A 72,089-nucleotide genomic window follows, 5' to 3' on the forward strand; every position below is an offset into this window, starting at 1 on the left:
GTGAGTAACTGCTTTATTAAGATTTTCTCCAAAGCTATGACCAATAGAATGGCTCCTATTGGACATAGAATGATCTCCACTAATCAAACTGCATTTATTAAAGGGAGGTACATTTTGGAGAGTGTGGTTATGGCTCATGAGTCCATCCACGAAGTTAAAAAGACTAGGACACATGGCCTATTTTTTAAACTTGATTATGAGAAGGCTTATGATAGAGTGAGTTGGTAATTTCTCTTTGATATGCTTCAGTCCAGGGGTTTTGGGAATAAGTGGATCTCGTGAATCAAGAGTATTTTAGTTAACATCACCTTTAGTGTGAAGATTAATGATGCAGTGGGGCCTCATTTCCTTGGGGGTAAGGGGCTTAAACAGGGAGACCCTTCTTCCCCAATGCTCTTTAATTTAGTTGCTGATGTGTTTACTAAAATGCTCCAAAAAGCCGCTAATCAGGGTCTAATTGCGGGGCTTTTGCCTCACATCATTCCTGGGGGGAGTAATGAGCTTGCAGTATGCTGATGATACCATTCTCTTTTTAGTGAACTCTGTTGATAAGGCTAGGCATTTCAAATGGTTGCTGTCTTGTTTTGAAAACCTTTCGGGGCTAAAGATCAACTTCCACAAGAGTGATCTTATGACGATTAATGTGGAAGAAGATCTGACTAAGGAGTTTGCATAGATTTTCTGTTGTAAACTTGGTAGCTTCCCTATTAAATAACTTGGTGTCCCTCTGCATTATGAAAATCTCGGGCGTGAAGACATCCAACCAATTATAGATAGGATTATTAAGAATCTATCTAGCAGGATGGGAAGGTCTCTAACATACACACGGAAAATTGTTTTGTGTTGTGCATGTATCATTAGTATTCCTGTCTATCCTATGTGTGTGATTAGATTCCCAAAATGGGCGATCAATGCTATCAATACCCAAATGGCACATTTCTTTTGGGGAGATTTAAATGATCAGCATAAGTATCACCTAGCTAGGTGGGGGCAGATTACTAGGAAGAGAGAGTATGGGGGTTTAGGTGTTCCTAATCCAAAAGAGTTTAATATGGCTTTGTTGGCCTCGTGGGGGAAACGTTATTTGGATGAGTCAGACCGGGATTGGAAGAAAATTATTAAGTATAAATATATGGTTAACTCCCCAAATATCCTCTGGAGTGGGGGTAATAGTGGCTCAACCTTCTGGAAGAGTGTCACATGGGCTTTATCTCGAGCTAAGGTGTTTTATAAATGGAAACTGGGTAATGGAGAATCCATCAAATTCTGCCATGATGTTTGGGCTCGGGATTGTTCCCTGAAAACTCAGTTTTGGGAATTATTTGGAATCTGTAATCAAATTGATTGTACTGTAGCCCAGGTATGGGATGGGAATACCCTGAGATTGACCTTCCGAAGGTGTGTGGATCAGGCAGGTTTAGCTCTGTGGGATCACCTTGTTGATGTGGTTAAACAGGAAGTAGTATCAAATGGCCCTGATCTACCAGTCTGGAGGTTAGAATCAAATGGGATATAGTCGGTTAAATCATTCTATAGCGAGATTAACTTTGGGGGTGTGATTTCTACCACTGGAGACAGTCTTTGGAAGGTGATCTGCCCTCAAAAAAATCATGTTTTCCTTTGGTTGTGTGTGCATAACAAGGTTCTGACTAGAGATAACCTCGAAAAACGCAGGCCCGTTGATGATGGTACGTGTCTATTCTGTAGTTGTAAGGAGTCTGTGCAGCATCTGTTTTTTGATTGCATAGTAGCTAAACAACTATGGGGTTTCCTTTCTGAAACACTTAATAAACCGAAGATATTAAGTTTTGATGATATTATATTGTTGTGGAATAATCATAAAATTAATGGTATGACAAATATGTTGGTTGCTACCTCCTTGTGGAGTATATGAAAGCTTAGAAATGAATTCTGTTTTCAGGGCCGATCCTGGAGAAGTGCAAAATGCATTCTTGCAAAGTTGGATATATATCTAAACCAATGGAAGATTTTGTTCTCCGATGCTCAAGCAACTCTGCTGCGGGATTTCATCAGGCAGCTGAACAAGAGACGTGGGGAACTGCTTCGGATCGCATGGAGATGATGCTCGGAGGGAGCAAGGGGATCTAGTTGGTGTAGTTCTGTCTGTAATGAAAAACTTATGTTGATTTTTGACCCTGTCTATTTAGCTGCACTTCCAGAATCTGCGTAAGTTTATTGGATGTAGTCTTTGGTTGTTTTCGTTTTAGCTGGTTTGATGGTATGTAAGACTCTGTTTTGCTTCATTTTAATAAAATGGGGATGGGATACCCCTTTCGTTCAAAAAAAAAATGTTTTGCAATAAAATGTCCACGCTAAATTTTTTTTTGTAACAGGACCTCGGCTGTAAAAAATAATCGTAACAAAACCTTAGTTGCAAGTTTTTTTTGCAACAAAGCAGTTGTTGCAAAAAAACTCTGCAACAAAATCTATATTACATAAATAATTTCATAACAAGATCTATGTTGCATAATAGAGACGCGTCCAGCTGGCTCTATTCAATGAATCTGACGGCTCGCGATCCAAGTGATTTAAAAAAAATATTAGTCAATGGACACGTAGCACTTCCAATGGTCAGAACATAACATGTAACAAATGTCATACTGTAATATCCAATCCGGTGAGTGTGTGTTTTTTTTCAAAAAGAAATAGAAAGTCCTTCGGATTCTTCTCTCTTTTTTTTGGAAAAAGGTAACATTGGATTGCCAGATATTTTACGTCCCGGACCGAACGCACTCATTGCAGTCCATCGCGATGCACAAATTTTAAAGCCAGAGAGCTTGACAGGTCAGCAGCCAAAGTTGTTCTGTCAATCTTTGGCTGAGAGCGAAAGTTTCTTCCTCCCACCGCACATCCCTCTTCATTCCCTTATCCACTCGACCACTCCTCCCACCTTCATCGACAACCAGACCTATGACAAATACTTCCTCCATTCCTAAATATAATTCTTTTAAGAGATTTCACTAGGGGTCTACATACAAAATAAAATGAATGAATCTACACTCTAAAGTATGTTTATATACATCCGTACGTAGTCTATTAGTGGAACATCTAAAAAGACTTATATTTAGAAACGGAGGGAGTAGTAAAAAACAAAAAAAAAGAGCGGAGTTTCGGATGAACAATAAAATTGTGACTAATTTAGAAAAAGTTCAAAAAAAAATCATTTTCTATAAACATTGACAAATGTTCTAATATCTTACAAAATTCCATCATAAAATCATATTTGTGTGAGGCATGGCAAATAAAACAAAATCGATACTCTATAAATGCTACTTTTATCAATGTTTCTCATCAAAAGAATTCAGATTTTTCTGGATTGGTTTTGAATTGTTTTAGATTTTACTGTTTATCGGAGCTCATTTAAGCTGGAGCTGACAAGCACACTTTCCAATTGGAAAGGACTTCAAGCCGCAGCCCACACACAGATACAAAAGCAAAGCCCATAGAAGGCCCTCTTCACATGTGAGACAAGGCACAAAGCTTAGTACGTTTTGGACGAGAGAAATACACCACAAACCACTGCCACATACAAAAACAAATTTGTCTAAAAATACAAAAACAAATCCCATAGAAGACCCTCTCTACATGTCTTTCCGCTGGGACAAAGCCGCACAACCTAGTATGTTTTGGAGGAAAATCCTATAGGACGCGCATTGTGTCAAGTCGTGTGCGCTTCGTACATGATAAAGGGAGCGACGCGATGTGGGCCGACCCATTACCGTTGCGGGGATCACGGTTTTGGAAACCTTCTAGACTTTCCCAGCCGTTTATTTCCGGTTTTGAGAACTTTCTATAAGGTTTCCGGAACCAGTTTTTTTTTTATTTCTATTTTTTCATTATTATTTTTTGTTCAAAAATGTTCTGGATTTTAAAAAGATGTCCTGTATTTCCCAAAAATATTCTTCGAATTAGAAAAATGTTTTATTTTTTAGAAAGATCTTCTGCATTTCCAAAAAAATGTAATGGGTTTCCACAAAATGTTCTTCAAATTCGCAAAATGTTTTTGATTCCTTTTAAAAAAAAATTCTGGATTTCCAAAAAATGTTCGTGATTTTCAAAAAAAAAATCAAATTCGAAAAATGTTTATATTTTTTAGGAAAATATTCTTGATTTAAGAAAATGTACTGGGTTTTCAAACAATGTTCTTCAAATTCGGAAAATGTTTCTGCTTTTAAAAAAATGTTCTGGATTTTCAAACAACGTTTTGGATTTTACAAAAATGTTCGAATTTACAAATATTGTCCTTCAAATTTTACAAATGTTTTTATTTTTAAGAAAAGTGTTCTGAATTCTCAATAAATATACTGGATTTTCAAAAAAAGTTCTTCAAATTTGGAAAATGGTTCTCCGTTTTTCTCATTTTTTTCTTGATTTACAGAAAAATTTCTGGATTTTCATAAAATGTTCGGGATTTTAGAAAAATGTTCTAGATATTAAAAAAAACTGGAATTACACAAATGTTTCTATATTTTCATAAATCCTTATGGATTTTTAAAATGTTTTTCAAAATTTGTTCTCAAAATTCAAAAAAATGTTTGTATTTTCAAAAGTTCTTCACGTTTATGAATTTGTTCAGGATTTTTTAAAATTATCCTCATTTTCAAAATGTGTTCTCAAGATTTCAAAAATATCCGTTCTCTTAAAAACTAGTTCACGTTTCCAAAAAAAATCGGTGTTTTCAAAATTGTTCTCCCTTTCAAAATTTTGTTCTTAAATTTCAAAAAATGTTTGTGCTTGAAAAATTTGTTCACGGTCCCAAAAAATTTCATGATTTTTAAAAATTGTTCTTGGTTTAACAATTTGCTCTCAAGATTCAAAAAATGTTCGTCCTTTAAAATATTGTTTGTGTTTTATTTTTTTCCCTGATTTAAATAATGTTCATATTTTAAAAAATGATTGAAGAAATTCAATGTTAGTTCGTTTTGATAAAAAAAATAAAGAAAAAGGGAAGAAAACGAACCAAAAAGAAAACAAAGAAATAAGCAGAAAAGGAAAAAAGAAAAGCAAAGTCACTAATTAGGGAGTTCTCCTTTCAAAGATCACATCCACGTACCTAGGTTGCGACAAGTGGTGTACAGCATGCGTGTGACTTGTCGTAACTTGAGAGTTTTCCTTTTTTCGTAGATTCGTATTTTTAAAACGTTTTATCTCCTAAATCGTGCATCCCAATCTCGAACCATTTTCACCGTTGAATTTCTTGCGTTGAGATCTTCAAAACTAGATCCCATGTTGATAGGTTTTGATGCACTTTTTTTTACGAAAAAACCAGACCATAAAAACCATTCCTCTCGTGCTAGGAAAATATATTCAGAAAACGCAAAACCGTGCCTCTCATAAAAACAAAACCATTCCTCTCGTGAAAAAAACTTTGTTTCCCTTTTCAAGAGGCACGCGTGTGCCTCTCACGAAGTCAAAATTGTGCCTCTCGCAGAAACAAAATCATGTCTCTCATGAAAAAAAACCCCCAGAAAATGCGTTATTTTTTCCCTTTCCGGGAGGCTCGGCCATGCCTCTCGTGAAGGCGAAGTCGTGCCTCTCGCAAAAGCAAAATCATGTCTTTCGCGAAAGCAAAATCGTGTCTCGTTTTCGAGAGGCACGGTCATGCTCTCTCGCGAAAAAAAATAGAAAACACATTTTTTTCAAAAAAAAACCCGTCAAAAACTAAGGAAGACCGGTAAAAAATCGAATACCAAAAAAATGTAAAAAATAATAATCTAAAAAGCGAAAAACACGTGTAAAAAAAATATATGAAGGAAGCGCTCAGAGCACGACATATGACGATAGCTGAAAACACACCAAGCGATGACGTGTGGGAATGCTCGCTGCGAATATTCCGAAGAAACGCTCGCTAACTAGTGACTTCCAAATAAGTTACAGTTGCCTCGCCTCTACTGGACCGGCCCAATCGGGAGTCGTCATGTGCGAAGCCCCAACTGGTTGTTGCAGCGAGCGGTGACTAGGAGCTCACTGTTTTGGACAAGAGAAATACAACACAACCCATTATCATATAGAAAAGCAAATTCCGTAGAAGGCCTTCTCTGCATGTCTACCCGCTGGGACAAATGCGCACAACAACCCACTGTTATATACAAAAGCAAAGCCCTTAAAACGGAGGTAGTACAACCTAGTACGTTTTGAACAAGGAAAATACATCACAGGCCACGACCATATACAAAAGCAAACCCGTAGAAGGCCCTCTCTTCATGTCTGCCCGCTGGCACAAAGCACACAGCCCAGTATGTTTTGGACGAGAGAAATACCTCTGCGACAAATCACAGATCAATCAAATTGTACAATAGATTCTCAATAAAAAATCAAATTGTACAATAAATTCTAAAATTAATTAAATTGTACAATAGATCTTGTCGACTGAGACATAGCTAATTCTCATTCAATCGGGAATTAGCACACCCGTGAAAAAAAACAAAGTTATGTCATGGAATACATGAGGCAAAAGAAAAATGGGTGGATCTTCATCCCAACTAAGATAATAGTGAGACTCCTAAGAAAACTTTGCCAATTGATGCACCATTTGATTTGCTTCTCTATAGCAATGATGAAACGAGATACCATCAATATGCTCAAGCGAAGCAGTCAGCTGTATAGTTGCATAAAGGCTTACAACCTCTAATTCTCCTCTGCATGCGCTGATAATTTTCAAAGAATACGATTCTATAGCGAAGCAGTCAGCCTAGTTCTCCTCATGGTGGTGACAGAGATATCCCCGACGGCGCTCCGACGCAACCGAAGAGCGGGAAGGGCCCCTCCTTCTTCATCCTTGGCCCTGTGCAGAGTGAGGAACTCTATCCTAGATTGGATTTTTTTTGTCTTTTTTCCACGTCTCTTTTCTGGTTGAAAACCTTTTTTTTACTTAAATAATAACGTACACACACGGGGCACGAGGCAACATGATTCACACGAGTTCATAACTATACATCTTGTCACATCAAAAGATTTTTTTTGCACCTAAGAATCTTTTAAATAAAAAATTCAATTAAAAAACGGTTTCCATCGTTAAATCTGCCTCGACAAGATCTTCAAAATTAGATCAGATATTGATATATTTTAATAAACTTTTTTGGACCAAAAGTTATCATGATGTTTACACTGAAGTTGCCATAGTGTTTACAATAAAGTTGGCACGACATGTTTCATTTAGTTTTTTATTCTAGATTAGCTACCATTGTATTTCCACTACTTTTCAAGATAATTTTTATTGATTGACCATGGAAAATTTTAGTAATTAACCACGACAAATTTAATTCATGGATCATGGTAATTTTTAGTAATTGATCATGGTAAATTGAGTTCATAGATCATGATAATTTTAGTATTTTGACCATGACATTTCTAGTATTTTAAACATGGATAATATTTGTTCTATGAACGGACATGGAAAATTTTAGTGCATGTATAATGGAAAATTCAATTAATTCATCATGAAAAATTAAGTTTATAGTTCATCGCAAATTTGAGCCATTGATCATGCATTTTTAAAATAATTGACGACATATTTCTTTTTTACTTCTGAGCCATGTCAAAGATATTTTATGGATTATGGAAAAAATTAATAATTCATTATCGCAAGTTTAGTTTCTTAATTCCTTCTTTATAACATGTCAAAATTGAATTTAAACGTAGAATAAAAAGATTTAAAATATATCATGGCAACTTGAGTGTAAACATGATGACAACTTTTTATTTAAGAGATACAACATTTTAAAAACCGAATAGACGAAAGATTACTCATGACATCATCAATTCCGGCACTTGTGCAAGCATGCGGTGACATGATCCAATTTGTGGTCATGACGCGTGTAGTCGGGTATTGCTCGTCGTCCTTCTTTTATTGCCAAATATCCGTAACTCCGATTGGACTAAAATTTTAAGGGGATTTTCCTTCAAAAATTATCTGTATCGACAAAAGAAGGGATCCAATTGACCTAAAGGTTGATCACATGTGGGCCCATGGCGCGACTAGGGGGTGGCTGTGCCACCTACCCATGTGGAGCCCTTGGGCATCCTTTTGCATTGATTCATATGCCCAGAAATCACATATATTTCACAAAAATATATGTATTTTGACCTTCATATGCCCAGAAATCACATATATTTCACAAAAATATTCATTGATTAAATCACTTAAGTATTTTGACCTTCTTAAATATTGATTTTCTGTAAAACAAAAACATGCAAAAAATATGAAGTAGCATTGGGCACTGGATTAATAAGTTAGTCCATAAAAATAATATAAAATGCACCAAAATCATATACAATTGATGTAAATATAGCAATTATAGATGCATTGAAGATGTATCACACTCCTATATGTAATGTTAGTGAAATAACCACCACAGTAGGCGTATAGACTAAGCAACATTCCATGACCTCCAATGTGCTTGCTTGCTCCGTAAAAAGGTGGGCAAAACTGTTCGTTGACCTCACTACACGTTGAATAAAAAATCTAAACGAACAGGCATACTCGGGAATTTCAAGAAGGATAGGCCCTACCAACACCCTAGGGTTACGTCGTGTATTCCTTGACGATCTCCGGATAGCGAGTATCCATGACAACCTTCTCAAAACCTCGAAGCTTTGCAAAGATGACACCATCTTGGAGTGCATATGTGTAAATGCATCTAGTGCGCTTAGTGATTTTGATGGTTTGAAGACTTATATGTTAAGATAATAATGTGTTTGTAAGTGTACACAGGCTTTATAAGTCGCTGAGGAGTTTGAGTTATACGATGAATATCGACCCCTAAAAATAAATGTCTTCGGTTGAAGAATTTGATCTTAACTTGAAGACTTTGATTGCGAAGAAATTGCGATGAAATTGATATTCCTCATGAAGATATTGAAGATGAGGAATTCGGTGGTTCCTAAAGAAAAACTATCTGAAGACTTTGAAGCGTGAAGATTTATTCTTTCTGCTTCATTTTGTTCACTCTTGAGTCGCAGGAACACCGTACTGTTAAAGGGGGTCGAAGTAATATTACAGAATGAATTTCCTCATGATGATCAACCCAAGCCGAAACCTACCAAAGCCTCAAAGTGAGGAATATAAGAGACATGAGGACTTTCACAGTTGAAAGTTCCGACCGTTGCCGTGACACCGCCACCTCACTGATCTTATCCACCCAAGGTCACATTATTTAAGGGCATTTATGTCAAATCATTTCGGGATGTTCCCAGGCTATAAATAGCCGCCCCCCCCCCCACAACCACTAGCTGGTTGGCTACTCCGAGAGAAACTGACACTTGTCATTTAGAGCAACCCAAATTCTTCAGAGTCTTCGAGAGAAAATCATCAAGTGAGGAAATACCCCAAACACCAAACCCCAAACCAAAACCAAGTGATTGAGCATCACTGAAGAATTTGTTCGTGTGTGGAACTGAATCCTTTTACCTTTCAGGACTGTGCATCCTCCAGACGGTTAGGCATCATGGTCTAGAGCATCCAACAGTCAATTGTGGATCGCCGGGTGACCGAGTTTGTGAGGGTTTGGAAGTCTGCCATGAAGACTTACCACGAGTGTTGGGTGAGGACTGTGTGTCCTTAGCTCAAGGAGAATACGGTAGGGACTGTGTGTCCTTTTGGTTTCAATACCAAGCCGCTCCAAACCAGACGTACAAGTGTCACTGCAGCTGGAACTGGGTCATCAACAACTGTCTTCATTGTGATACAGGTTCTATTTTTTCAACTCTTTCATTTCCTCAGAATTGTATGTTGAAGACTTTCATCTCTGCTGTTTGAAGAATTTTTCTGAAGACTTTCTCTGAATTTCCTCAACATCAAATTCTTCATTCAAGTTAATCTTCATCTGCTTTCAGTGTACATGCGTACTGTGCAAACCGATTCTCATAATCTTCACCAAGTAATCTGCTGTAGTAGTCTTTGCACTTCTGATTCTGCGCTATTTCCGTTGCACGTAATTCATCATTGAGGAATTTCTTCACAAGGAATTTCCTCAGCGATGAAATTCTGAAAATCTCCTATTCACCCCCTCTAGTCGATATAACGCACTTTCAGTATGCTTCAAATATGAGAGGATCAATAGTGATTGAATATGGCTTACGCTGGGTAACCATAAGGGCACAACAGGTTCACGCCACCCCTCCAACTCCTCCTGGACAAGCGTCCATCGATTTTTGGTTCATCCCTCCCCCGGCGGACGCCAACCATGACCTGGTAAGATGCGAGCATGCTCTTTGTAAGATCAAGCAAGGCCAACGACTCACGTGTTAGCTTCACCGACTAAATTGGATCAAGCTCCTCTTTATCATTATCAATGAATTAGCGATGAAAGTTGTTTTCTCATATTTGGAATTTTACTGATTTTAAAATTTAAATTTACATTCATTTACCGGTTGCAACACTAAACAAAAGTGTAATGGTAATAGTAACGGAAATGTGTGCCATCACCAGCTTCCGAACCCACATATAAGCAACCACGTCAACATCCAATGGGCCCACATGTGAGGATCTTTGACCGGTCTAATCTAATTATAACCGGTGACCATTGTGAGTGATAAAACGTAAGCCGGGCTGAGATGTAACACTACAAGAAATCTGTTAATCCTTGATGGATTCAGACTGTCACATATGTATGCAAAACCGTCATGGTAGGTCGTATGTGATCTGTGCAAACCGATTCTCATAATCTTCACCAAGTAAACCGATTCTCATAATCTTCACCCGCGTACTGTGCAAACCAATTCTCATAATCTTCACCAAGTAATCTGTTGTAGTAGTCTTTGCACTTCTGATCATGCGCTCTTTCCGCTGCACGTAATTCATCATTGAGGAATTTCCTCACAAGGAATTTCCCCAGCGATGAAATTCTAAAAATCGCCTATTCACCCCCCTCTAGTCGATAGAACGCACTTTCAATATGCTTCAAATATGACAGGATCTATAGTCATTGAATATGGCTTACGCTGGGTAACCATAAGGTCACAACAGGTTCACGCCACCCCTCCAGCTCCTCCTGGACGAGCGTCCATCGAATTTTTGTTCATCCCTCCCCCGAAGGACGCCAACCATGACTGGTAAGATGCGAGCATGCTCTTCGTAAGATCAAGCAAGGCCAACGAATCACGTGTTAGCTTCACCGACTAAATTGGATCAAGCTCCTCTTTATCATTATCAATGAATTAGCGATGAAAGTTGTTTTCTCATATTTGGAACTTTACTGATTTTAAAATTTAAATTTACATTCATTTACCGGTTGCAACACTAAACAAAAGTGTAATGGTAATAGTAACGGAAATGTGTGCCATCACCAGCTTCCGAACCCACATATAAGCAACCACGTCGACATGCAATGGGCCCACATGTGAGGATCTTTCACCGATCAAATCTAATTATAACCGGCGACCATTGTTAGTGATAAAACCTAAGCCGAGCCGAGGTGTAACACTACAAGAAATCTGTTAATCCTTGACGGATTCAGACTGTCACATATGTATGCCAAACCGTCATGGTAGGTCGTCTGTGATGGATTTGAAATTTGTCATGTATATCACGTCATAATTTAGTCACATCTATCAAAAATATTAACTAGTCAAACATGGTGGATCGGTTGTTAGTGATGGATGTATCGTCACCGGAAACTATGATGAGGGCTGAAAAGGAATACTGTGACAATTGTAGTGGCAATTTATTGTTGTCACAGAAGAAAGCTTTTGACTACGAAATCGGGTTCGTCACGGAAATAACGATCTTGTATGACCAAAAAAGTGGTACAATAAATATTTTATTTTCTATGAAGGCGCTTCAGCGACGTTGGGGGGGTGACGAGTGAAATCGTCACCACACTATTTTTGGTGAAGAAAATCGGTTTACGTGACATAAGTGAAACATCGCAAAAATACTCTGTGTTGTGTTGTGTAGTGCTTGGGTGGACCAATTTCCTGGTTCCATATGGAGGAGCCACCCTCGGTGTAACACACCATCATTGGACATCTAGATGAGTGGATCAAAACGTACTAATCCCTCCATTGAGACCCACACTATTAACTCCGAAGCAACCATCAAACCCAACTAATTCCATAGGTTTTCCACTTTTAGTGTTGAAATCTTCGATACTAGAAGCTCATGAACTGCATCGGGGTTCCCAAGGACATGACAGTTCTTGCTTAAGAAACTCGTTGGTTTGAGCAAAGCTAACTCGTTGCCACTGTCGAATCCTCTTAATTACTAGGAGTAGGTGTTTTCTTCTTTGCCTCCCGCACATCCGAGCACCGAAACGTTCTCATTGTTATGCACCCCTCTAGACATAATATGGTATAAATGCTAGCAGTAACGACCATGCACGACTGATCGTTCATGGCTTTAACTAAGTACTCCCTCCGTTCCTAAATATAAGTCTTTTAAGCGATTTCATTAGGGGACTACATACGAAATAAAATGAGTGAATCTACACTTTAAAATATGTCTATATACATCCGTATGTAGTCCTTTAGTGAAATCTCTAAAAAGACATATATTATGGAACGGAGGGAGTAGTAATGACTGCAGTTAACTAGATATTGCACTGTTGGGTGTGTATCAATGCATAGTGAGGATCATGGTTTACACCTCCATTGACCGAGTGACCCCAGGCATGCCGACGACTAACTAGAAGTCTTTTCCTGATTCGAGGAAGTAACGACTGATTTCACGCTTCACACCGGCTGGAGGATGACTCCCTGCTTGGTTATCTCCTGGGTTGTAACCTTAATGGGCCCCGACCTTTAGCTAGGCAGTATGTTGGCATGGGGCCTACCCCGTGGCCATTCCCTTCTCAAATGGTGGGTGCATGCCTCTAACCTGTTAGTCTATATCTTCCATGTAATTTAAAGTGTTTTATCAAATAGTTCACTTCTACATATTGATCTTTGTTTTATGATGTAAAAATTATATTTACTAAATAACTAGGAACTAGAAATTATAGTGTACCACTAAGATAATATACTGTCCATGTAGTTGCAACATCCTTACTGTTGAGTTTAGATTGAATAACCATGTTTGCTTGCTTCAATGCTTAGCATTTTAGTCTAGGTCGTACCATTTTTTCAAGACTATTTACTTCCCCATTTGCTGCTTCTCTATTAAATATTGGAGCTTACCTCAAATAAACATCCATACCGCAAAGCAACTGCAACATCCCCAATAGAACGACAACTGAAAAATCATCAATGTAGTTCTAACCATTGAACACCATAAATAAAAAGTAGCATTTAATAACATAGCTAGCCTGCAGGCACATAGGTTGATGAATAATTTATGAGTAACGATACTTGTGAGTTTAGATAGCCATTAGCCTTTATATATTTTATGGCAACTCCAACGGGGCAACCCAAACGAACACGAATTTTATCCGGATTTTGTCCGTTTGGGTCACCCGTCCGCCTAGCGTACAAGATGCGGACATGGCCGGCCGGTGGACGAACCCAACCCACCCGTCCGGTATAGAAGATGCAGACAGACTCATGCTTCACAAGTTCAGTCTATCAGCAAAGAGCTTCGGTTAGAGTAAAAACAGACGCCAACATTCAAAGAAACTGGAATGAAAGATAGTAGGAGTACACGGGAAACCACCAGCACAGTTGCGATCTTCTTGGACAGACGATTCCGTTCGAGCAGTTCTTGATCCCACCTGAAGTTTGCAGATCTACGACTTGCTGTCGATTCAGAGCGAATTCTTCAGGCTACGCGAATGCTCAAGCACAGAGAGTGGCCTTGTACGACATACCAAAGCCTACAGCCGCGGCCGCGCGGCCGCGCCGCCTCGGCGCTGTGGTCCTTGACCTTGCCCCACACGGCGGGCCACATCGCCTTTGTGATCCCGACCACGACTCGCCTGTGGCCGAGGGGCCGCCGTTGTCCCCGTCCGTGGACGACTCCGGTGCCTCCTCCTCGTCGGCTGCCGCGGTGGCCGAGATACCCGACGACGCCGAGGACGACTCTGTCGAGGCTGTCGTCACGCGCTAGTTCTTTCCCCCGACCGCCCCGGGCGAGGGCGCCGGCAACGGGAACGACTGCGCCGCCTCGCTCCCAGCTTGGGTCGCTGGCAACGGGAACAGCCTGTTGGAAATATGCCCTAGAGGCAATAATAAAATGGTTATTATCATATTTCCTTGTTCATGATAATCGTCTATTGTTCATGCTATAGTTGTATTAACACGAAACAGTAATACATGTGTGAATAAACAGATCACAATGTGTCCCTAGCAAGCCTCTAGTTGGCTAGCTCGTTGATCAATAGATGATCATGGTTTCCTGATCATGGACATTAGATGTCATCGATAACGGATCACACCATTGGGAGAATAATATGATGGACAAGACCCAATCCTAAGCATAGCACTAGATCGTGTTGTTCGTATGCTAAAGCTTTTTTTAATGTCAAGTGTCTTTTCCTTCGACCGTGAGATTGTGCAACTCCCGGATACCGTAGGAGTGCTTTGGGTGTATCAAACGTCACAACGTAACTGGTTGACTATAAAGGTGCACTACGGGTACCTCCGAAAGTGTCTGTTGGGTTGGTACGAATCGAGATCGGGATTTGTCACACCGTGTGACGGAGAGGTATCTCTGGGCCCACTCGGTAGAACATCATCATGAGCTCAATGTGACTAAGGAGTTAGTCACAGGATGACGTGCTACGGAACGAGTAAAGAGACTTACCGGTAACGAGATTGAACAAGGTATAGGTATACCAACGATCGAATCTCGGGCAAGTTCTATACCGACAGACAAAGGGAATTGTATACGGGATTGATTGAATCCTTGACATCGTGGTTCATCCGATGAGATCATCGTGGAACATGTGGGAGCCACCATGGGTATCCAGATCCTGCTGATGGTTATTGGCCAGAGAGTGTCTCGGTCATGTGTGCATGATTCCCGAACCCTAGGGTCTACACACTGGTTCGATGACACTAGGGTTATAGGGAATTGTTATAGGAGGTTACCGAAGGATGTTCGGAGTCCCAGGTGAGATCCCGGACGTCATGAGGAGCTCCGGAAGTAAAGATTGATATATAGGATGGATTGGTTTGGACGCCGGAAATGTTTCGGGCACCACCGACAAAGTGCCGGGACCACCGGAAGGGTTTCGGGGGCCCACCTGGAGGGGCCACAAGCCCCGAAGCGCTACATGGGCCAAGTGCGGGAGGGAACCAGCCCATAGGTGGGCTGGTGCGCCCCCACACTCAGCCCAGGCGCACCAGAGAGGGAGGGAGGGGAAACCCTAGGCGCTGGTGGGCCTAAGGCCCACCTAGGGATGCGCCAACCCCTCTCCTCCCCGGTCATCGCCCCCTCTCCCATCTAGGGCTGCCGCCCCCCCCTCAAGGGGGAAACCCTAAAGGGGGCGCTACCCCTCCCTCCCCCCTATATATAGTGGGGGTTTTGGCCTTTGGAGATACGGTTTTCCATATCTCTCTCGGCGCAGCCCTGCTCTTCTTCTTCCTCCTCTCCCACGGTGCTTGGCAAAGCCTTGCCGGGAGACCTCGTCTCTCCATCGACACCACGCCGTCGTGCTGCCGGGGATCTTCCCCAACCTCTCCCTCCTCCTTGCTGGATCAAGGTACATGAGACGTCACCGGGCTGCACGTGTGTTGAACGCGGAGGTGCCGTGGTTTGGCACTAGATCGGAATCACACCGCGATCTGAATCGCCGCGAGTATGACTCCCTCAACCGCGTTCTAGCAACGCTTCCGCTTAGCGATCTTCAAAGGTATGAAGATGCACTCACCCCTATCTCGTTGCTAGTCTCTCCATAGGAAGATCTGATTATGGCGTAGGAAAATTTTGAATTTATGCTACGTTACCCAACAGTGGCATCCGAGCCAGGTTTTCTATGCATAGATTCTATGCACGAGTAGAACACAAAAGGTTGTGGGCGCTGATTTGTCAATTGCTTGCCTCTACTAGTCTTATTCTTTTCCGGCGGTATTGTGGGATGAAGCGACCCGGAACGACCTTACACGTACGCTTACGTGAGACAGGTTCCCCCGGCAGACATGCACACCGTGCATAAAGGTGGCTAGCGGGTGTCTGTCTCTCCCACTCTAGTCGGATTGGATTTGATGAAAAGGGTCCTTACGAAGGGTAAATAGCTTTGGCATATCATCGTTGTGGCTGTCACGTAGGTAAGAAGGCGTTCTTGCTAGAAACCCAAATCAGCCACGTAAAACTTGCAACAACAATTAGAGAATGTCTAACTTGTTTTTGCAGGGTTTGACATGTGATGTGATATGGCCTAAGTTGTGATGTTACATGTGTGATGTATGAGATGATCATGTTATTGTAATAGGATTCACGACTTGCATGTCGATGAGTATGACAACCGGCAGGAGCCATAGGAGTTGTCTTAATTTATTGTATGAGATGCAACGCCATGTGTTTACTACTTTACTTCACTGCTAACGGTTAGCGATAGTAGTAGTAGTAGTAGTAGTTGGCGTGACGACTTCATGGAGATACGATGATGGAGATCATGGTGTCACACCGGTGACAATGATGTTCATGCGATGCCCGAAGATGGAGATCAAAAGAGCAAAGATGATAATGGCCTATCATGTCACTATATGATTGCATGCGATGTTTATCATGTTTTTCATCTTATTGCTTAGAATGACGGTAGCATAATAAAATGATCCCTCTTAAAAAAATTCGAGAACGTATTCCCCTAAGTGTGCACCGTTGCGAAGGATCGTTGTCTCGAAGCACCAGATGATGATCGGGTGTAATAGATTCTAACGTTTGCATACAATGGGTGTAAGCCAAATTTACACACGTGAAACACTTAGGTTGACTCGACGAGCTTAGCATGTATAGACATGACCTCGAATACAAGAGACCGAAAGGTTGAACAAGAGTCGTATGGTTGAATACGATCAGCATGAAGTTGCTCACCATGACGACTAGTCCGTCTCACGTGATGATCGGACGCGGGTTAGTCAACATGGATCATGTACCACTTAGATGACTAGAGGGATGTCGATTTAAGTGGGAGTTCATACTTAATTTGATTAAATGAACTTAATTGTCATGAACTTAGTCTAAAAATTTTCTTTACAAATATTGTAGATCCAATGGCCAACGCACCTGTCAACCTCAATTTCAACGCATTCCTAGAGAAAAACAAGAGGAAAGATGATGGTAGCAACTATGCGGACTGGGTCCGCAACTTGAAGCTCATCCTCGAAGCAGCTAAAAAGGCTTATGTCCTTAATGCGCCGCTAGGTGACCCTCCTGCTCCCGCAGCGGCCCAGGACATTCAGAACGTCTGGCAGACGCGGAGTGATGACTACTCTCTCGTTAGGTGTGGCATGTTATACAGTTTGGGAACGTGGCTCCAAAGGCGTTTTGAGCAACACGGAGCATATGAGATGTTCGAGGAGCTGAAACTAGTTTTTCAAGCTCATGCCCGTGTCGAGAGATATGAAGTCTCCGACAAGTTCTTTAGCTGTAAGATGGAGGAGAACAATTCTGTTAGTGAGCATATACTCAGAATGTCTGGGTTACACGGTCGTGTGACTTCGCTTGGAGTTGAACTTCCGGATGACGCTGTAATTGACAGAATCCTCCAGTCTCTCCTACCAAGGTACAAAGGTTTTGTGCTGAACTACAACATGCAAGGGATGGAGAAGACCATTCCGGAGTTGTACTCGATGCTGAAGTCTGCAGAAGTAGAAATCAAGAAAGAGCATCAAGTGTTGATGGTCAATAAGACCACCATTTTTAAGAAGGGCAAGGGTAACAAGAACTTCAAGAAAGACGGCAAAGCCGTTGCCGCACCCGGTAAGCCAGATACCGGGAAGAAGAAAAAGAATGGACCCAAGCCTGAGACTGAGTGCTTCTATTGCAAGGGAAAGGGTCACTCGAAGCGGAACTGCCCCAAGTACTTAGCGGACAAGAAGGCCGGCAACGTTAAAGGTATATATGATATACATGTTATTGATGTGTACCTTACCAGTGCTCGTAGTAGCTCCTGGGTATTTGATATCGGTGTTGTTGCTCACATTTGCAACTCAAAGCAGGAACTGCGGAATAAGCGGAGACTGGTCAACGACGAGGTGACGATGCGCGTCGGGATGGCTCCAAGGTCGATGTGATCGCCGTCGGCACGCTGCCTCTACATCTACCGTCGGGATTAGTTATAAACCTTAATAATTGTTATTTAGTACCAGATTTGAGCATGAATATTGTATCAGGGTCTTGCTTAATGCGAGACGACTACTCATTTAAGTCAGAGAATAATGGTTGTTCTATTTATATGAGTGATATGTTTTATGGTCATGCTCCGCTGGTGAATGGTTTATTCTTGATGAATCTCGATCGTGATGTTACACATATTCATAGTGTGAGTACCAAAAAATGTAAAGTTGATAATGATAGTCCCACATACTTGTGGCACTGTCGCCTTGGTCATATCGGTGTTAAGCGCATGAAGAAGCTCCATACTGATGGACTATTAGAGTCTCTTGACTTTGAATCATTTGACACATGCGAACCGTGCCTCATGGGCAAGATGACTAAGACTCCATTCTCAGGAATAATGGAGAGAGCGGCCGACTTATTGGAAATAATACATACTGATGTGTGTGGTCCAATGAACGTTGAAGCTCGCAGTGGCTACGTTATGTTCTCACTCTCACCGATGATTTGAGTAGGTATGGGTATATCTACTTGATGAAGAACAAATCTGAGACGTTTGAAAAGTTCAAGGAATTTCAGAGTGAGGTTGAGAATCAACGTGACAGAAAAATTAAGTGTCTACGATCTGATCGTGGAGGAGAATGTTTGAGTCACGAGTTTGGCACACACCTAAGGAAGTGTGGAATTGTTTCACAACTAACGCCGCCTGGCGCACCGCAACACAATGGAGTGTCTGAACGTCGTAATCACACTTTATTAGATATGGTACGATCTATGATGTCTCTTACCGACTTACCGCTATCATTTTGGGGATACGCATTAGAAACTGCAGCATTCACTTCAAATAGGGCACCGTCTAAATCCGTTGAGACGACACCGTATGAACTATGGTTTGTCAAGAAACCTGAGCTTTCGTTTCTAAAAGTTTGGGGCTGCGATGCTTATGTGAAGAAACTTCAACCAGAAAAGATCGAACCCAAAGCAGAGAAATGTGTATTCATAGGATACCCTAAGGAAACTATTGGGTATACCTTCTATCTTAGATCCGAATGTAAAACCTTTGTTGGCAAGAACAGATCCTTTCTAGAGAAAGAGTTTCTCTCGAAAGAAGTAAGTGGGAGGAAAGTAGAACTTGATGATGTAATTACACCCCCTCTTGAACCGGAGAGTAGCGCACCGCGGGAAATTGTTCCTGTGACGCCTACGCCAACTGAAGAGGAAGTTAATGTTGATGATCATGAAGCTTCAGATCAAGTTGCTACTGAACCGCGAAGGTCCACAAGGGTACGCTCCGCACCGGAGTGGTTCAGCAACCCTGTGATGGAAATCATGTTGTTAAACAACGGTGAACCTTCGAACTATGAAGAAGCAATGGCGGGCCCGGATTCCAACAAATGGCTTGAGGCTATGAAATCCGAGATAGGATCCATGTATCAGAACAAAGTATGGGATTTGATGGACTTGCCCGATGATCGGCGAGCCATAGAAAATAAATGGATCTTCAAGAAGAAGACTGACGCAAACGGTAATGTGACCGTTTACAAAGCTCGACTTGTCGCAAAGGGTTTTCGAAAAATTCAAGGAGTTGACTACGACAAGACTTTCTCTCCCGTAGCGAAGCTGAAGTCAGTCCAAATCATGTTAGCAATTGCCGCTTTTCATGATTATGAAATTTGGCAAATGGACGTCAAAACAACATCTTAAGGAAGAGTTGTATATGATGCCACCAGAAGGTTTTGTCGATCCTAAGAGTGCTAACAAGGTATGCAAGCTCCAGCGCTCCATCTATGGGCTGGTGCAAGCATCTCGGAGTTGGAACATTCGCTTTAATGAGGTGATTAAAGCGTTTGGGTTCATACAGGTTTATGGAGAAGCCTGTCTGTACAAGAAAGTGAGTGGGAGCTCTGTAGCTTTCCTCATACTATATGTGGATGACATATTGATGGGGAATAATATAGAGTTGTTGGAGAGCATAAAGGCCTATTTGAACAAGAGTTTTGCAATGAAGGACCTTGGAGAAGTTGCATACATATAGGCATAGATCGAGATGCCTGATAGGTCTTTCACAAAGTACATACCTTGACAAGATATTGAAGAAGTTCAATATGGAAAACTCAAAGAAGGGGTTCTTTCCAGTTTTGCAAGGTATGAGATTGAGTAAGACTTAGTTACCGACCACGTCAGCAGATAGAGAGAAGATGAGTACTGTCCCCTACGCTTCAGCCGTAGGCTCTCTAATGTATGTCATGCTGTGTACCAGACCTGATATAAACCTTGCCATAAGTTTGGTAGGGAGGTAACAAAGTGATCCCGTGTGGAACACTGGACAACGGTCAAGAATATCCTTAAGTACCTGAAGAGGACTAAGGAGATGTTTCTCGTTTATGGAGGTGACGAAGAGCTCGTCGTAAAGGGTTACGTCGATGCTAGCTTCGACACAAATCCGGATGACTCTAAGTCACAGACCGGATACGTGTATGTTTTGAATGACGGGGCAGTGAGCTGGTGCAGCAGCAAGCAGAAAGTCATGGCAGCATCTACATGTGAAGCGGAGTACATAGCTGCTTCAGAAGCGGCTCATGAAGGAATTTGGATGAAGGAGCTCATCACCGACCTTGGAGTGGTCCCAAGCGCGTCGGGTCCGATAACACTCTTCTATGATAACACTGGGGCCATTGCCATAGCCAAGGAGCCCAGGTTTCACCGGAAAACCAAGCACATCAAACGCCGCTACAACTCCATCCAGGACCATGTCCAGAGTGGAGTAATAGATATTTGTAAAGTGCACACGGATCTAAATATTGCAGACCCGTTGACTAAACCTCTTCCTCGAGCAAAACATGATCAACACCACAATGCTATGCGTGTTCGATACATCACAATGTAACTAGATTATTGACTCTAGTGCAAGTGGGAGACTGTTGGAAATATGCCCTAGAGGCAATAATAAAATGGTTATTATCATATTTCCTTGTTCATGATAATCATCTATTATTCATGCTATAATTGTATTAACAGGAAACAGTAATACATGTGTGAATAAATAGATCACAATGTGTCCCTAGCAAGCCTATAGTTGGCTAGCTCGTTGATCAATAGATGATCATGGTTTCCTGATCATGGACATTAGATGTCATTGATAACGGATCACATCATTAGGAGAATAATGTGATGGACAAGACCCAATCCTAAGCATAGCACTAGATCGTGTTGTTCATATGCTAAAGCTTTTTTTTAATGTCAAGTGTCTTTTCCTTCGACCGTGAGATTGTGCAACTTCCGGATACCGTAGGAGTGCTTTGGGTGTATCGAACGTCACAACGTTATTGGGTGACTATAAAGGTGCACTACGGGTACCTCCGTAAGTGTCTATTGGGTTGGTACGAATCGAGATCGGGATTTGTCACTCCGTGTGACGGAGAGGTATCTCTGGGCCCACTCGGTAGAACATCATCATGAACTCAATGTGACTAAGGAGTTAGTCACAAGATGACGTGCTACGGAACGAGTAAAGAGACTTACCGGTAACGAGATTGAACAAGGTATAGGTATATCGACGATCGAATCTCGGGCAAGTTCTATAGCGACAAACAAAGGGAATTTTATACGGGATTGATTGAATCCTTGACATCATGGTTCATCCGATGAGATCATCGTGGAATATATGGTAGCCACCATGGGTATCCAGATCCCGCTGATGGTTATTGGCCAGAGAGTGTCTCGGTGATGTCTGCATGATTCCCGAACCCGTAGGGTCTACACACTTAAGGTTCGATGACACTATAGGGTTATAGGGAATTGTTATACAAGGTTACAGAAGGATGTTTGGAGTCCCGGATGAGATCTCGGACGTCACGAGGAGCTCCGGAATAGTCCAGGGGTAAAGATTGATATATAGGATGGATGGGTTTGGACACCGGAAATGTTTCGGGCACCACCGGCAAAGTGCCGGGACCACCAGAAGGGTTCCGGAGGCCCACCGGGAGGGGCCACAAGCCCCGGAAGGCTACATGGGCCAAGTGCGGGAGGGAACCATCCCATAGGTGGGCTGGTGCGCCCACCACACTCAGCTCAGGTGCACCAGAGAGGGAGGGAGGGGAAACCCTAGGCGCTGGTGGGCCTAAGGCCCTCCTAGGGATGTACCACCCCCTCTCCTCCCTGGCCGCCGCCCCCCTCTCCCATCTAGGGCTGCCGCCCCCCTCAAGGGGAAACCCTAAAGGGGGCGTCACCCCTCCCTTCCCCCTATATATAGTGGGGGTTTTGGCCTTTGGAGATACGGTTTTCCATCTCTCTCTCGGCGCAGCCCTGCTCTTCTTCTTCCTCCTCTCCCACGGTGCTTGGCGAAGCCCTGCCGGGAGACCTCGTCTCTCCATAGACACCACACCGTCGTGCTGTCGGAGATCTTCCCCAACCTCTCCCTCCTCCTTGCTGGATCAAGGTGCGGGAGACGTCACCGGGCTGCATGTGTGTTGAACGCGGAGGTGCCGTGGTTCGGCACTTGATCAGAATCACACCGCGATCTGAATCGCCGCGAGTACGACTCCATCAACCACGTTCTAGCAACGTTTCCGTAAGAAGAGGTTGGGGAAGAGGTTGGGGAAGATCTCCGACAGCACGACGGTGTGGTGTCTATGGACAGATCTTCTTCCCCAAAGGTATGAAGATGCACTCACCCCTCGCTCGTTGCCAGTCTCTCCATAAGAAGGTCTGATTATGGCGTAGGAAAATTTTGAATTTATGCTACGTTACCCAACACGTCCGCGGCTGCCGGAGGAGGAACGAATGAGAGCGGACGACAGGAGCCCTAGTTTTGTCCGTCGCGGACCCATTTGTTGCCCAATTTTGCGCCCAGTTTGGGTCGGGATGGACAACGAGCGGACAGCAGGCGGACACACGCGTCCGTTTGGGTCATCCCGTTGGGCCAGCTTTTGTGTCGAGATGACCAAACGGACCAAATGGGTCGCTGCGTTGGGGTTGCTTTTAGTTTGTGTACTTGTCTCTTTTTTATCAATAGTTGTATTTTTCTCATTTTGAATTTATTTTACTAAATGACTTAGTATTATAGTACGAGATCAAATAAACTATAAGATCCAAGAAATTAATTAATTATCATATTATTTTAGATTTTATGACCTTTCAATGAGAACTATAAAATTTGCTGAAGCAAATAAAACAGAGATCAAATGAACGATAAGATGCAAGAAAGAAATTAGTTATTATATTATTTTATATTTTATGATCTTTGAGCTATTACACGTCCAAACGAAGCATAAATTTTGTTGAAGCAAATGAAGGTAGCATAGACATTACAAGTAATTAGAATTACTATATCAATGTGACATGATATCATTATTTTGTTATAGCCGCAAGCAGTCTTGGCATTGGGGCCATATCAAGCTCCGTTAGACCCTCAAGAACTCTGACCACTTCACCCATTGTTGGCCGGTCCAACTCATTATCCTGGATACACCAACATGCTACATTGCCAACCCGTTCAACCTCATCCAAGCTGAAGTCACCATATAATTCTGGATCAACCAAACTCTGCAAATCTCCCTCATGAATCTTGCTGATGGTTCGCACAGGGAAAAAAGTGGCATGCTCGTTGCTGCTAGTGTGCACAACAGACGCATTCCTTCTTCCCGATATGATTTCCAACAGTACCATGCCAAAGCTGTAAACATCAACTTTTGATGTAATAGCAACCCCGCTAAGCCACTCCGGGGCAAGATATCCTGTAGTTCCCCTGAATGTAGTTAGAACCCGGCTAAAGTCCCTTCCTATGACCGATGCCAACCCAAAGTCTGCAATTTTAGGGACAAACGATTCATCGAGAAGTACATTTTCTGGCTTGATATCACAGTGTATGATGCATTCGCGGCAATTCTGATGCAGGTAGGACAATCCTCTAGCAACTCCGATGGCTATCTGATATCTGGTGCTCCAGTTGAGGACTGTGCCATTGCTCTGGAACAGATGGGAATCAAGAGAACCATTGCTCATGTGTTCATATACAAGTAGCCTCTTATCACCATGGCAACAGAAACCAACCAATTTGACCAGGTTGATGTGCTGGATTAGTCCAAGTGCACTTACCTCTGCCCTGAATTGCTTCTCTCCCTGACGCGCACCTTCAAGCCTTTTCACTGCTACACTAGTGAGGTCACTTAAAATTCCCTTAAACACAGTCCCAAATCCTCCTGCTCCCAGCTTCACTGAGAAATTCTTTGTAGCACGGCCCAAATCGGCGTATCTAAAGGCAACAACTCCGACACTACCTTGATTGGTGGCCTGTGATGACACACCACACCAGCTGAATCTGTTCCGTAAGATCACTAGTAGCAGCATGAGCATCAGGAACCCAAAACTGATAACACTTGCAGCAATGACAACTCCAGCTGCTGGTTTTCTTTTATCTCTTGTTGAACTCAGAACATCTCCGGCGGCAAGGCGAATATACAGAGTATATTCAGAGCTGACCTCGATGCCATCATCCTTGTTTACACTGAACAACTCCCCTTGCCAAACAGAGCATTTGCTGTCTTCGTAGGAGTAAGCAGTGCAGGAGCAGTTGCCGAGACAGGCCCATTCGCATTCGCTCCGAGTTGCAGCAGCATGCTGTAAGCTCCGGGGACCATAGGGCAGTGTCACACGAGCTATGGGGTGGAACACGTCTGTAGAACTCCTGTTGCCATTGCAATCCAGCGGAGTGTTTCTGGAGCACCCTCCTGTCCGATCACCGAGCTCCCAATCCTGGGGCGACGTCCTCGAGAAGCTCTCCATGCACTCGCATGGCGGGTGCGAGCTGCCGGTGCAGACGGTGAACGGTCCGCAGGCGGCGTATGGGGTGCAGGGATCGGCGGGCTCGACATAGATGCTATGCCATGCCTGGTTGTCCTGCGACCAGGACCACACGTTCAGCCTGGTCTGACCAAACACGTCGACGAAGAGGAACGAAGATATCTCATCTGGTGAGGTGTACATGTAGTACTCCTCCTGCCTATTGTTGACGTATTCCGGGACGACCATGCTTGTCTGTGGGCTCATGTGCAGCAGCTTCCTGAGTGCTGGGATCTGCATCGACGAGTGGTCGTCAGGCGACCACCACCAGTACACTTCGGAAGGGTAGCCTCGACGCCTGGCCGTCACCATCCTGGTGCCATTGGTTACCAGCCCCACGCTGAAGGAGCCGAGGCCTGTTGGCTTTGGTCCCGTACGACGCACCTCGTACGAGTACTTTCTGTGGAGGATGTATACACGCGTACGTACGCAGCAGTTAGTAGCCGTGCTAGCTGACGGCTTCGTCGAGGAAACACGTAGCGACTGGTTACACCTTCGATCCTAAGCAGCCAGGCATGCAGCTGGATTCTAGCTGGTCACGGCAGCTAGCTTGCACTAGCTAGTTTGTGTCTCGACGGAACACACACACAAACAGGCGATTTGATCGCTACGGGAGCGTGTTGCTCCTGAATATTTCTTTGTATTGATTTTCTGGTCTCTGGTACAAAGTTTACATGGGGTGCAAGTATATATATACTACTCAGCTGGACATAACCCAAACCGAGTAGGAATAGATATCCTAGATGATACCCACAGACACACGGACACGGGATTAACTCATATTCACCCCCTAATCACGATGTCCTTAATTCCGACCTGGGTCCCAAACACGACCGCTGCTTCTCATAACTGTCATCATCGGCATTGCCTTTGCCGTCCCTCGCAACATTTTATGGACCGTCTTTACTATCGTCAGCTCGTCCGTAGCTTGATGACAACACTCCTTTTTGGTCGTGTCTTCAATCTTCACCTCTTCTTTGGTGCTTTGTAGACTGTCTTTCGGATCATCAAGGTCACATCTTTTGAACCTGAGCGTGACCATACTTTGGTCTAACTTTGAATTCCAAACTCTTGGCGCTTGCATCAGCCCGTAAAGTGCCTTCTTGAGCTTGTCAACTTTCGCTTGTTCGTCTTTCTTCTCGCAGCTGAGGGGTTGTTCTACGTACACTTCTTCTGGGAGATCACCGTTGAGGAAAGCGGATTTAACATCCATATGATGAACCTTCCAATCCTCTTGTGCTGCCAAAGCTAGGAGCACTCTCAACGTCTCGAATCGAGCAACTGGTGCAAACACCTCATCATAGTCAACTCCTTGACGTTGTACGTAGCCCTTTGCAATGAGTCTTGCCTTGTACTTCACAATGGCACCTTCCGTGTCCTTCTTTAACTTGTAAACCCACTTCAAACCTATCATCTTTTGGTTTGGAGGTCGGGTTACCAAAGTCCACATGCCATTGCTCTCAATCGCCTTCATCTCCTCATCCATGGCGTGCGTCCAGCTAGGACTTTTGCTCGCCTCTACGAAGTTCGCCGGCTCCTCAACTCCGAACAGACATAGTCCGGAGTACTCGAGCGTAACTGGCTTTGTGTACTTGTAGACTTTCTTGAGGGTCTTGTAGCGACTAGGCCCTGAGGAGTCCGTTGTGGCTTGCGAAGGAGGCGACACAAATTGTGTCGGTGTTGATGCACTTGAGGGAGATGGCTGAGTCTCGGACGTGTCATCGACATCCGCATCGTCGGCGTAGTCGTCGTGATCATGACCATCATCTTGATTGTCATCGTCACTATGCACCTCGTTGTCGATGTTGTCATCGAGATCTCCACCCGTGTCGTGCGCTTCGTTGTCGCTATCTCCTTGCGACCTATGCACATCGTCGTCGGTGTCGGCACCATGATGATCACTACCATTGTGGTCACCTTGGTTGGGAGTCTTGCCAACCACCTGGACATCCTTCCCTGCATCATCATCAGTTGGAAATTCAACCGTGAATATGTTACCGTTTGGAGCATCGTCGGCTGTGGTGCTCCAATTCCACGCTTGGTTTTCTTCAAACACGACGTCGCGTGATATCCGTAGACGCTTAGTTTGTAGATCGTAGAAGCGGTATGCCTTGGTGCCGGAACTCCTCTCGTATCCGATGAACACCATCTTGGTGCTACGATCGACAAGCTTTCAGAGGTGCGGCTCCGCCGTCTTCACATGTGCCACGCACCCGAATGTCCGTAGATGAGACACATTCGGCTTACGTCCGTAAATTGCTTCATACGGAGTCTTGCCGATCACCGCCTTCGTTGGAGCCCGGTTGAGAAGATAGACTGCCGTCGAGATAGCTTCTCCCCAAAAAGTCCCCGACAGGTTCTTGCTCTTGAGTAAACTCCTTGCCATGTCAACGACGGTTCGATTGCGCCTTTCAATGACCCCGTTCTGCTACGGCGTGTAAGGTACCGTGAGGAACCTCTTTATGTCAATCTTCTCGTAGTAGTCGTTGAACTCATTCGATGTAAACTCTCAGCCGCGATCTGTCCGTAGAGCGCGAACCTTCAACTTGTGTTCCATCTCCGTTGCAGCCTTCAGCTTCTTGAATGCTTCAAACGCCTCATCTTTAGATCGTAGGAGAACGACCCACATATATCTTGAGTAGTCGTCTACCAAGAGGAAGAAATACTTCTTTCCCGCGTGAGTTGCTGGGGTGATAGGGCCACATAGATCACCATGAAGCAGCTCGAGTGCATCACTTGCACGATAGGTAGACTGAGCAGGGAACGGCCTGCGGTGCTGTTTTCCAACCAAGCACCCGTCACATACTCGATCAACATGGTCGATAAATGGCATCCCAGATACCATCTCCATCCTTGACATCTTCTTCAAGGCGTAGAAGTTAACGTGTCCAAATCTAGCATGCCATAACCATGAATCATCATCACTCTTGGCGAGCCAACACTCCGGTTGAGATTGATCAAGGTTGAGGATATAGAGCCTATTCCGTGTGCGATTAACACGAGCTAGCACGTTTCGGAGGTTGTCGAAGATCGTGATCACTCCGTTCTCGATATTCACCTTGCATCCATTCTCGTCAAGCTTCCCAATAGAGATAATGTTGTTGCGAAGCCGTGGGATGTAGTACACTCCGGTGAGTATGCGATGTTCGCCTATGGGACCCTCGAATAGGACAGACCCTTGCCCGCAAATCTCCACAGTTGAACCATCACCGAACTTGACCGAGCCTTGAACATCATATTCCAGCTGTAGAAATTTCTCCTTGCATCCCGTCATGTGGTTACTGGCACCCGTGTAGACATACCACGACACATTGTGATCCCCGGATAACTTAGGTGTCACATTCTTCTCATGAAGTAGCACCTTCCGGGTTGGTTTCACAACCACCGTTTCAGCGAGATCACAAACTTCGGCCATCAGAAGACCTGGACCTTCGTCTTCCTGCTTTGCCAAATTTGCCTTGATCTCCCGCTTGTTAGGCTTCGGACAATCCTTTGCAAAGTGACCCATCTCATTGCAGTTATAGCACTTGACCTCGGACATATCCAAGTTTCGTTGCTTCCGCCCTTTAGATCGGTCTGCCTTACCATGACCTTGTGGCTTGCCTTTTCCTTTGCCTTTTCCGTTTTGTCCATCGCGCTTCACGTTGCTTGAGCCTTCGCCACCATCACGCCTTCCTTTGCTACTTGGGGCCTCCCAATCTGCGCGCGAGTACATGAGTTGGTCACTACCTCCTCCTTTGCCTTTCCGACAGCTACGAGCATTCTCTTCCCACGTCCGCAGGCGTCGATTGCCTCCGTTATGGTCATGTCGTCGATGTCGTAAAGCTGCTCGAGCGTGCCGATGATGTACGTGAATTTGTCAGTCACCGAACTGAAAAATTTCTCCACAATCTCGGTCTCATCGAGCTTTGCACCAAGCGCGCGGATCTCTCCCACCAAAGTAGTAAGACGCATGGCATAGTCGTTCACCGATTCAGTTTCCTCCATCTGTAACTTGTGAAATTGGCGCTTCAGCACTTGTGCCCGAGCCTTGGTGACGCGATCTTCTCCGATCCTCATCTCCTTGAGTGCGTTCCACGCCTCTCTTGCCGTCTCGAACTCCGCCAATGTCATTAGCACGGAATCCGACACGGACTGGGCTATGGCGGCCATGGCACCTTCGTCGGACTCGTCATCGACGTCGTCGTCCGTGATTGCCTGCCACACTCGAAGGGTTCGGAGAATAATTTTCATCTTCACCGCCCACACGCCGTAGTTGGCGTCGGTGAGCATCACAATGTGTCGTGGTATCTCGACACGGGTGCCAGTAACCACATGACGGGATGCAAGGAGAAATTTCCGATAGCCACGAGCATTCTCTTCCCACGTCCGCAGGCGTCCGACCGCCTCCGTTATGGTCATGTCGTCGATGTCGTAAAGCTGCTCGAGCGTGCCGATGATGTACGTGAATTTGTCAGTCACCGAACTGAAAAATTTCTCCACAATCTCGGTCTCATCGAGCTTTGCATCAAGCGCGCGGATCTCTCCCACCAAAGTAGTAAGACGCATGGCATAGTCGTTCACCGATTCAGTTTCCTCCATTTGTAACTTGTGAAATTGGCGCTTCAGCACTTGTGCCCGAGCCTTGGTGACGCGATCTTCTCCGATCCTCATCTCCTTGAGTGCGTTCCACGCCTCTCTTGCCATCTCGAACTCCGCCAATGTCATTAGCACGGAATCCGGCACGGACTGGGCTATGGCGGCCATGGCACCTTCGTCGGACTCGTCATCGACGTCGTCGTCCGTGATTGCCTGCCACACTCGAAGGGTTCGAAGAATAATTTTCATCTTCACCGCCCACACGCCGTAGTTGGCGTCGGTGAGCATCACAATGTGTCGTGGTATCTCGACACGGGTGCCAGTAACCACATGACGGGATGCAAGGAGAAATTTCCGATAGCCACGAGCATTCTCTTCCCACGTCCACAGGCGTCCGATCGCCTCCGTTATGGTCATGTCGTCGATGTCGTAAAGCTGCTCGAGCGTGCCGATGATGTACGTGAATTTTTCAGTCACCGAACTGAAAAATTTCTCCACAATCTCGGTCTCATCGAGCTTTGCACCAAGCGCGCGGATCTCTCCCACCAAAGTAGTAAGACGCATGGCATAGTCGTTCACCGATTCAGTTTCCTCCATCTGTAACTTGTGAAATTGGCGCTTCAGCACTTGTGCCCGAGCCTTGGTGACGCGATCTTCTCCGATCCTCATCTCCTTGAGTGCGTTCCACGCCTCTCTTGCCGTCTCGAACTCCGCCAATGTCATTAGCACGGAATCCGGCACGGACTGGGCTATGGCGGCCATGGCACCTTCGTCGGACTCGTCATCGACGTCGTCGTCCGTGATTGCCTGCCACACTCGAAGGGTTCGGAGAATAATTTTCATCTTCACCGCCCACACGCCGTAGTTGGCGTCGGTGAGCATCGGGTACTGGATGGGGATGTTGCGATGCGCCTGGACGTTGGCGCCGCTCGTTCCTCCACCACTGGTTGCTGACTTGACGTCCTTCTTCACCTTGTCGCCGTTCTAGCCGGACTTGACCGACTCAACGTCGTTGTCCGTCATCGTAGATCGCCGAGGCTCTAGATACCAATTGTTGGTTTTGAACCGTAAATTATAACACCCACAAGCTACAACGTGTACTTGCAGGCTAGCAAGCACACAAGCAGCTGGATGGATTGTGTGGCTTGCTTGCAGGGGCGGGCCTAGAGAGAAAATGACCCGGTGTCCTAGCATATGATCACTCATAAATTTCATTTAAAGATGAGGTGTCACGCACTATATTTTGCATCATCAAACTTACAAAGAAAACAGTTTGCATCCGGTGTCCTGTGCATCCGGGTAGCACAACGTGGGTACGCCCCTACTTGCTTGCCGTACGTCCTTTGCTTAGGACTGGCTACGATCGTATCGATCTCTCTCGACGGAACGGCTTCATAAACGCGAAAGCAAACACTAAATCGATGGATTACCGCAGGCACGTCTCGTGTCTGTGTGTCTGTTAAACTTTATTGCGTTTGCTCTTTTTTGATCTGGTACAGGAAAGCTTTACATGGCTATATAAACAAGCAGGGACTAGTACGAGGAACCTACTCGGATACTAGTACGAGTACGACTCGGACACTACCCACGTCGTGTTTAGCTCTAACAAGGCCCGGGTCGATCCGGCTCTTCCACGAGATGCCGACACGGTTCAGGCCGGTGACCTTGTTCCAGCCGATCTTGGCGCTTTGGAGCAGGATGTCGGTTGGGTTGTCGAAGCTCTCCCACAGCACCTCACTTGACAGGCTTTCTATGACGAGGTTTCCACTGCCCAAGAGGATGGTCCTGGTGTTGCTGGTGTTGGTTCTAGTATTGGAGATGCTGGTGTTGGTTCTAGTACTGGTGATGTTGGTGGACCAGACGGTGGATTGGGTGGTTTTGCTTAAGATGACAAGGTTGCCATCTTCTGAGATTTGAAGCTGTGTTGCTCTCAGATCGGCTCCGGCGATTGGGCTCTCCCGGTTGCCAACCCAGACGGGAGTGGTGACATGGATCTTGTTGAACCATATGGCAAGGTACCAACCGGGAGCGGTGGATGACTTGCTGATGTTGCCGGCACCGGGCTGGAAGAAGCCAAGCGCGAACTTGCCGTTGCTGGAAACGAGCTTGTCGCCGACGGCAAATGGCTGGCCTGGCGCGAGAGTATCGCCTTTTGTGGCTGCGCTAGGAGGAATGGTGTGCATGGAGAGGAGGAGGAGCACGAGGAACATGTGGAGGGTAGGCATGGCTGCTCTGCACGTATGTCTGTGGCTCTGTGCTTGCCCTTTCCTCGGCTCTGTATTTAACGAAGAGAGGCGTGATTCAGGACCATGGTTCAGTCAAATTTATGCTCCACGCGCTATAATTCAACATCCTTTTACATATGTCCTTTTACATGTGAAGACAATGTAGGGCGAATAGGCGACGACGCCGCTGCTTGCATGCGTGTCAAGTTCGTCCAGTTGTTGATCACGACAAATATTGCAGACTTGCGAGACCAAGGACATGCAATAAAGCATGGGTCCTGGGTGTTCACTCTGGCCACCGTCTTCACCGCTGCACTACGTCGACATTGCTGACTGGTGGCCGCTGGTGGTTGTGGCGGTTCCGAGCCCGCGACGTCTGGGAATTCCAACGCTGGTAGCCGTAGGCTTGCGCTTCATTTGGCTTGAGAGAAACAGCCGTGTTTTCAACAGGAAATCGTCGACCCCTGAGTCAGTAGCTAGTAGGGCTAGGGTGGAGGAGTTCCTGCTATGGAAGCAAGCGCACCAAGGCGGACATATACGCGAGCAGTTCCGAGGTCAGGTGGCGTGAGCTCAAAATTGTGACATAACCATGTAACAATTCTCTTCCAATCTTAATACAAAGATACGCAAGTCTCATGCGTGTTCTGAAAAAAGAAAAAAAATCCCTACCATAAATTATCTAGTAGCAACAATATGATCGTATTTGTATATGTAAAAAATTTCTGTAAACTTTTTCAGCATTCTATACGTGTATGCTTAAATAATTTTCTCAAATGCAAACCAAAAAAAATCAAAAACCAAGTAGAATGTGGCCACCACTGGGGGAATCTGAACCACTTGTTGTACACATTGCCAACTTACTGAACCACTTGGCAGGGACCATCTCATCCGATTGAAACCCATTCCATAATCACTGTGTTACAAGTCAGTCAAATGCTAATTTTCCGTTTTATTTTGCATCATGTGGGGTAGCGTCAATTGAAGAGAAGCTTGTCCAACATCGTCTGAGATGGTTTGGGCATATTCAGCGCAGGCATTCAGAAGCATCAGTGCATAGCGGACGGCTAAAGCATGCGGATAATGTCAAAAGAGGCCGGGTAGACCAATTTGACATGTGAAGAGTCCGTAAGAGCATCTCCAACAAGCGCCCAAAAACTGCTCCGCGCGCTAAAAGATCCGTTTTTTGGGCGCCGGACTGCTCCAGCAGAAGCTGCAAAACACTGCACGCGCTAAAAACTTTTGGGCGCGCGCTTAAAAACGCTATCGCGCGCAGCATATTTGGTGCGCCGGCTTGCGCGCGCAGCAAACTCTGAGCTGCTGCAGATGGGACCGCTGGATCGGACTGGATTGGGCGCCGCACTAGCGCGCGTCTGTTGAAGATGCTCCGGTCCCCGCGCTTCAAAACTGCTACAGTGGCGCGCTAAAAAATTTATTGGGCGCGGATTTTTTGCCCTGCCGTTGGAGATGCTCTAAAGAGAGATCTAAAGGATTGAAGCATCACCAAAGAACTAGCCATGGACAGGGGTGCGTGAAAGCTTGCTATCCATGTGCCAGAATCATGAGTTGGTCGTGAGATCTTATGAGTTTCACCTCTAGCCTATCCCAACTTGTTTGGAACTAAAGTGTTGGGGAACGTCGCATGGGAAACAAAAAATTTCCTACGCGCACGAAGACCTATCATGGTGATGTCCATCTACGAGAAGGGATTTCCGATCTACGTACCCTTGTAGATCGCACAGCAGAAGCGTTAAGAAACGCGGTTGATGTAGTGGAACGTCCTCACGTCCCTCGATCCGCCCTGCGAACCGTCCCACGAACCGTCCCGCGATCCATCCCACGATCTGCTCCGATCTAGTGCCGAACGGACGGCACCTCCGCGTTCAGCACACGTACAGCTCGACGATGATCTCGGCCTTCTTGATCCAGCAAGAGATACGGAGAGGTAGATGAGTTCTCCGGCAGCGTGACGGCGCTCCGTAGGTTGGTGGTGATCTAATCTCAGCAGGGCTCCACCCGAGCTCCGCAAAAACGCTATCTAGAGGAAAAACCGTGTAGGTATGTGGTCGGGCTGCCGTGGCAAAAGTTGTCTCAAATCATCCCTAAAACCCCACTATATATAGGAGGGAGGGAGGGGAGGAGCCAGCTTCAAAACCTAAAGGTTTGACCGAAATTGGAGGTGGAGGAGTCCTACTCCAATCCTACTTGGAGTAGGATTCCACCTTCCCACTTGGAAACTCTTTCCACCTTGTGTTTTTTCCTTCTCAAACCTTATGGGCCTTAGTGGGAACTTATTCCAGCCCACTAGGGGCTGGTTTATCTCTTCTATAGCCCATGAGACCCCTTGGGGCGTGACACCCCTCCTGATGGTCCCCGGCACCCCTCCCGGCACTCCCAGTACACTACCGATGAGCCTGAAACTTTTCCGGTAATGCACGAAAACCTTCCGGTAACCAAGTGAGGTCATCCTATATATCAATCTTCGTTTCCGGACCATTCCGGAAACCCTCGTGACGTCCGTGATCTCATCCGGATTCCGAACAACATTCGGTAACCAACCATATAACTCAAATACGCATAAAACAACGTCAAACCTTAAGTGTGCAGACCCTACGGGTTCGAGAACTATGTAGACATGACCCGAGAGACTCCTCGGTCAATATCCAATAGCGGGACCTGGATGCCCATATTGGATCCTACATATTCTACGAAGATCTTATCGTTTGAACCTGAGTGCCAAGGACTCATATAATCCCGTATGTCATTCCCTTTGTCCTTCGGTATGTTACTTGCCCGAGATTCGATCGTCAGTATCCGCATACCTATTTCAATCTCGTTTACCGGCAAGTCTCTTTACTCGTTCCGTAATACAAGATCCCGCAACTTACACTAAGTCACATTGCTTGCAAGGCTTGTGTGTGATGTTGTATTACCGAGTGGGCCCCGAGATACCTCTCCGTCACACGGAGTGACAAATCCCAGTCTCGATCCATACTAACACAACGAACACCTTCAGAGATACCTGTAGAGCATCTTTATAGTCACCCAGTTACGTTGCGACGTTTGATACACACAAAGCATTCCTCCGGTGTCAGTGAGTTATATGATCTCATGGTCATAGGAACAAATACTTGACACGTAGAAAACAGTAGCAACAAAATGACACGATCAACATGCTACATCTATTAGTTTGGGTCTAGTCCATCACATGATTCTCCTAATGATGTGATCCCGTTATCAAGTAACAACACTTGCCTATGTCCAGGAAACCTTGACCATCTTTGATCAACGAGCTAGTCAACTAGAGGCTTACTAGGGACAATATTTTGTCTATGTATCCACACAAGTATTGTGTTTCCAATCAATACAATTATAGCATGGATAATAAACGATTATCATGAACAAAGAAATATAATAATAACTAATTATTATTGCCTCTAGGGCATATTTCCAACAGTCTCCCACTTGCACTAGAGTCAATAATCTAGTTCACATCACCATGTGATTTCAACGAATCCAACACCCCTATAGTTCTGGGGTCTGATCACGTCTTGCTCGTGAGAGAGGTTTTAGTCAACGGTTCTGAAACTTTCAGATCCGTGCTTTCTTTACAAATCTTTATGTCATCTTATAGATGCTGCTACTACGTGCTATTCGGAAATGCTCCAAATATCTACTCTACTATACGAATCCGTTTCACTACTCATAGTTATTCGGATTAGTGTCAAAGCTTGCATCGACGTAACCCTTTACGACGAACTCTTTAACCACCTCCATAATCGAGAAAAATTCCTTAGTCTATTTAGTTACTAAGGATAACTTTGACCGCTGATCAGTGATTCAATCCTGGATCACTCTATGTACCTCTCAACAGACTTTGAGTCAAGGCACACATCAGGTGCGGCACCCAGCATGGCATACTTCAGATTCTACGGCCAAGGCATAGAAGACGACCTTCGTCTATTCTCTATATTCTGCCGGGGTCGGGTTTTGAGTCTTGCTCAAATTCACACCTCACAAAACAACCAAGAACTCCTTCTTTGCTGATCTATTTTGAACTCCTTCAAAAACTTGTCAAGGCATGCATCTTGTTGAAACTTCTATTAAGCGCTTTCGATCTATCTCCATAGATCTTTGATGCTCAACGTTCAAGTAGCGCAATCCAGGTATTCCTTTGAAAAAGTCCTTTCAAACAACCTTGTATGCTTTACAGAAATTCTACATTACTTCTGATCCACAAATGTCAACCACATATACTTATCAGAAATTCTATAGTGCTCCCACTCACTTCTTTGGAAATACAAGTTTCTCATAAACCTTGTACAAACCCAAAATCTTTGATCATCTCATCAACGTGTATATTCCAAGTCCGAGATGCTTGCACCAGTCCATTGAAGGATCACTGGAGCTTGCATACTTGCTAGTATCTTTAGGATTGACAAAACCTCCTGGTTGTATCACATACAATGTTTGCTCAAGGAAACCGTCGAGGAAACAATGTTTTGACATCCTATGTGCAATATTTCATAAATAATGCAGCAACTACTAACATAATTCTAACAGACTTTTAGCATCGCTACGAGTGAGAAAGTCTCATCATAGTCAACTGTTTGATCTTATCGGAAACATCTTTGCGACAAGTCGAGCTTTTCTTAATAGTGACTTATCACCATCATCGTCTGTCTTCCTTTTAAAGATCCATCTTTACTCAATAGTCCTATGACCATCAAGTAGTTCTTCCAAAGTCTACACTTTGTTTTCATACATGGATCCTCTCTCGGATTTCATGGCTTCGAGCCATTTGTCGGAATCCGGGCCCACCATTGCTTTCTCCATAACTCGTAGGTTCACTGTTGCTCAACAACATGACCTCCAAGACAGGGTTACCGTACCACTCTGCAGTAGTACGCGACCTTGTCAACCTACGAGGCTTGTAGTAACTTGATCCAATGCTCGATGATCACCATCATCAGCTTTCACTTCAATTGGTGTAGGCGCCACAGGAACAACTTCCTGCGCCCTGCTACACACTGGTTGAAGTGATGGTTCAATAACCTCATCAAGTTTTGCCACCCTCCCACTCAATTCTTTCGAGAGAAACTTTTCCTCGAGAAAGGATCCGTTTCTAGAAACAAACACTTTGCTTTCGGATCTAAGATAGGAGATGTACCCAACTGTTTTGGATATCCTATGAAGATGCATTTATCCGCTTTGGGTTCGAGCTTATCAGACTGAAACTTTTTCACATAAGTGTCGAAGCCCCAAACTTTCAAGAAACGACAATTTATATTTCTCTAAACCTCAGTCTATACTGTGTCATCTCAACGGAAATACGCGGTGCCCTATTTAAAGTGAATGCGGTTGTCTCTAATGCATAACCCATAAACGATAGTGGTAATTCGATAAGAGACATCATAGCATGCACCATACCAAATAGTGCGTGGCTATGACGCTCAGACACATCATCGCACTATGATGTTCCAGGTGGCATGAACTGCGAAACAATTTCCACATTGTCTTAACTGCGTACCAAAACTCGTAACTCAGATATTCATTTCTATGATCATATCGTAGACAGTTTGTCCTCTTGTTACGACGAACTTCACTCCTGAAACAAAATTGAACCTTTCAATATTTCAGACTTGTGATTCATTAAGTAAATACTCTTGTATCTTCTCAAATCGTCATTGAAGTAAGAACATAATGATATCCACTGCGTGCCTCAGCACCCATTGGACTGCATACATCAAAATGTATCACTTCCAACAAGTTACTATCTTGTTTCATCTCAATGAAAACAAGGCCTTGCTCATGTGGTATGATTTGCATGTCACTAGTGATTCAAAATCAAGTGAGTATAAAGATCCATCAGCATGGAGCCTCTTCATGCAATTTATACCAACATGACTCAAGCGGCAGTGCCACACGTAAGTGGTACTATCATCATTACCTCGTATCTTTTGGCACCAATATCATGAACATGTGTAACACTACGATTGAGATTCAATAAACCATTGAAGGTGATTATTCAAGCAAATAGAGTAACCATTATTCTCTTTAAATGAATAATCGTATTGCAATAAACACGATCCAATCATGTTCATGCTTAACGCAAGCACCAAATAACAATTATTTAGGTTTAACACCAATCCCGATGGTAGAGGGAGCGTGCGACGTTTTGATCATATCAACCTTGGAAACACTTCCAACACGTATCGTCACCACGCCTTTAGCTAGTCTCCGTTTATGCCGTAGCTATCATTTCGTGTTACTAATCACTTAGCAACCGAACCGGTATCCAATACCCTCGTGCTACTAGGAGTACTAGTAAAGTACACATCAACATCATGTATATCAAATATACTTCTTTCGACTTTTGTCAGCCTTCTTATCTACCAAGTATCTAGAGTTGCTCCGCCTTAGTGACTGTTCCCCTCATTAAAGAAGCACTTAGTCTCGGGTTTGGGTTTAATCTTGGGTCTCTTCATTAGTGCAGCAATTGTTTTGCCGTTTCACGAAGTATCCCTTCTAGCCCTTGCCTTTCTTGAAACTTAGTGGTTTTACTAACCATCAACTATTGATGCTCCTTCTTGATTTCTACTTTCGCAGTGTCAAACATCGTGAATCGCTCAAGGATCATTGTATCTATCCTTGATATGTTATAGTTCATTACGAAGCTCTCACAGCTTGGTGGCAGTGACTTTGGAGAACCATCACTATCTCATCTGGAAGATTAACTCCCACTTGAGTCAAGTGATTGTCGTACTCAGACAATCTGAGCACACGCTCAACGATTGAGCTTTTCTCCTTTACTTTGTGGACAAAGAATCTTGTCAGAGGTCTCGTACCTCTTAACAAGGGCACAAGCATGAAATCACAATTTCATCTCTTTAGAACATCTCTTATGTTCCGTGACGTTTGAAAACGTCTTCGGCCTCTTGCTTCTAAGCCATTAAGTATTTTGTACTGAACTATCGTGTAGTCATCAGAAACGTGTATGTCGGATGTTCACAGCATCCATAGACGACGCTCGAGGTGCAGCACACCGAGTGGTGCATTAAGGACATAAGCCTTCTGCGCAGCAACGAGGACAATCCTCTGCAAAGTTTGCTACTATCAACTTTCAACTAAAATTTCTCTAGGAACATATAAAAATAGTAGAGCTATAGCGCAAGCTACATCGTAATTCGCAAAGACCATTAGACTATGTTCATGACAATTAGTTCAATTAATCATATTACTTAAGAACTCCCACTCAAAAAGTACATCTCTCTAGTCATTTGAGTGGTACATGATCCAAATCCACTATCTCAAGTCCGATCATCACGTGAGTCGAGAATAGTTTCAGTGGTAAGCATCTCTATGCTAATCATATAAACTATACGATTCATGCTCGACCTTTCGGTCTCATGTGTTTCGAGGCCATGTCTGCACATGCTAGGCTCGTCAAGCTTAACCCGAGTGTTCCGCGTGTGCAACTGTTTTGCACCCGTTGTATGTGAACGTTGAGTCTATCACACCCGATCATCACGTGGTGTCTCGAAACGAAGAACTGTCGCAACGGTGCACAGTCGGGGAGAACACAATTTCGTCTTGAAATTTTAGTGAGAGATCACCTCATAATGCTACCGTCGTTCTAAGCAAGATAAGGTGCATAACGGATTAACATCACATGCAATTCATAAGTGACATGATATGGCCATCATCATGTGCTTCTTGATCTCCATCACCAAAGCACCGGCACGATCTTCTTGTCACCGGCGTCACACCATGATCTCCATCACCATGATCTCCATCAATGTGTCGCCATCGGGGTTGTCGTGCTACTCATGCTATTACTACTAAAGCTACGTCCTAGCAATATAGTAAACGCATCTGCAAGCACAAATGTTAGTTTAAAGACAACCCTATGGCTCCTGTCGGTTGCCGTACCATCGACGTGCAAGTCGATATTAACTATTACAACATGATCATCTCATACATCCAATATATCACATCAAATCGTTGGCCATATCACATCACAAGCATACCCTGCAAAAACAAGTTAGACGTCCTCTAATTGTTGTTGCATGTTTTACGTGGTGATCATGGGTATCTAGTAGGATCGCATCTTACTTACGCAAACACCACAACGGAGATGTATGAATTGCTATTTAACCTCATCCAAGGACCTCCTCGGTCAAATCCGATTTAACTAAAGTTGGAGAAACCGACACTCGCCGGTCATCTTTGAGCAACGGAGTTACTCGTAGCGATGAAACCAGTCTCTCGTAAGCGTACGAGTAATGTCGGTCCGAGCCGCTTCAATCCAACAATACCGCGGAATCAAGAAAAGACTAAGGAGGGCAGCAAAACGCACATCACCGCCCACAAAAACTTTTGTGTTCTACTCGAGATTACATCTACGCATGAACCTAGCTCATGATGCCACTGTTGGGGAACGTCGCATGGGAAACAAAAAAATTCCTACGCGCACGAAGACCTATCATGGTGATGTCCATCTACGAGAAGGGATTTCCGATCTACGTACCCTTGTAGATCGCACAGCAGAAGCGTTAAGAAACGCGGTTGATGTAGTGGAACGTCCTCACGTCCCACGATCCGTCCCGCGATCCGTCCCACGATCCGCTCCGATCTAGTGCCGAACGGACGGCACCTCCGCGTTCAGCACACGTACAGCTCGACGATGATCTCGGCCTTCTTGATCCAGCAAGAGATACGGAGAGGTAGATGAGTTCTCCGGCAGCGTGACGGCGCTCCGGAGGTTGGTGGTGATCTAATCTCAGCGGGGCTCCGCCCGAGCTCCGCAGAAACGCGATCTAGAGGAAAAACCGTGGAGGTATGTGGTCGGGCTGCCGTGGCAAAAGTTGTCTCAAATCAGCCCTAAAACCCCACTATATATAGGAGGGAGGGAGGGGAGGAGGCAGCCTCAAAACCTAAAGGTTTGGCCGAAATTGGAGGTGGAGGAGTCCTACTCCAATCCTACTTGGAGTAGGATTCCACCTTCCCACTTGGAAACTCTTTCCACCTTGTGTTTTTTCCTTCTCAAACCTTATGGGCCTTAGTGGGAACTTATTCCAGTCCACTAGGAGCTGGTTTATCTCTTCTCATAGCCCATGAGACCCCTTGGGGCGTGAGACCCCTCCTGATGGTCCCCGGCACCCCTCCCGGCACTCCCAGTACACTACCGATGAGCCCGAAACTTTTCCGGTAATGCACGAAAACCTTCCGGTAACCAAATGAGGTCATCCTATATATCAATCTTCGTTTTCGGACCATTCCGGAAACCCTCGTGACGTCCGTGATCTCATCCTGGATTCCGAACAACATTCGGTAACCAACCATATAACTCAAATACGCATAAAACAACGTCGAACCTTAAGTGTGCAGACCCTACGGGTTCGAGAACTATGTAGACATGACCCGAGAGACTCCTCGGTCAATATCCAATAGCGGGACCTGGATGCCCATATTGGATCCTACATATTCTACGAAGATCTTATCGTTTGAACCTCAGTGCCAAGGATTCATATAATCCCGTATGTCATTCCCTTTGTCCTTCGGTATGTTACTTGCCCGAGATTCGATCGTCAGTATCCGCATACCTATTTCAATCTCGTTTACCGGCAAGTCTCTTTACTCGTTCCGTAGTACAAGATCCCGCAACTTACACTAAGTCACATTGCTTGCAAGGCTTGTGTGTGATGTTGTATTACCGAGTGGGCCCCGAGATACCTCTCCGTCACACGGAGTGACAAATCCCAGTCTCGATCCATACTAACTCAACGAACACCTTCGGAGATACCTATAGAGCAACTTTATAGTCACCCAGTTACGTTGCGACGTTTGATACACACAAAGCATTCCTCCGGTGTCAGTGAGTTATATGATCTCATGGTCATAGGAACAAATACTTGACATGCAGAAAACAGTAGCAACAAAATGACACGATCAACTTGCTACGTCTATTAGTTTGGGTCTAGTCCATCACATGATTCTCCTAATGATGTGATCCCGTTATCAAGTAACAACACTTGCCTATGTCCAGGAAACCTTGACCATCTTTGATCAACTAGCTAGTCAACTAGAGGCTTACTAGGGACAATATTTTGTCTATGTATCCACACAAGTATTGTGTTTCCAATCAATACAATTATAGCATGGATAATAAACGATTATCATGAACAAAGAAATATAATAATAACTAATTATTATTGCCTCTAGGGCATATTTCCAACATAAAGACTTTGTTGTTGTTGTTGTATCTTGCATCTTGTGATACAATCAAAGTTTTAAATGGCTGGTTATAGCTCTGCTATAACCCACTATAGCTTTTCACAGATCTCTGCTAAAACTATGCACTTTTAATGCTAATTTAAAAAAAAACACAAAAAAACTAAAAATGACGTTAATAGACCGCTATTTTCTGATATATCACTAAATTTGAAGTCATTTAACCCGCTAAGCCGCTATACAAAGCCAACCTTCTGCATTATGTGATGGATGCATTGATACGAAGCTTGGTTATTTAATTAGGACACCTGATTGTTCTCGGGTTCTGATGTACGAACATATCTTATCTACTAATAGAGCAAATAGTGCTTCTTCCGTACGTCATCCAAATTGCCCTTCAAGTTGATTAAAATTACCCACCAATGCCACCTATAAGTCAAAAAAAAACGTTTCAAAGAGGTCTCCTGACTGGGCCGGCCCATGTAGGCACCTCCTATATTACGCTCTGGGCGTTGGAAAAATATGCAGCACACCTGTTTGGACCGGCCCATGCGTGGGCGCCTGTTTTTTTAGTTTAGTTTTTTTATTTTTCTTTTCAGTTCCATTTTGTTTTTCTACTTTAAATAATTTAGAACTTCAAACAAATTTTCTCAATTTTAAGAAACTGAGAATTTCGAAATAAAATATTCAAAAAAACATATTTTTCTGAGAATTCAAAACTACTCAGGAGTTTTGAAAATTGTTTGCATATAAAAAATGTTTAAACTTTGAGAAAATGTCCATAAAATAAAAAAGTCAACGATTTTAAACAAAAGTACGTGTAAAAATCTTAAAAACAGTTCGTGCCTCTGTTTTTAGTCTCATTTTTTATTTTCATTTTTCTGTTCCATTTTTTAGTTTAAATAATTTAGAACTTTGAAAAAAATTTGCAATTTATAAATCTGGGAATTTTGAAATAAAATTTTGAAGAAAATATAAAATGTTTGTGAATTTAAAATATGCTCAGGATTTTTGTAAAAATATTCGCGTATTCAGAAAAATGTTCATGATTTTGAAAAAAAGTTTGTGTGTTATTTTTTGAGTGCAATTGAAAAAAATGTTTGCTAATTCAAAAAATATTCATGCATTTCAAGAAATGTCCTAAAGTTTTAAATACATAATATGATCAGCACCATTGGAGATTATAATTGTTTTTCTCCCGTTGCAACGCACGGGTCCTTTTGCTAGTGATATGTAAAGTATATATGATATATCATATATGATGCCTTCTTATATATTTTTTTCTTTTCAGATTTTCATGATTTATGAAAAATACTAAATGGGGCTTAGCTTCGCTATAGCTTTTCATAGCTTCTCGCCGAGCCACTGCTAAATATGATAGCCGCTGTTTAAAACATTGGATATAATCCTTCCCCGGACCTCACCTGGTGTCAGAGCTTCTAGCTCGGGGTCTATCATGTATCTTGCATCTTGGGGCCAAATCAAACCACTTCTAAATAGGCTGGTTAATCCCTTGTCGCTCCCCAAGGCAACACGGGGCCGGGGGAATCCTAGTGCAGGCCAAAAGTCCGCAATTAACTTTCGATCACTCTTGTCGGCGTCGACCAACCCGACAACAAAGGTGCCTAGATTGGAAGGTGGTGGCGGCAGCGCACTTGGGTGCTGTATCGGCAATGATGGCACTTGTTCGCGTGTGGCAGCCGAACAGAGCTCCATGGTCAAGGCGGCCACTGACCTCTCCCTCCTCGGTGACGTGCAGTGGAGGTCATGCGAAGTATGGGTGAAGGCCTTATGTTGTGTGTCTAGGTTCCCTCATAGATCTGCCATAGACATGCTTCTTAGGCATGTGGTGGCGCGAGTTGGAGGCCTACGCGGGGTCGTGGCAAGCTTTGTGTGTGAAGCGTCGACCTGGGGGGCTGGTTCTAGTCGTGTCTGTGTACAACTCGACCTGGTGCAAGTGGTCTCGCGGATTACGTCGTCAGCCATCTTGAGGCTAACATACACTTATCAATGGGGCCACGATGGAGGATGTCGGTGCGCTGCTCGAGGAAATGGTTGGCGGATTTTTGATACGGCTGCAACGACGGCTAATCTGGTCAGCTCCTTACGTCGAAGTGTCCTCCCCTTCCTCAATGGCGAGGACTGAAGGAGGTGCAACAACGGTGATTGGAAGTGGGGCGGCTAGCAACTGCTTTGGGATCGGACACGCGAGATGTCGTCATGTTGTAGAGAGGTTGCTAGCAGTGACGGATTCGACGACAAGTGTGTGCACCCCCATGTAAAAAGCTATGATCTCGCCTTTAAGTTGGACTATGCAATGCCGGCATGTGGGTGTGGTGTCCTTGTTGAAAGTGTTTACTCAGAGCTCGGCTTTGGGATTTTTTTTTCCTAAATTGGGCCTTCCTTCTTGAAAACTTTTCTCAGAGAAGCATTTGTTGGTTTGTTTGGTTTGATGCGATGAAGTTCTACTCTTGCTAGGCAACTTGAGTTTGGATGGCATCTTTTTTTGAGCCAGTTTGTTTGGCATTGTCGCTTAGCTTTGGATGGAATGGTTGAAGATAATCATCACTACATGGCTTTGTGGATTAGTTGTTGTAGAGGTCGAGGTTTATCCTCATTGTCAAAAGTTTGAAAATAAACATGCCACATCAAGGTTTTTTATGGGGTAGACGATAGCAAGTTTTAGAACCAACACCAGCAACATATTGCGAAGAAATACTACATGTCACTAATATTTTTGGTATTCTAAATATTAACGGCTGAGGGTGTCATTGCATCTCCCCCGAACCAGGGACCACAGGCGAGTTGCTTATTTCTCCCCAAAGATTAATTATGGAGATACTATCAACATATCATCTCATTATACATGACACCTTATTTGTTATGTCCATAATTGTTTCAATTGCTTTTCGAAAATAAGCTACATAGAGCAGGGCATGTGTTATTTCATGCATTTAGCCAATAGTCTATCGAACTGAGAATAATAATTTCATGCCTGAGACCGGTTGTTAATTGTTAAGTATATCTTGATGGTTAAAGCAGCTATTTAAGAGATACATATATTTTTGAAAGGAAATTTAAGAGATATATAGTGTAACAATTGATCTTGCCTAGATCAGTCTCAAGGCATGTGTTAGAAACACTCAATACCAGTACCGTTGGTTATATTGAATGCGGGCCAATTTCTTATCATGTTGGTGAATGCTGATTGATTCGAGACTGATCCGTTGCTAGGCTCTAACAACTTGACCAATTGTACGGGTGCATGCACTCAGTGCTGTAGCAATAGAAGAGCATCTCGATACGACCCCGTCTGCACTATGTGGCGTGACTGACCAGTCCCAGGACTTGGCAAAATGAAGCGTTGTCCTTGGCGACCCAGAGATCTGAACCTAGCAAAAACCACCCTTCAAAACAGACAGCTGAACCACTTGTTCAGGGACCGTCTCAAGCTATTCAAGTCTTATCCATCCCATGGCCACCAAGCGAAAACACCCAATTGCATAGTTACATGCTGCCTGCTTATAAGGCAACCGAACTTACTTGCGACTTCCATACCTCCCCGAGATGCTGGCGACCGTGTGTACCATGAGATGGCTGCAGTGGCCGCCAAACTCCGGCAGCACCAGATCCCCGTGCAGTGGCCGCGTCCACTCCCATGCAGCGACGTTGCAGGCTCCGTGTGCCAGTGTCCACCAAGCTGTGGCGGCGAGGTTGAGTGGGTTGCAAATCCAAAAAAATAAATAAAAATGTCTAGGGTTGGGCCGTTGGGGCCGTGCGTAGCAATGCGCTGACCCGTATGAAGAGGCGGAGCTGGCATCGGATTACGTCTAAGTTACCCTTTTTTTAGACAAAGGGCTGATTTACCTATCTTGAATGATAATCTTTGATGTTTTAAAAAAGAGACCATTCAAAACTAGTCCTTGAAGGTATATCTTTATAGAACACAACACATCACCCGAAATAATTAGTTAGCGAGTACACCTTTCAACGATTACTCCCACCTCCACATGTTGCGACAAGTGACGCACTGCATGCGTGCTACTTGTCACAACCTGGGAGTTTTCCCTTTTTTCGTAGATTCGTATTTTTAAATGTTTTATCTTCAAAACTGTGCGTCCAAATCTTGAATCATTTTCATCGTTGGCTTTTTCGCGTCGAGATCTTCAAAACTAGATCACATGTTGATAGGTTTTGATGAACTTTTCTTTTCACGAAAGAAACCGGAAGGAAAAAACCGGATGAAAAAACCGTGCCTCAAGCGATAAAAAAAAAACAAAAAACGTGTTTTTTTCCTTTCCGAGAGGCATGGGTTGTGCCTCTCGCGAAGACAAAACCGTGCCTTTCGCGGAAGTAAAACCGTGCCTCTCGCGAAAAAAAGACAGAGAAGAAAACACGTTTTTTCCCATTTCGGGAGAGGCACGAGCGTGCCTCTCGCGAAGGCAAAACCGTGCCTCTAGCAAAAAAAAACAGAAAACACGTATTTTTCCTTTTCGGGAGAGGCACGGGCGTACCCCTCGCGAAGGCAAAATCGTGTCTTTCGCGGAAGCAAAAACGTGCCTCTCGTCAAAAAAATGTATTTTTCCTTTTTCCGAGAGGCATGGACGTGCCTCTCGCGAATGCAAAACCGTGCTTTTTCCGGAAGCAAAACCGTGCCTTTCATAAAAAAACAGAAAACACGTTTTTTCCCTCTTGCCAAGAGGCACGGCTGTGCCTCTCGCGAAGGCAAAAGCGCGCCTCTCGCGGAAGCAAAACCGTGCCTCTCGCAAAAAACTAAAATAGAAAACGGGTTTTTTTCCTAAAAAACAGAAAATGCGTTTTTGTCACGGAAAAAAAATCCGTCCAAAAGTTACAAAAGACCGGTGAAAAAACGAAACACCAAAAAAACCCGGGAAAAACCACTCTAAAAAACCGAAAACACGTGCGAAAAAAAAGCAAAATACTAAGGAAACGTTCAGAGCGCGACACGTGGCGGCGGGTGAGAACTCGCCAAGTGACGGCGTGGGAGAGTGATTGCTCGGAGGCTCCCGAAGGAGTGCTCGCTAATTAGTTGCTCTCCGCATCACCTCCAAACTCAAACGTAGATGGGCTTGATGACGCCGAACGAGCCAAGCCAACAGGGTGACACCCTATAGAATGATTATATCCATGAAAAAAAATCTTTGATGATTTTTCTATACTTTCTTATGAAAAATCACAAGGACCATCATTACTAGGCCTAGGGCTATAGTCACACTTGCCATAGGCCTGTAGACAACCTGAACTGGGCCAGCACAGTAACCACTTGTCGTGTGATGCTGACGCCAGGATGACTTCATGTGTATTCATCTTTTCTTTACATTTTTTTTCCTTTTGTTATGTTATGCTTCAAATACAAATATAATGGAAAAAAGCTAACTTCTGACGAGCGAGTGAAGAAAGGCCCGTCGTCGGTCGGTATTGACCAAGGTCACATGTGTTATGTATATCTTTTGTAAGCCATCGCATGAAAAAAAGTTGATCAATTGTAAATCCTCGGCGTTTGGAACCTCCCCCGATATAGTAAGGTTCGTTGGCTGGCGTTCGTAGTTTTTTTTTCCTTTGTCTTGATTAGTGTCTCCTGTGTTGATTTCGTTTTTCGCCGGTTGATTTGTTTGTCGTATCTCTAACACTTTTAAAAAATAAATCCTTCACAAACAATTTACAAAAAAATATGAAAAATGTTAAACATGCATAGAAAAATGTCCCCGATGTATATGAAAAATGGATAACGTGAATGAAAAAAGTATATTTGTTTATCATGTGTATGGAAAATGTTAATCATGCGTATTAAAAATCTTTGTGACAACTAAAAGATGACACACATTTCAAAAAATGCACATGACCTTTTAAAAAGGTTTATAAAATGTATAAAAATGATTGTCTAATTGAAAAATAATGTTTCATATATTTGGAAAAATAAGCATCACATTTGAGAAAATCTTCAATAGTTGAAAAAAATTATTTGTGACATTTTGATACGTCCCAAATGTATCTATTTTTCAAACACTTTTGTTTTTGTTTTGGACTCTAATTTGCACGTTTTGAATGAAACTAAGTTGGAATGACGTTGTTTTCAACAGAATTACCATGGTGTTGTTTGTGTGCAGAAATAAAATAAAATCGAATTGAGCTGAAATTTTATGAAAAATATTTTTGGACTTAATAAAAAATATTGGCGTCAAGATCTACTGGCCAGGGTTCACCTAGGAGTCACAAGCCTAGTGGGCGCCGCCCTAGGGCACGACCATTGAGCTTGTGGGTCTCTCGGGACTCCAACCGACCTAATTCCAATGTTATAAGTTCTGTTTCACGGAGAGAGAAAATGAGAGAGAAACTTCCATCATATTTTACGAGGCGGAGCCGCCATCACCTCCAGTTCTTCCTCTGAAGGGATGATTTGGAGTCCGTTTCGGGATCTGGAGGGGGGGGGGTCATCCTCGTTGTCATCACTAACCCTTCTCTATTAACAATTCCATGATGATCACCACCGAAAGTGAGTAGTTCATTTGTTGGCTTGCTGGACAGTGACGAGATTGGATGAGATTTATCATGTAACTGAGTTATTTTGATAGAGATTGATCCCTAGTATCCACTACGTTCTGAGATTGAAGTTTCTATGAATTTACTATGTTTAATGTTTGTCACTAAGGCCCGAGTATCGTGATTTTAGATCTGTTTTTTTTTCATGAATATGATAGTGTTTGAGGTCTTATCTTACAAGTTGTATGCACCTATTATGTGTGATGTTGAGTAGACCCCAAAGTGACAATAATTGGGATCATCTCACACGATGACCATAGTACGAGGAATTCATGTATTCACCATGAGTTAATGCTTTATTTTGGTTCTGTATTAAAAGGAGGCCTTAATTTCCTTATGGACCCCGCTGTCACGGGAGGATAGGACAAAAGGTGTCTTGCAAGTTCTTACTATAAGCACATATGACTATATACGAAATACATGCCTATATTACATTAATGAATTAGATCTAGTTCTATGTCGCCCTAGTGTGTAACTGTTACATAATGAATGTCATCCAATATAATTATCCTCACTAATCCAATGCCTATGCTTTCCACACATTGATCTTTGCTAACTTACTATTGTCGTTCCTACTATTACAACCACCACAATCACTACTATTATTGTTCTTGTTACTATTGTTAATGTGTGCTACTAAAGATTTGTTGCAGAAAGAAATTTCAAGTGTGGTTGAATTGTGTAACACCCCCGTAATTGAGCAACAATAACCTCTGTGTTCAAGCGACAATGATCTTCGTGATTAAGCTAATCCCTTTTGCTAAAAAGTGTTTGATCACATTTGATTCATATATCATTTCAAATTCCTTTTGAAATTCAAATTTCCATTAATATAAATATTTTGACAACCTCAAAACTAAAATCATGGTTGGATGGAAAATATTCCTTAAGTATTTATGAAATATGAACCAACATTTTAAAAAGTATTTTAGTGCCTTAAAACAATTATAACATAGGACAAAACATTTAATTAAATGCCTTTTTAAATATAGAATTCCAAACATTCTCAAATGTCCCTTAAACTTTTTGTGGCACTGCCTAATATTTTCATTTGTAATAAAGGGCCAAACTTCATATTTTACAAAAGTAATTTGGTGTTGGAATTATTTCAAAGGAGAAGCAAATTTTAAAAACAAAAAAAAAATGAAATGAAAAGGAAAAAATGCGAGGGGGCACTGCTGGACTGGGCCTTACACACGCACAGTGCGGCCTAGTTCATCCTGGCTCGCCTTTCCCCTACCTCGTGCGAGAGGGGAAGGCCGAGCCATGGAGAGCGCGTGTGTGCACCGTCCACGCGGCCGATGCCTCCGTGTCGTGCATCTGGCGACTCCTCGTCGTGTACAAGGAAACCCCGAGCCACAGAGCAACCCTAGCCCCCCTCCATTTCCTCCCTCGTGTCGCTGCCCTCCTCTCCGCGAACATCCGAATGCCACCAACGCCATGCGTCTATCCCAGGTACGGCCACCGGCCTCCATTTGTAGTGCTAAAGAGCCCAGTAAAACCGTCGTCGACTACTGTGTCCATCATGTCCACGAGCTCGAGCTCGTTGCCCTACATCATCCTCGTGCCTTCGTCTTCTTCCTCGGGCGCCGGAGATCGCCGCCGCGTCGAGACGCTACCCCGAGCCGTCCCCGAGCAAGCTAGGCACACCTAAACGGCCGGTATAAGCCCCCGCGTGTTTCCCCTCCGTCTCCCCTCAGGTCCGTGCCATATTGGTCGACCCCTCTGGCGTCGGAGCTCCGTCGCCGCTGCTGAGCTCCGTCCCGTTGGTGTAGTGCCTAGCGAGCTTAGCTAAGCCCGCCAGAGTGCTCGTAATCGCGCGTAGGTGTTGTGTGGTATGTTGGAGCGTCGAATTCGAGCCCCGGTGTTTGATTCCTTCGAGCCGGAGCTCGGGCCGTCGCCACAGACCCTGTTTCGTCCAGCTCTGGTGCACCCGCAACCTGTCGCGGCCCTCATCGAACGCGCCACATCGCCAGCTACACGTATAGCCCCTCTGCCGCTTGTTTGTTCGTCGGAGGGAGAATTAATGCACCCCCGCCTCGTCTGGCCTCGCCGCCGCCGGTCAAAACCCGTATCAAAATACCCACTAATGACACCGTGGTGTCATTGACAGGTGGGTCCAAACCCTGTGAAATTTTTGGAATAGGTTAGTTTAATCACTAATTAGTCTCTACGACACTGTCTAGGGGGGCCTGTAATTAACCATGTCAATTTAATCTAACCTCTAATTAAACCACTGTTCCAATGGATAGGGTTGACCCAGTCAGCTTGCTGACTCAGCAGGGGCCCCACCAATCAGCCTATGCTAACTGGCTAGTTGACCGAGTCAACTAGGCCCACTTGTCAGCCGCTAGTGCACATGTGGGTGCACTGCACCGGATGCACCCATCATTTCAGTATTCAAATTTCGAATTAATAATAAATCTATATTTTCAAAATATTAATAAAACTTTGAAAAATCATATAAAATAATTTATAACATGGATGAAAATATTTTATACATGAAAGTTGATTAGAAAAATCCAATGAATCTGAATACGCTGTCCGTTTAGCTATCACATGCCTCTAGCATGATGAACTTAGTCATTTGGCATTATGATCATTTGTCCGATAAAATCCCACGAAATGAGAAATACCATCACATATTGTCCCGCTTCGTCTGTAACGTGTAGTACTACGATAGGTCACCCCTAGCACTCTATATTGTCATGTCATGCATCGTGATGCATCTGCGTGCTTTATATTTATTGTTTCTTCCCCCTCTTCTCTCCGGTAGACCCCGAGACTCACGTTGCTGTCATGTACGACTATGCCCCTAACGATCAACCTTTTGCAGAAGAGCAACAAGGCAAACAACCCCCCCCCCCCTTGATCATTCCGATATTGCCCAATTCTTTATCCCTCATGCTTGCATTAGAATTTTGCTACTGTATTTGATTGATCCTATTCTAACGCATAGCCTGATTTTGTATACTCTTATTGATACATGTATGCTTATCATAATGCCTAATATAGGTTGGTTAGTGAACCATCAGTGACCCCACACATTGTCCATGTTGCCCTGGTTTCATCATTGATGACTCAATACCCCTCATGATCGACGTCTTGAGCCCGACACATCAGATTACACCCCCTCAGTCGTAGGACCCTGAAGAGTAACTATCAAACACTGAGAGTGAAACCTCGTAGAGCATTCCAAATGTTAACTTTGTAGCGTAGCTAGTCGCCCGTGAACTTCAAGGGTGATTCCTCCTTCACCACTCCCGATAACGACTCGGTCGTGCAACTCCTCAAGTGTGACCCTCAGGGGTGAATCCTCTCTAGTCACCTTGACGGATACATCAATAGGAATCCATCGAGGGTGATTCCTTGTATCCCTTGATGTTATGGACACACAATTACTTTGACTCCCCCCTGATTCACCAGAAAGACAGGTCGACCCAGAGGGGTACCCGCGAGTGATGTGTAGACGGGATGACTGAGAAGGTACCCGCGAGATAAGTACAAGGCGCAACCGTGCAGGCAGAATGTCCAAGAATTGGATGGGCCTGACCCTTGCCGTAAGTCCTTGAGACGGGGTCAAAGGAGCACTCATCATTGGTGCGAGTTACAAAAGTCACTAATGGGGTTGGGTATGTGATCTAAGTAGGCCTCTAGCCTTTTTTTGCACTAACCACCACGTTGGAATAAGTATGGGCACTCTTGGTCGTACATTCGCCCGAAAGTTATTCAGATGCCACAATGAGTAACACACATCCAGGTGGCCCGCGTAAGCATCGTGTTTGTACTAAGAGGTGCCAAGACTCACACCATCCATCTACGTAACGCGCAGGAGTGCAAAGGGCGATGGGACCAAGACCCCTGAGCACTTAGGAGTAGACCGGCGTGTTGGCCTCTCTGTTGAGCCTAGGTACGAGTACGGCGTGCCGATCAGCCGAGGACGGGCATGATCGAGGAAAGTGTGTCCGGCCTGAGTCAATAGAGCGTGTTGGCTAAGTTGGTGCACCCCTGCAGGGAAGCATATCTATTTGAATAGCCGTGTCCATGGTAATGGACACTCAGAGAGTATCCTGATCATCGATAATTAGAAGTGGATACTTGTGATATGAAATTGAAATGTAGGCTCCGGGATTTCTTCCTCGCATGGAGTCGAGGAAGAATCTCTAGGCCTTGTTACAAAATGTTTGTATATTTTACTAATCTGAACTCTTCTAATGCTGCAAAACTCTGAAGATGCTAGTCTTTGATAGCACTAGGTCTTTACCTCTCTTCTAGCATTTATGAAGTTTAGCCCAAAGATATAGCCCCATACCTTCAAAACCAATGCATATTTAACATAGTTGTGATGTAAGTCTTGCAAATACTTTGGATGAGTACTCACTGCAGCTTTGCTCCCCTTTTCCATCTCGACACGATTGCCGCGAACAGATGACGGAGCCCAGGAGACAGTTGATCCCATTGACGACCACTACTACCCCTACGGAGCCTACTACTACGTGGAGGACGCAAACGACCAAGAGTAGTTATGAGGCTCCCATGCAGGAGGCCTTGCCTTTTCGACTATGTATCTTTTGTGCTAGCCTTCTTAAGGAAAACCTTGTTTGTTATGTTTGTACTCAAATAATGTTTCTTCCGCTGACTCATATGTACTTGATCTTATGTATTCGAGCCCTCGAGGACCATGCCTTTTAATATGAAGCTTGATTTTTGTATTTTTTTCTAGAGTTGTGTTGTGATATCTTCTCGTGAATCCCTGATCTTGATCATACGCATTTGCATCTATGATTAGCGTACGATTAAGTTGGGGCATCACAAGTTGGTATTAGAGTCGACTTCTTGTAGGTATCCCCTTTCCAACTCCTAGGCCGAAGTGGAGTCTAGTGTTTGAAAAACCTTTTTAGTAACATTGTTGTGTGACTTACGGGCCCACATCTCAGTTGGGTGGTACTATTATATTTTGCTCCTCTTCTTTACTCTGGGTTATGATCTCTCTTCTCCTTTGGGTTAACGATTTTACTAACTCTGAAATTAGGTTCTTGTGATCACATCCATCAGAGAGCCGTATTATTAGCAATTGTTCTTTTGAAAGTATCATGCAAGCACTTCTATTTGACATCTTTGATCCTCCGTGTTTCAGATGCGTCCCGCAAGGTGGCTCGTACGTCGGACTATGGCTGTCAATACAACTTGATTCCCGACTATCTTGATTGACCTATTGACTAGGCTGGGATATCGTTGGTATACTGAGTACTTTGTTTACGAGAACTACCACGAGTTCAACCAGGCGGAGTACGAGGCAGTGGTTCTTATCTTTTGCCGACAGAGTATCTCCAGCACCAATTTGCATACCTATCATGATGTTGGAGTGACTGCTGACATGGCCGTCCCTGATGTTGCCTTTACTGCTATCACCCGTCTTCGTGGAGAGCACCCTCGCTTGGAGAAGACTGGATTCAGATACATACAGTATGACCCTGCTGGGGCTAAGACTGGATACTACGCCACTATCAGCACCCCTTACGTGTGTCATCGTTATGACCCGCAGGTCCTGATTTAATACATCCAGGTTCTGGTTCGTATAGCCCGAGCTCTTATTATCGAGTTGCACGCCACTCGTGCTCATCGTAAGGATGCTCTGACACATTTGCTCCCAGCAGTCAGTGCTAGAATGCATCGTGAGCGCATCCTTTACTTGAGATGTACAGAGTTTCCACCACGTGTTGAGTGGTGTGCTCTTCGAGGTCGTACCTTTGCACATGGGCCCGTGTTTTCCATTCTGGATCGGATTCTGCACCAGCGTGCTCACAAAGCGCAGGACCCTCGTATCATGGGTAACCGATACTATCACCTACATCTACCTAGCTTCACTGGTTGTCCTCGAGGTTGATGTAGCATATCGGTTTGTCCCATTGTTGTATCTCTCTACCGTGTGCCTGCACGCGGCCTAGTTAGTCTAGGTTATTTATCTTTCTGAATTTGCAACATCGGTTTGTAATAGACCTATGTATGGATGTGTATGTCATGTTCGACTACTACGATGTATCTATTGCACTTCCTTTCATTGTGCGTGTTACCTCACAAATGATTCATTGTCTTGCTATTACTAAATACTGAATTGCCACTATTATGATTTGACGAGATGGTTAGACCTGCTGGTCGTGGTCGTGGTGCCAATGATCCACCACTGTCCGAATACATGGCTGGTATGATACGACAGTTTGAGATGAAACGTTAGTTTATGCAAGGGCTTATGGATAAATTACAGAGGCCGAACATGAATCAAGAGCCATCCCTAGTAACTCTATAGGACTTTGTCCGTTGCAACCCTGCTGTCTACAGCAGCTCAACTCAGCCCCTTGATGCAGATGACTGGCTCCGCGACATCAGTTATGAACTCGAGTATGCTAATGTTCCCCTGGCTAGCTATGTCACTTTTTCGGCCTACTTCGTGAAGGGTTCCGCTGCTCAATGGTGGGACAATCACATGTGTTCTCAGCCTGTTGGAACCATCATCACGTGGCCGGAGTTCCAACCTACTTTCCGTGCCCGCTAAATTCCTCAGGGAATCATGGACAGGAAGAAGCGAGAGTTCCGCAACCTCACCTAGGGCAACAAGACTGTGGATTCTTATCAGCGGGTGTTTCTGGACTTGTTCCGCTATGCTGAAGAAGACATTGCTACTGATGCACACACAAAGGAGAAGTTCCATGAAGGGATTCACGCGGATATAAAGCTTGTGCTCCTTGTTCAAGACTATGTTGATTTCGACACCTTGGTGAACAAAGCCATCCAGGTTGTAACTGGTCTGCACGAATACAAGGAAGGAACCAAGCACAACCGTGGCATGGGCTCATCTTTGGTCTCATCATCATAGAAGTGTCGTATATGGATTCCTCACAACACGTACTATGCAGATTCTCCTGCTCCAAGGCCGTCCTATGCTGCACCTCGTCTGCCTCCTCCACCACCTAGCACTACTGGAAAAGCATAATTTGCCGACAACTTTTAGCTTTGCCGTCAGCAATTTCACGGGGCTGATGGCATAGAGACTTTGCCCTCAGCCACAAAAAATGCTGAAGGCATAGAAAATCTATGCCGTCCGCTTTATCTAAGCCGTCAGCAAAGGACCAAAAGACTGACGGCATAGGGAGGCTAATGGCATAGGGAGCTAACCCGGTCCCACGTTCGACCAGTGCTTAACTCGAGCCGTCTTTGCCAACAGCCAGCTGAGGGAAAAGACTAACGGCTGTCTTTGCCGACAGCCAGCTGAGGGCAAAGCATAACGTGCCTTATCCCCAGCCACAGGACCCTCTCCTGACCAGCCGCCTCTCTCATCACCTCGATCCCATCTGCATGCTCCCGACCCACCGCCGTCGTCGCCCCGCGCCAGCCCCGCCCCGACTCGCCGGCGCCGCCTCTGCCCCGCACCAGCCCCGCCTTGCGCCAGCCCACCCCGCGCCAGCCCCGCCTCCGCCTTGCGCCAGCCCCGCCCCCGCCCCGCGCCAGCCCCGCCCCGCACCGCTGATACGTCTCAAACGTATCTATAATTTTTGATGGTTTCAAGCTGTTATCTTGTCAACTTTGGATGTTTTATGTACCTTTTATATCGTTTTTGGGACCAACTTATTAATTCAGTGCCAAGTGCCAAATCATGTTTTTTCTGTGTTTTTGACTCTTTTCAGATCTGATTTTGGAACGGAGTCCAAACGGAATAAAATCCCCGAAATAAAATTTTCTAGAACGGAAGAAGATCAGGTGACTTGAGGGCCAAGGCAGGAGAGCCACAGGGGGCCCACAAGCCCTGTAGCCGCCACCAGGGGGGCTACCAGGCTTGTGGCCTCCCTGGAGCTCCCCTGCCCTAGCTCTTTCGCCTATATATTCCCTGAAATCCAGAAAAAATCAGGGCATCCACGAAAACACTTTTCCGCCGCCGCAAGCTTCCGTTTCCGCGAGATCTCATCTGGAGACCCTTCCCTTCCCGGTGCCCTGCCGGAGGGGACTTTGGAGTTGGAGGGCTTCTATATCAACATCATCGCCTCTCCAATGACTCGTGAGTAGTTCACTTTAGACCTACGGGTCCGTAGTTAGTAGCTAGATGGCTTCTTCTCTCTCTTGGATCTTCAATAAAAAGTTCTCCATGATCTTCATGGAGATCTATCCGATGTAATCCTCTTTGGCGGTGTATTTGTTGAGATCCGATGAATTGTGGATTTGTGATCAGATTATCTATGAATTATATTTGAGTCTTTGCTGATTTCTTATATGCATGATTTGATATCCTTGTAAGTCTCTCCGAGTCTTGGGTTTTGTTTGGCCAACTACATCTATGATTCTTGCAATGGGAGAAGTGCTTTGTTTTGGGTTCATACCGTGTGGTGACCTTTCCCAGTGACAGAAGGGGAAGCACGGCACACATCATGTTGTTGCCATCAAGGGTAACAAGATGGGCTTTTATCGTAGATATGAGATTGTCCATCTACATCATGTCATCTTGCTTAAGGCGTTACTCTGTTCTTTTGGACTTAATACACTAGATGCATGCTGGATAGCGATCGACGTGTGGAGTAATAGTAGTAGATGCAGAAAGTATCGGTCTACTTGTTTTGGACGTGATGCCTATAGATATAATCATTGCCTTAGATAATGTCACGACTTTATGCGGTTCTATCAATTGCTCGACAGTAATTCGTTCACCCACCGTCTACTTGCTTTCATGAGAGAAGCCACTAGTGAACACTATGGCCCCCGGGTCTATTCACAACTATCGTTTCCACTTTCGCTTTTACTTTGCTTTGTTTCTTTTGCTTTCAGTTCTCACTTTGCAAACAATCTATAAGGGATTGACAACCCCTTCATAGCATTGGGTGCAAGCTCTTTGTGTTTGTGCAGGTACTTGTGACAATCCTTCACTGGATCGATACCTTGGTTCTCAAAACTGAGGGAAATACTTACAGCCGCTGTGCTACATCACCCTTTTCGCTTCGAGGGAACACCAACGCAAGGCTCCAAGGCCACGGGGGAATCCTTTGCATATTTGCGAAGGAATTCCCTAAAGGCGTAGCCGTAGCAGAAGGATTCCTGGTGCCGTTGCTGAGGAGTATCAAGACAAGAATAGTCTCCCGTCAACATGCTTGTTTCTGGCGCCGTTGGAAGGTCTTTTGTTGCAGTAGCAGAGTATTTGTGGCGCCGTTGCCGGGGATGGAGAGGTCAAGTCAAGATCTATCCAAGTAGGTGTCACAAACTCATCTCTTGCGTTTATCTTTTTTGCCAGTCGCCTCTCGTTTTCCTCTCCCCCACTTCACATTTGCCGTTTTTGTTTGCCTTTTTCATTTGCCTTTTTCGTTCGCCCTTTTCTCTCGCTTGCTTTCTGTTCACTTGTGTGCCATGTGCCTTCAATATGCTTGCATCTTCGCTTGCTGAAAATCTAGTGATATGGATCCTCATCCACTTGCTAATCTCTTTAAGAGATCCAATTATGTTGTTCCAATTGCTAGTGAGTTGAGTGCACTTGACTATCTCTATGGAGTTTTGTGTGAGATGCGTGAATCTGAAAATTGTGAGGATGAAATTTATGAAGTGATTCACGAGGGCTCCTTGGATGAAAAGCATGATTGCAATGGTTTCATTATAAATTCTATTAGTGACAATCATGCTCAAAATATGCAAAACCTTAAGCTTGGGGATGCTAGTTTTGCTATGTCCACTACTTGTTGCAATGATCATGATTGGGGTAATGATTTTTCTTATGATCTTGAAAATTTGTTTAAGCCTCATGATGAGTATGATATTTGCAATAAGATGGAAAGTGGGTTTGGAGAAGTCATGACTTTAGTTGATGATAATCCCACTATTTTTGAAGAGCGTCAACTTTGCACGCATGTGGATCATGAAAAGAATATCCTATGGGATAGCTATATTGTTGAATTTGAATATGATCCCACATGTAATTGCTATGAGAGAGGAAAATATTTTGGTAGAAACTTTCATGTTACCAAATTACCTCTCGTTTTGTCGAGATTGCTATTGTCTCTTTCTTCTTCCTTGCATTTGGTAACTATTGGTTGTCTTGCCAATTTGTTTTCCTATAAAATGCCTATGCATAGAAAGTATGTTAGACTTAGATTCCATCACCATTTTCCTAGCTAAGGGCGTTAAACAATAGCGCTTGTTGGGAGGCAACCCAACGAATCTATCCTTTTTCTTTCTGTTTTGTGTTTTCGACACTTTCATAATTCTGTTATGATTGTGTTTTTTGTGTTTCTTTTTGCGTTTGTGCCAAGCAAAACCGTTATGATTAGTCTTGGGGATGATCGTTTGGTCATGCTGGAAAAGACAGAAACTTTCTGCTCACGAAAAGAATTTTCATTTTTTTCTTCTGTAAGAGCTTTTGAGTTGATTCTTTTTTCTGCTGATTGCTATGCAAATTCTTCAAACTTTCGTAAGTTTACATAAATTTTGAAGTACCAAAAGTATATGAAGTATACAGATTTCTAAAGACTGGTCTGCTGTCAACAGATTCTGTTTTTGTTGAGTTGGTTGCTTATTTTGATGAAACTATGGATAGTATCGGGGAGTATTAGCCATGGAAGATTGAAAATAAAGTAACCCAACATCAACATAAGTAGAATTTAAGTTTGCTACAGTACCTAAGGAAGTGGTGGTTTGCTTTCTTATACCAATGTTATCACGAGTTTCTGTTTAAGTTTCGTGTTGTGAAGTTTTCAAGTTTTGGGTGAAGTTCTTATGGACAAAAAGATAAAGAGTGGCAAGAGCTCAAGCTTGGGGATGCCCAAGGCACCCCAAGATGATTCAAGGATGCCGTAAAAGCCTAAGCTTGGGGATGCCCCGGGAAGGCATCCCCTCTTTCGTCTTCAATCCATCGGTAACGTTACTTGGGGCTATATTTTTATTCACCACAAGTTATGTGTTTTGCTTGGAGCGTCTTGTATCATAGGAGTCTTTTATTTTTGTTTTGTCATAATCATCCTTGCTGCACACCTAGAGAGAGAGACATGCACTCACCGTGATTTTGTCGAGCTTCACTTATATCCTTTGGTTGACAATTCAGCTCATATGTGCTTCACTTATACCTTTTGAGCTAGTTGATTTTGCTCTATGTGCTTCACTTATATCTTTTAGAGCACGGCGGTGCGTGGCTTCGTAGTTGATCTATGCTATGAAAGTAGTCTCAAAAGGGGTAGTTATCCAAAGGGATATGAGAACTTCCACCTTCATGTGCATTGAATAGTTAGAGAAGTTTGATTCACCTCAATTAGTTTTGAGATGTGGTTGTGGTAATATTGAAGTTATGATAGTAAGGTGTTGTGGATCTAGAAATACTTGTGTTGAAGTTAGTGATTCCCGTAGCATGCACGTATGGTGAACCGCTATGTGATGAAGTCTGAGCATGATTAGTCTATTGATTGTCATCCTTTGTGTGGCGGTCGGGATCGCGCGATGGTTTATACCTACCAACCCTTCCCCTAGGAGTATGCGTTGAATGCTTTGTTTCATTTACTACTAAAACTTTTGCAACAAGTATATGAGTTCTTCATGACTAATGTTGAGTCCATGGTTTAGATGCACTTTCACCTTCCACCATCACTATCTTCTTAGTGCCGTGCAACTTTCGCTGGTGCACAAAACTCACCATTAGCCTCCCTCAAAACAGCCACCATACCTACCTACTATAGCTTTTTCAAAGTCATTCTGAGATATATTGCCATGCAACTACCACCATGACATGTGCCACCACTTCTACATTGCCATTGCAACATCGTAAGATAGCTAGCATGATGTTTCCATTAATGTCTATGCCATGCTAGATCATTGTCACGGTACACTACCGAAGGCATTCCATATAGAGTCATCATTGTTATAAGTTTTGAGTTGTAAGTGTGATGATCATCATTGATGGAGCATTGTCCCATGTGAGGAAATAAAAGAGGCCAGCGAAGCCCATATACAAAAAGAGGCCAAAGATGCCCACCAAAAAAAAGAGGCCAAAGAGCCCACCAAAAAATGAGAGAAAAAGAGAGAAGGGACAATGCTACTATCCTTCCACACTTGTGCTTATTAAGCACCATGATCTTCATGATTGAGAGTCTCCCGTTTTGTCACCACCATATGGCTAGTGGGAAATTTTTCATTATATAACTTGGCTTGTATATTCCAATGATAGGCTTCCTCAAAATTGCCTTAGGTCTTCGTGAGCAAGCAAGTTGCATGCACACCAACTAGTTTTCTTTAAGAGCTTTCACATACTCTTAGCTCTAGTGCATCATTTGCATGGCAATCCCTACTCACTCACATTGATATCTATTGATGATGATCTCCACAGCTCATTGATATGCCTAGTTAATGTGACCATCTTCTCCTTGTTTGTCTTGCAACCTCCACCACACTCCACACCACTTATAGTGCTAAAACCATGGCTCACGCTCATGTATTGCGTGAGAGTTGAAAAGGTTTGAGAAATTAAAGGTGTGAAAACAATTACTTGGCCAATACCGGGGTTGTGCATGATTTAAATTCGTTGTGCAAGGATGATAGGACATAGCCAGACTATATGATTTTGTAGGGATAACTTTCTTTTGGCCTTGTTATTTTGAAAGTTCATGATTACCTTGCTAGTTTGCTTGAATTATTATTGTCTCCACATCAATAGCAAACTATTGTTTTGAATCTAATGGATCTGAACATTCACGTCACATAAGAGGAGTTACAAAGGACATCTATGCTAGGTAGCATGAAAGCATCAAAAATTCATTCTTTTTCACTTCCCTACTCGAGGTCGAGCAGGAGTTAAGCTTGGGGATGCTTGATATGTCTCAAACGTATCTATAATTTTTGATGGTTTCATGCTGTTATCTTGTCAACTTTGGATGTTTTATGTACCTTTTATATCCTTTTTGGGACTAACTTATTAATTCAGTGCGAAGTGCCAGTTCCTGTTTTTTCTGTGTTTTTGACTCTTTTCAGATCTGATTTTGGAACGGAGTCCAAACGGAATAAAATCCCTGAAATAAATTTTTCCAGAACGGAAGAAGATGAGGGGACTTGAGGGCCAAGGCATGAGAGCCACAGGGGGCCCACAAGCCCTGTAGCCGCCACCAGGGGGGCGGCGGCTACCAGGCTTGTGGCCTCCCTGGAGCTCCCCTGCCCTAGCTCTTTCGCCTATATATTCCCTGAAATCCAGAAAAAATCAGGGCATCCACGAAAACACTTTTCCGCCGCCGCAAGCTTCCGTTTCCGCGAGATCTCATCTGGAGACCCTTCCCTTCCCGGTGCCCTGCCGGAGGGGACTTTGGAGTTGGAGGGCTTCTACATCAACATCATTGCCTCTCCAATGACTCGTGAGTAGTTCACTTCAGACCTACGGGTCCGTAGTTAGTAGCTAGATGGCTTCTTCTCTCTCTTGGATCTTCAATACAAAGTTCTCCATGATCTTCATGGAGATCTATCCGATGTAATCCTCTTCGGCGGTGTGTTTGTCGAGATCCGATGAATTGTGGATTTGTGATCAGATTATCTATGAATTATATCTGAGTCTTTGCTGATTTCTTATACGCATGATTTGATATCCTTGCAAGTCTCTCCGAGTCTTGGGTTTTGTTTGGCCAACTAGATCTATGATTCTTGCAATGGGAGAAGTGCTTGGTTTTGGGTTCATACCGTGTGGTGACCTTTCCCAGTGACAGAAGGGGCAGCAAGGCACACATCATGTTGCTGCCATCAAGGGTAACAAGATGGGCTTTTATCGTAGATATGAGATTGTCCATCTACATCATGTCATCTTGCTTAAGGCGTTACTCTGTTCTTTTGGACTTAATACACTAGATGCACGCTGGATAGCGGTCGACGTGTGGAGTAATAGTAGTAGATGCAGAAAGTATCGGTCTACTTGTTTTGGACGTGATGCCTATAGATATAATCATTGCCTTAGATACCGTCACGATTTTGCACGGTTCTATCAATTGCTCGACAGTAATTCGTTCACCCACCGTCTACTTGCTTTCATGAGAGAAGCCACTAGCGAACACTACGGCCCCCGGGTCTATTCACAACTATGTTTCCACTTTCGCTTTTACTTTGCTTTGTTTCTGTTTGCTTTTATTTCTCACTTTGCAAACAATCTATAAGGGATTGACAACCCCTTCATAGCGTTGGGTGCAAGCTCTTTGTGTTTGTGCAGGTACTTGTGACAATCCTTCATTGGATCGATACCTTGGTTCTCAAAACTGATGGAAATACTTACCGCCGCTGTGCTACATCATCCTTTTCGCTTCGAGGGAACACCAAAGCAAGGCTCCAAGGCCACGGGGGAATCCTTTGCATATTTGCCAAGGAAGTCCCTAAAGGCGTAGCCGTAGCAGAAGGATTCCTGGTGCCGTTGCTGAGGAGTATCGAGACAAGAATAGTCTCCTCCTCCCCTTTATTTATTTATTTTTAGTTTATTTTTTCTATCTTAGTTAGATCTGTTAGTAGTAGATAATAGATTTAGTTAGCAATTAGTAGTTAAATTTAGTTAGCAATTAGTAGTGCTAGATTTTTAGTGGTAGATTTTTAGTTAAATTTAGTTAGCAATTACTTAGTTGTTAGTATTTAGACAATAGGATTTTTTAGTGGTAGATTTTTAATACTTAGTCAGTATAGAAGTAAAGAGAAGATAAGGAGATGAAAATACTAACAATAATAGAAGAAGGAGGAGAAGGAGATGAAGAGAAGAATAAGAAAAGGAAAAGGAAGGAGGAGAAGGAGATTAAGAGAAGAAGAAGAAGAAGAAAAGGAAAAAGAGGAAGAAGAAGGGGGAGAAGGTGAGAAAAATGAAGAAAAGAAAATAATAAGAAGAAAAGAAATAGAAGAAGAGAAGAGTAACAAAACTTGAATAATAAATTATTAATAATAGATGTTAGTATTTGTTAGCTTAATTACCGCGAGTGCGTATTTGTGTTGATTGAGTGCATTTAAATGTGCAGTAGCTTCTCCGCGAGGGTTTGGTTTTTGACGACCTCCCCTGCATTCGAAAGTGAGCACATTTGTTAACTCCTCCTCCACCCCCTTTATTTTGCTCTTTTCCGGTCTTCGTGCTGATGACACTATCTAGCTAGGTATTTTTAGTATTAAAATGCAAAGTTGTTGCGTAACCAATATGCGTCTCCCGTTCGAAAGGGTTCCTGTTATAAATATGCATGCATTTGCATATTTATAACGGTGATTCTTTCGAATTGTCCAACGTTATCCATGGACAGCCTGGGTATGTGTAGATTGGGTCGTTTCCCATGCTTTGCTCCGGATCCCATGCAGAGTTTTGACAGCGCCTCCTTGTTGTTCTCCGGGTACACATCCTCTCGGTTAGTTGCTGAGACGTGTATTAGGAGAACAGCGGGGAGGTGCTGCCGAAATTTTGCGTTGTATCGGGAGCAAAGCATGGGGAAATGACCCAATCTACACATACTTGGGTGGGATTAGGACCCATATTTACCTAGTAGCTGGTAGGTGTGCATGCCGTGCATCCCAATGTATTAACCATGATTAAAAAATGGCCATAATTAACTTAACATACTTGATGAACTGATAATTTATATTGTTTATATGTGGATACTATATAGCTAGCTTGCCAGAATGACTGATCATGAATGGATGTACACCGGTCACCATAGTCAGAGAGATGACTGATGAATGGTTGAGCAAAACCTATGAATTCGTGCAAACAACATTTTCTAAAGGCCAGCCAAAAACATGGTGCCCCTGCACTAAGTGCAAGAATTATTCGCGACAGACAAAGGATGTAATGGGTAAACACCTGCAGATGCGTGGTTTTACTCCCGGCTATACCTTGTGGACATTTCATGGTGAGTCGGCCCAACGTAACAAAGACGAGGTGTTGCGTCGGCGCACCGATGATTATGGTATAGGGATTGAAGACATGGTGAATGACTTTGATGATGCTCGGAACAAGGACGAAGAGATGGAGGAATCCGCGAAAGCCTTCTATGCCATGTTGGAGTCTTCAAAACGTCCTCTTCACGAGCACACTAAGATTTCTCAGCTAGATGCCATCGCACAAGTAATGGCTCTGAAAGCCCAATTCAACATTGGAAGAGACCTGTTTGACTCAGTGATGACCCTATTTGGGCGCTTTCTACCCGAAGGTCATATTATGCCTTCAAACCTATATGAGTCAGACAAAATCCTTAGTGCACTCAAGATGCCGTATGAGCAGATACATGCTTGTGAGAAAGGATGTGCCTTATTTAGGAAAGAGTATGCGGACAAAACATATTGTCCATTTTGCAAGTCCTCCAGATATGTTGAGGTAGAAAACGGTGAAGGTGAGAAGAAGCAGAGCAAAATCCCCGTGAGTGTCCTACGGTATCTGCTGATCCTACCAAGACTTCAACAACTTTACATGCTCGAAGAAACAACAAAATAGATGACAACAAAAATAACCAGCCCGAGCCTCAGGGATACGCCGCGTTTAGCATGGCCAATAAGGGCTCGTACAAGACGGCGAAGGCATATTCTGAGGGGGACGGGCCGTCGGTGTACACAAGCCTGTCGGTCTACAACAAGATGACGTCTTATTCTGAGGTGGTCAAACAGCTACGCGAGCCTGACTTTGACCCGAGCCAGAATCCTATCGATCCGGAGGTGTTGATGATCTCTGGTGGCGGTACAAGTCATGGTACACTGGCCATGTGTGATGGCTTTGTCCCTATCACTGAGACTCTATCTCAGATCAAGGCGAGGCAAACGAGCTCCGCTCCTGTAATACGGCAACGCGCGAGGCCAGTTGATCTTGCCATCGAGGTTAGTTTTCTTCATTATTTCTTTCGTCCATTTGTCCCTGGATGGATGATGAAAATTCCTTTTGAGGAGTGGTTGCAGGCCGCACTTGAGAAGGAGAGGGAGGCTCTTGTTGGAGAAGAGGGACCGAAATACGCAAAGGTTGCTTGAGGAGGAGAGGGCACGCAATAATGCCCATGCGAAGGCCATGCACGACTTCATTGCAATAAGTCAGTTGTGTGAGAAGCAAGGCTATGTGTGAGAAGCAACAAGGCTATTTCTTTGACTCCTCGAAAACTAATTTGCAGGCTATGTGTGAGAAGCAAGGTTTGCCGCCCCCTCCGCCGATGCCTTCTCCGGTGGGAACGGTAAGTTCCCTTTCAATGACCAACCTTGCACGGTCTTATACCATTGTCTCTCGCCGTGCTAACCACATATTTTAACTCTTGCCTTGTTGCAGCATCATTCCAGAGTTGAATCCCACGATCCCTTTACTTCTCCTGGTGAGAGCCCTAGCAACCCAACAACCAACCGAGATGGTGCTTCTCCTCCGTGACTTGGCATTCGGTAAGTTATTCTTCTCCTTCTTATTCTTCTTATTGTTTAGATCAACTTAGATTATGCCATGCTTTAGTTAGCTTAGTAAATTCTAGTTGATATTATCCATGCTTTAGTTAGCTTAGTAAATTCTAGTTGATAATTAGCTTACTTACCTAAAAAATCACATAATTAGCTTACTTGCTTCAAAAATGACATAATTACTTGATAACACAAAAAATAGCATAATTAGTTGATATTAGAGCTAAAAAATGACATAATTAGTTTAGAAAGTTTAAAAAGAAACTATAAGAGAAGAACAAAGAAGAGATGAAGAAATAAGAAAAGAAGAAAGAGGAGAAAAAGATAGAATAAGAAGAACAAATCTTCTTATTCTTCTGTTTTATCTTCTTCCTTTTTCTCCATCTTCTTCTTCTTCTTCTTCTTCTTCTTCTTGTTATTCTTCTTCAGTTTCTTCTTCCACTTCTTCTTCTAATTGCTTAGCTTAATTTCGATAACTTCTTTCTTATTGTATTCTTATTCTAACTTCTTTCTCATTATGCAGATTTTGATAAAGCAGCATGGCATATGGATGGATGCTCCAGGGACTGTACTCATGTAGTCTTAGATGAACTTTGTAATGCACTTGTATTTGCGGATGCACTTGTGATGCTCTGTAATACTTTGTGATCTTGTTTGCACTTCAATTACATATATTGGTGTTGTTTGCACTTTGTGATGCACTTGTGGTGCTGTTTGCACTTTGTGATGCACTTGTGGTGCTGTTTAGGGCCTGGGAAAAAAATATATATTGATTTTGTATCTATGTTTTGCAAATGCAGGGAATTAACAGAAAACAAATATAAAAAAGCAGAGAGGGTCTTTGCCTACAGCTTACTGACGGCAAAGCCTATGTCGTCGGTAGGCTGACGGCAAAGGAGGACACGTGGCGACAGCCTGTGTAACCTGGCAACTGTGAGAACACCAAATTTTCCTAGACTTTCGGCTTTGCCGTCAGTTGTGCTCCGGCTGTGGGCAAAGAGGGGACCCAGGTTTTTGGCTTTGCCGTCAGCTATGCTCGAGCTGTGGGCAAAGAGGGGACCCACATGTCAGTGTTGCTAGCATCCCTAACACGTATGGCCCACCAGAAGTACACTTTGCCGTCCGCCAACGTCCAGCTGACGGCAAAGCCTGCCGTTAACCCTCTAACGGCGCTCGGCTTGCACCGTTGCTGTCATTGCTCTGTGCCGTCAGCCCTTGGCACAAAGCTAATGGCAAAGGCTTTGCCGTCGGTCGATTTTCAGCCGACGGCAAAGAAGGTGATTGCCGATAAAATCGTGGCCACTTCTTTGCTGACCGCACCCTGATGGAAAAACCTTTGCCGTCTGTTAAACAGGCCGTTGCCGTCAGCTCTGGCTGTGGGCAAACCAGCAGATTCCAGTAGTGTAGGCAGTCGAGGCTCCTAGCTTCACCACCCTAAGCTCCTCCTTTCTATCCCGAGGATGGGCTATGCTTCAAGTGTGGTCGTCCAGGACAACATGCCACAGAATGCAAGCAGAATCAGAATCAGCTTGCACTACCTTCAACTCATAGTGGTAACCACCAGTCCCAAATCAACAATGCCAAGCATGCTTATGCCCGTGGTCAGGCTAACAACATAGAACTGAATGAAGCTCAAGACCATCCTGCTATTATGATGGGTACACTTCTTGTTAACTCAGTACCAACTTCTGTTTTATTTAGTTCAGGAGCATCACATTTATTCATGTGTGAAGATTTTGCATACATGCATGACATTAAATACGGGGAGATGAACACCCCACTAGTGGTACACACCCCCATGGGCCAATGTCGAACCTCCCTAGCTAGTCACAACGTCACCATTGAAATCAAAGGGTTGGAATTCTATGTTTCTCCCATTATGTTGACGTCTTCCAATATTGACCTCATTCTGGGAATCCTTCAATCATGTGTACCACAAGAATCGTCCATCTCGTACATCCTTCGAATGAGATAGTAAGCTACAATGTTCATCTTGTTCGAGGTGCCGAAGCCCGGATTTATTGCTTAAATGCATTGAATGCATGACCTCTTGAGGGGATTGAACGCGTTCTAGTTGTTTGTGACTTCCAGGATGTCTTTCCAGAAGAACTTCCAGGAATCCCCCCTCTAAGAGCTGTCGAGTTTGTTATCGACTTAGTACCATGCACCACTGTTATCACCAAGCGGCCTTATAAGATGCCTCCTCATGAACTCCTTGAGCTTAAGGAAGAAATTGACAATTCTCTTTGCAAGAGTTTCATTTGTCCAAGTTCTTCCGCTTGGGGAGAACCTTCTAACTTTGACAAGAAGGTACAAACCGTTTGGTCCAAGACAACCGTCCATCAACCAAGCTACAATCCATAATAAATATCCACTTCCTCAGATCAATGATCTGTATGATCAACTTGGTGGTTCCTCTATGTTCTGTAAACTCAACTTGAGGTTGGGTTACCACCAGATCCGAGTTCGTGTAGAATATATTCCCAAGACGACAGTCGTCAATCGCTATGGTTCATATGAGTACACCGTCATCTCTTTCGGTTTAACCAATGCCCCCGCAACCTTCTCTCGATGGATGAATTATATCTTCATGGACTACCTTGAAAAATTCGTCGTGGTTTATCTCGATGATATTGTGGAATATTCAAAGAATGAAGAAGAACATGCTGAAAATCTTCGTCTTGTACTCGAAAAGCTTCATGAAAATCAGTTGTATGCAGAATATTGCAAGTGTGAGTTCTGTTTGCCCGAAGTGACCTAGCTTGGTCATGTGATCTCCAAGGATGGTATTGCGCTCAAACCGGAATGAGTTCAGGCTATTCTTGACTGGACTCCCCTGAAGAATGGCAAGCAAGTCAGAAATTTTCTCGAAATTGCCAGTTATTGTTGAGAACTTCTCGAAGATTGTCAAACCCATGACTAATCTGCTTCACAAAGGCGTTAAGTTTGAGTGGACAGAAAAGTGTCAGGAAAGTTTCCATGCACTCAAGGACAAGCTGACATCTGCTCGAGTGCTTGCTTCTCAAGATTCTCGGAACGACTTTGTCATTTATTGCGACGCATCCTATCAAGGTTTAGGTTGTGTCCTAATGCAAGAGCGTGGAGTGATTGTTTATGCTTCACGACAGTTGTTCCCTCATTAAGAGAACTATCTAGTTCATGACCTCAAACTTGTTGGAGTTATCTATGCACTGTTGTTTTGGTGACATTACCTCCTTGGTAATCGTTGTGAGATCTACACCGACTATTGCTATTTCTTGAACTTGCGTTGGTTTTCCCTTGAAGAGGAAAGGGTGATGTAGCAAAGTAGATAAGTATTTCCCTCATTTTGTTGATAACCAAAGTATCAATCCAATTGGAGGAACAAGCAAGGGTCCAATCTTAGTACCTACACAAACAATCAAACACTTGCACCCAACGCTAAAAAAGGGTTGTTAATCCCTTCACAGTTATTTGTAAGGATGAGATCTAATAGAGATAGATATAAAAGATTGCTAGAACTAAAAGTAAAACAAAAGTAAATAAATGGAAACAATATATTTTTGGTATTTTTGGTTTATAGGTCTGAAAGTATAATATGGAGAATAGACCCGGGGGCCATAGGTTTCACTAGAGGCTTCTCTCATAAAGGAAAATAATATGGTGGGTGAACAAATTACTGTCGAGCAATTGATAGAAAAGTGAGTAATTATTAAGATATCCAAGGCAATGGTTATGCATATAGGCATCACGTCTGTGTCATGTAGACCAAAACGATTCTGCATGTACTACTATTAGTCCACACATCGACCGACTCCTGCCTACATCTAGAGTATTAAGTTCATGAAGAACAGAGTAACACATTAAGCAAGATGATATGATGTAGAGGGATAAACTCAAGCAATATGATGAAAACCCCATCTTTTTATCCTTGATGGCAACAATGAAGTACGTGCCTCGCTACCCCTTCTTTATTACTAGGTGAGGACACCTAATGATTGAACCCAAAACTAAGCACTTCTCCCATTGCAAGAATTACCAATCTAGTTGGCCAAACCAAACCAATAACTCGAAGAGACTTGCTAAGATATGAAATCATGCATATAATAATTCAGAGAAGATCCAAATAATATTCATAGATAATCTTAACATAAACCCACAATTCATCGAATCTCGACAAACACACCGCAAAAGAGTATTACGTTGGATAGATCTCCATGAAGATCATAAAGAACATGGTATTGAAGAACAAAGAGAGAGAAGAAGCCATCTAGGTACTAGCTATGGACCGGTAGGTTTGTGGTGAAGTACTCACGCATCATCGGAGGGGCTATGGAGTTGATATAGATGCCCTCTGTGATCAGTTCCCTCTCCGGCAGATTACGAGAAAAGGCTCCCAGAATGGATCTCACGAGAACAGAGGCTCCTGGTGGTGAGAAAGTATTTTATGGTCTTGTTCTGGCATTGGGGGAATATTTGGAATTTATAGGACGAAGATTAGGGTTAGGAGGCCTGCAGGGGGCCCACAAGCCAGGGGGGCGTGACCCCGCCCCCCTAGGGTGCGCCCTGTAGGCTTGTCGTGTCCCGACATGTCTCTTGCTCCTTCTCCACGTGTGGAGGTTTCTTCTGGTCCAAGAAAAATTATTCCAGAGATTTTATTTCGTTTGGACTCCGTTTAATATTCGTTATGTGCAATACTCAAAAACATGGAAAAAATAGAAACTGGCACTAGGCTCTAGATTAATAGGCTAGTCCCAAAAATAATATAAAACAGCATATTAATGCATATAAAACATCCAAAACAGATAATATAATAGCATGGAACAGTAAAAAAATATAGATATGTTGGAGACGTATCAAGCATCCCCAAGCTTAATTCGTGCTCGTCCTCGTGTAGGTAAATGATAAAAACAGAATTTTTGATGTGGAATGCTACCTAACATATTTATCCATGTAATATTCTTTATTGTGGCATGAATATTCATATCCATAAGATTCAAAACAAAAGTCTTGACATAAAAGCAATAATACTTCAAGCATACTAACAAGGCAACTGTGTCCTTTCGAAATAACATGGCCTTAGAAAGTTACCCCTACAAAATCATATGGTCTGGCTATGCTCCATCTTCCCCACACAAAGTATCTAAATCATGCACAACCCCGATGAAAATCAAGCAATCGTTTCACAATTTTTATGTTCTCAAACCTTTTCAACTCTCACGCAATACATGAGCGTGAGCCATGGATATATCACTATAGGTGAAATAGAATATGGTGGAGGTTGCAAAAAAAGAGAGGAGAAGACAGTCTCACATCAACTAGGCGTATCAAAGGGCTATGGAGATGCCCATTAATAGATATCAATATGAGTTAGTAGGGATTGCCATGCAACAAATGCGCTAGAGCTATAAGTGTATGAAAGCTCAAAAGGAAATCTAAGTGGTCGTGCAAAAGATGAAATTCCACTAGTTTTGTGAACGTGACAAAATACGAGACTCTCTATGAAGAACATGGTGCTACTTTCAATCACAAGTGTGGAAAAATATAGTAGCATTATCCCTCCTCTCTTTCTCTCATTTTTTGGTGGGCATCTTTTATCTCTTTTACTTTTTATGGGCTTCGCTGGCCTCTTTTATTTTTTGTAAAGTCCGGAGACTCACCCCAACTTGTGAGGGAATCATAGCTTCAATCATCCTTTTCTCACGCAGGACAATGCTCTAATAATGCAAATCATCACACTTTTATTTACTTACAACTCAAATATTACAACTCGATATCTAGAACAAAATATGACTCTATACGCAATATGGAAATGATGGTGCGTGTCATAAAAAAACGGGACGGTGGTGTTGCATGGCAGTTTATCTCGGAATGGCTATGAAAATGCCATAGTAGGTAGATATGGTGGATATTTTGAGGAAAGTATATGGTGGCTGTTTTGAGAAAGGTGGGTTTAATGTACCGGTGAAAGTTGTGTGGTACTAGAGAGGCTAGCGAAGGTGGAAGGATGGGAGTGCGTATAATCCATGATCTCAACATTAGTCATAAAGAACTCACATACTTATTGCAAAAGCCTATTAGTTATCCAAGAAAAGTATTAGATGCATGCTCCTAGGGGAAGGGTTGGTAGGAGTTAA

The 72,089-nt window shown here is 43.8% G+C and overlaps 1 protein-coding gene across 1 annotated transcript; it reads right to left on the reverse strand.

Annotated features, from left to right (window-relative positions):
- Positions 1–23,451: 23,451 nt before the first annotated feature.
- LOC123412128 (G-type lectin S-receptor-like serine/threonine-protein kinase At2g19130) lies at positions 23,452–31,831 on the reverse strand. The gene is made up of 2 exons (XM_045105075.1): positions 31,203–31,831; positions 23,452–25,368 (listed from the first exon to the last, which is right to left on the reverse strand). The coding sequence occupies exons 1-2, from the start codon at positions 31,813–31,815 to the stop codon at positions 23,522–23,524; spliced, it is 2,460 nt and encodes an 819-aa protein (XP_044961010.1). The 5' UTR covers positions 31,816–31,831; the 3' UTR covers positions 23,452–23,521.
- Positions 31,832–72,089: the final 40,258 nt, after the last annotated feature.

Source organism: Hordeum vulgare, chromosome 7H (assembly GCF_904849725.1).
Source record: "Hordeum vulgare subsp. vulgare chromosome 7H, MorexV3_pseudomolecules_assembly, whole genome shotgun sequence".
Lineage (NCBI taxonomy): Eukaryota > Viridiplantae > Streptophyta > Magnoliopsida > Poales > Poaceae > Hordeum > Hordeum vulgare.

What these genes read in the sequence shown, in the direction of transcription:
- LOC123412128 (XM_045105075.1), bottom strand. Translation starts at nt 31,815, where the DNA reads ATGCCTACCCTCCACATGTTCCTCGTGCTCCTCCTCCTCTCCATGCAC. An exon ending in GAAGAGCCGGATCGACCCGG is followed by an intron (nt 25,369 to 31,202) that starts GCCTTGTTAGAG and finishes CAAAGCCAACAG; the next exon opens with GCCTCGGCTCCTTCAGCGTG.